This window comes from Sorex fumeus, unplaced genomic scaffold, assembly GCF_029834395.1.
Source record: "Sorex fumeus unplaced genomic scaffold, SorFum_2.1 ptg000122l, whole genome shotgun sequence".
NCBI classification, from domain to species: Eukaryota; Metazoa; Chordata; class Mammalia; order Eulipotyphla; family Soricidae; genus Sorex; species Sorex fumeus.
Genome location: NW_026606179.1, coordinates 7,520,617 through 7,591,530, shown reverse-complemented (window position 1 = coordinate 7,591,530; position 70,914 = coordinate 7,520,617). Strand labels below are relative to the sequence as shown.

Here is a 70,914-nt window from a genome sequence, read left to right as displayed (position 1 = left end):
GTCCAAGGTTCTGCCCATCTGTGGGTCGCTCTTCATGGACTCATCCTAACGATTTGGTTGGGCACCAGCATTTTTTTTTTTGTGTGTGTGCTTCAGAGTTACTCCTGGTTGAAGTTACTCAGGTCAGAGTTACTCAGGAATCATTTCTTGCCTCAGGAATCATTCCTTGCCTCAGGAATTATTCCTTGCCGTGCTCATTGGACTATATGGGACGCTGGAGATCAAACCTGGGTCGACAAGGCAAATGCCCTCCCTACTGTTCTTTTACCCTGGCTCCATAATGTCAGCCTTTCTGTAATATGCCTCATATTAAGCAAGACCGAATGCCCAGGGTGGAGGCTTGTCCTTTTGAATGTGACATTTGTTATTTCCTCCATACCCCACCCCTGTCCCCCATTCTGGGGATTGAATGAGAGATTTCATATGCTAGGTGTGCGTTCTGCCACTAAGCTCTACTCTACTCTGACTTCTGGCTCTACTCTCAGAATTTTTGTTTTGTTTCTAAACACTTCTATTTTCCAGATCAAATATAACAGCCTGGGGTACCTGATGGGTGCAGACTTGACTCCTGCCACTTTGGGAAGCAGGGGCAAGAGACAGGTCAGTGCTGGGTCCACATTGTACCATATTCTTGTGTTCACTGTATTGTGCCAAGGCCTGTAGCATTCCCTCACTTTTCTGCTCCCCTGAGGACCTTATTAGTGTGCAGTATTTCCTGGAACTGTACCAAACTTACATAGAACTCATCTGACCCCATCAGTCAAGGCCCTGCTGAAAGTTTGTTAGAGGAATGAGGTGGCAGTCTCTGTAACTTGTCTGTACTGAACACCATTGTCGCCTTTAGCCAATGTCTGAGTTCCTCCATAGTAACCATCTTTCGAACTTTAGTTTGCTATATCTTCCCTTGGAAGGTGAAATTAGAGGTCCGGGATTGATGCTGGGGCTCCCATACCTGACCCTGGCTTCCTTGCTTTCTAGTGAATGATCATGGTATGTCTCCACCCACATCATAACAACTTCCTGCTCCCCACAGCCATGTGTCTTTTACCAGATTGCTTTGTCTTTAGGATGCTGGCGTGATGTGGCCCGTGAGGCAGGACCTTCCGAGCTGTCCACAAAAGGAGAATCGCCGGCCTGGTCCCTGGAGACAAGTCCTTGTGCCCAGAGAACTCACCTGTATGAGAGGTGTGATCTGCTCTGGAGGGATACTGCACCCCTGGATTCACTCTGTGTGGCCCTGAGTAGGGACGGGCCCCTGGTCAGCACAGACAGTCACCACCACCAGCAGCAGGATCCATGTCCTGGGGAAAAGCCCTCTGGGGAGCACAGCACTGGGACTTTCCCTGTGGAGAGCTTTGCCGTCCATGTGTCAGGAAAGACTGTGCTGGCAGGGAAGATGGAGTGGCCTGGCCATACTGTCCTGGTTTCTCCCCTCACAGTGGGCCAGAGCTGGGCCAAAAGACTGGCTTTACAGTCACCTCCCCACACAGCCCTAGTTTCGGGCAGGGAGACAGTGGTAAAGAGAAATCCTTTCTGAACTGCTTTCCTTGCCTTGATAGCCAGAGAGTTTATTCTGAAAGGGGACCCTCTGAGAATGAGGAATGAGGGAAATACGTCCAAAGAGAAGTCAGCTATAACTCACTGCAGAATGCACAGAAAAGAATCTCCCATGTGTAACGAGTGTGGAAAGGTCTTCACTCACCCATCCCACCTGAAAGTGCACCAGAAACAGCACACTGCAAAGCAACATTACGCCTGCAATGAATGCGGAAAGGTCTTTAGTTGCAAAGACACACTTGTTCAGCACCAGAAAATCCACACTGGAGAACGGTCTTTTGATTGTAGTGAATGTGGGAAAACCTACAGCCCCAGCTCCCACCTGATTCACCACCAGAGAATTCACACGGTAGAATGGCCTTATAAATGTGGTGAGTATGGGAAGGCCTTCAGCTTCAAAGACACTCTGATCCAGCACCAGAGATTCCACACTGGAGAATGGCCGTACGGGTGCAGTGAGTGTGGCAAGTTCTTTAGCCATAACTCCAGCCTCAGTAAACATAAGAGAGTCCACTCAGGGGCCAGGACGTATGTGTGCAGCAAGTGTAGGAAGGCTTTCAGCTGCAAGGACACCCTTGTTCAGCACCAGATCATTCACACTGGAGCAAGACCTTACGAGTGCAGTGAGTGTGGGAAGGCCTTCAGCCGGAAAGACACACTGGAGAACGAACTTATGAGTGTGGTGAGTGTGGGAAATTCTTTAGCCACAGCTCCAACCTTATTGTACTCCAGAGAATTCAAACAGGAGCAAAACCTTATAAATGTGGTGAGTGTGGAAAGTGCTTTAGCCACAACTCCAGCCTCATTCTACACCAGGGAGTCCACACGGGAGCAAGACCATATGTGTGCAGTGAGTGTGGAAAAGCCTACATCAGCAGCTCCCACCTTGTTCAGCACAAGAAAGTTCACAGGAGCAAGACCTTATGAATGCAGTGAATGTGTCAAGATTTTTAGGTGCAATTCAAGTCTCATATTACACCAGAGGGTTCACACTGGAGAAAAATCTTATGTGTGTAGTGAGTGTGGGAAAGCCTATGGCAGAAGCTCCCATCTTGTTCGACACCAGAAAGTCCACGGGGGGAACGGTCTCTGAAAGCCATTTTGTTGGCAGTTTAACTGTCATCTTCCCCTCAAGAAATGTCAGAAGGAGGCAGGAAATGTGCTGATTTCTTGTTCAGCCTGCTGGATTAGTATTGGAAGCTCTGCATGTGAGTGGTTTTTGAAGGAGCCACACCAGCAGATGTGCCTTATCCATTCATGTATCTGCCTACAGCAAGTTCCCAAAGCGTCATACAGGGGTGTGTCCCACCAGTGCCTACAGTGGAGCCAGCCCATTATACCTGGCTGTCAGCAATTGTGTGCAGGTCATTCCAGTGTGCTCAGGGAAGGTTACCCTCTGTGCCTCACCTCTGTCCTGGTGATCCAGCACCAGAGATTCCACACTGGAGAAAGTGTCAGGCTTATTTCCTCCCCCATGACTGGGTTCTCATGGACATGATCTGGCTCTGGCTAAAGCTGCCACTGAATGTTTCCAGATACGATTTTCTTCCTTTGTGGACAAGTGGACAACAGTGATGATTCTTCTTCCAAATCAGAGATTCCACACTGGAGAATGGCCGTACGGGTGCAGTGAGTGTGGCAAGTTCTTTAGCCATAACTCCAGCCTCAGTAAACATAAGAGAGTCCACTCAGGGGCCAGGACGTATGTGTGCAGCAAGTGTAGGAAGGCTTTCAGCTGCAAGGACACCCTTGTTCAGCACCAGATCATTCACACTGGAGCAAGTGGAACTTTGGAACTGCCCGCCCTGGGCTTCTTTGGTCCACGGGTGATAAAGGCTGTGACAGTTGTTCTCACTCTTCATGTGAGAATTGGGTTTTCGCCATATGCAAGGACAGGCAGCTCTCATGGGCACCAGATTGCTCTGCCAGGATCTCCTGGGAGTTCTGGGTCTGCCGAAGCTCTCCAGTGCTTCTGGAAGCAATATGAAATGGGCACTTTGTTCTAAGGACTATTTTGTATAACTCAGCACTTTGAAGGGATTTTTGTTTCTTGGATGTGGACATGGCTAGCTTCTGTGTTCAGAACCCTGAAGACCAGACTCATTGACTGGGAGGTTAGAGGGAAAGGTCTGAGTCACAGTTGGTATAGAGATGACAGGATAATAGGTGGGATAACTGGTGAATGAGGCCACATTCTGTTTTAAAGAATCTTTTCCAGTTGAGGTTATTTATGAGCAGTAGAGCAGTTACCTTGCAGGTGAGCCCTGGGTTCAGTCCCCAGCATAAACAAATAAAAGAGGCATGTATGAAAGTCTTTTGGGTTTGGGTGTGTGGTTGAGAGTGTACAGGTGCTGTCAGGCTTCTCAGACACCCCAAGTACTGTGGCTGGGCTGCTCCCAGAATAAATATTCCAAAAGGTTTTTGGCTCCTGTACCTTCCTGCATTGTTCACCTTTTCACTCTCTGGCAGGAACCCCCAAACATCAAGGATAGGACCTCTGACAAGCTGGTGTTATTTTTTTTAATTTTTTAAAATTTTTATTTTATTTTTTGCTTTTTGGGTCACACGCTTGGGCTGGAGCGATAGCACAGTGGGTAGGGCGTTTGCCTTGCATGCAGCCAACATGGCCAACCCAAGTTCGATTCCTCCGCCCCCTTGGAGAGTCTGGCAAGCTACCAAGAGTATCTCACCCGCACGGCAAAGCCTGGCAAGTTCCCTGTGAAGTATTCGATATGCCAAACACAGTAACAAGTTTCACAATGTTACTGGGCCCGCTCAAGCAAATCAATGAACAATGGGAGGACAGTGACAGTGGGTCACACCTAGCAATACACAGGGCTTACTCCTGACTCATGCACTCAGGAATTACTCCTGGCAGTGCTCGGGGAACCATATGGGATGCTGGGAATTGAACCCGGATCAGCCACATGCAAGGCAAATAAATGCCCTACCCGCTGTGCTACTGCTCAAACCCTGAGCCAGTGTTTTTAGTGATAGAAGTTAATTGCTGTCCTGGTTTTGGTGACACAAAGGCAAAGTTCAGCCTCCTAAATTATGGGAAGAGTGACAGAGTAGGGCCAAAATAGTTGGAAGATGTGACTTTCTAAGAGGGATGATAATAACTAATTTTTATGGTGAACATTTAGATCTTAATAATTCTGAGATATATGCCTATCCTGAAATAAATTGCATATATGTAAAGTATAGAACTTTTTTTTCCAGCATGTGTATATACTGTATGTATAGTTAACGGTCAACATAGTCAAGGTCCCCAATGTTTCCCACAGAGCCAGGAGGCTCCTCGTGTCCCATCCCCCTTCCTTCTCCCCACTGTTCCTGAGCAGCACCATTTCTCTAGACTTTCATGGGAGTGGAATCACATAGTGTACACCTGCTGGGCAGTGGGAACTTAACTTTTTTACTAGCCAGAAGTTTTTCAGGGTTGGGGGCACACACCTGGTGGTGCTCAGGCCTTACTTCTGGCTCTGTGCTTAGGGATCACATCTGGTGGTGCTTGGTGGACTATATGGGTGCCAGGGATTGAACCCAGTCTGCAAAGTACAAGGCAAATGTCCTACCTGCTGTGCTATCTTGCCAATCCCTTAACCATAACTCTTGGGAGCAAAGTTGCTCATAGTTTATTGGTGCTGGGGGGAAGGTAGCCCACATCTGGCAGTGCTTGGGGCACTGATAGTCATTGATATATGGGTGACCAGGCCTACTAGAGGTGAAACCCAGGGTCCTGTCTGCAAATATGCACTCCAGTCCTTTGACCAATCTCCCCAGCCTACTACCATTTGTATTCGACTATTCCTGCATTGTTAGGGCACATCATGGTAAGTTTTTTGTCCATTCATGCTTCATAGTATGCAAGGATTCTTCCACTGAGGCATCCCTGGCCCCTTCACTGGTTTCTTGGCATTCTTCTTTTGTGGTAAACTGTTTAAAGCTGTACATTTCCCTCTAATAGTTTAGCTGTGTCACATGGATTTTTACATATAGTATTAACTTTCACCTAGCTCAAATTACAGTTTGAAATTTTCCTTTTAATTTTAGGCTCTTTGGCCACTGCAGTTTAATACACCCCACCCTATTAAATTTCTGGGACTTTTCAGTCAAGAGTGCAAAAGTTACAATTAAAAGCTTGAAATTGGGAGTCCTTCAGCCTAAGGAAGTGGCCACTGTAGCTGTCGGGTGTCACTTGGAAAGGAACATTCAAAACATCTCTTCTGGAAATGATGATGGTGACCAGCAGAGACTAATTCTTCCCCGAGCCTAAAGTATGTGGCAGACTGTCAGGCTTTCTTTTTTCCCTCCAAGAATCCTTTCTGTCACTTTTCTTGGAAAACCAAAAAGATCATTACGGTTAATATTTACTTCACATCCATTCCACTGTATTTTCTTCTTTTTTCTTTTCACCCAACATCTCGACTCCCCTTGCAGAGACGCTGCAAGTTGTAACATGTAATCTTTTTTTTTAAAATAATGTTTTCTATAGCTAAGACAACCTGCTAGGAAACGGAGAAGGGCTTTTATACTAAGGCCCGGCCTGAGTGTGCTCCCGGGCTCCTAAATGACGAGAAAACGGAGCGATCCAGGAACCTGAAAAGGGCAATAAGAAGTCTCAACCACAGAAATACAGGAAACGCGCTCATCTCCCCCACTCACTCGCCCAGCAGTTCTGTACACCCGTGCCCATAGGCGTAGTCCTGTACACAACATGCAAAGGAGGTCATGGGTCACTGACTCAGTTGGTTCTCCCGGGTCTGCGGGTAAGAACAGAGTTTAACAGCCACGGAGGACCTGGCACCGCCACCCGCCTTGCACCCACACCCCTCTCGCCGGGGGCACATTTCCTCTGCTACACTCGAGGCCTCCCACTCCTCGCCACCGTTGTTCCTAGGTCCCAGCTAAGAGTGGAGGTGACCTAGCCAAGACAGAGGACCCCACCCAGAGTGCCGCGGTACCCAGGAGGCACAGCGCCAGGCCCAGCGCAGGAGCACTTCCGCTTCAGGGGCAGGCCTTCCGAGCCGCGGCCTGGCATCCAAGGCCAGCGCTGTTTCCGTCCGATCCGGAACGTCAGGGCTCGGAGTCAGACCGCGCGGGTGACCCGCTCGGTCTCTGCGTGGCTATGCGTGACTGGTAGGTAGGTAGCCGCGTGCGTGACTATAAGTTTCTGTGGTATCTGAGGAGAACAGAGTGAGGAGTCCTGTCAGGCACGTAGTGGCAGTGTGAAATGATTGGTTTCTGTTCTGAGAGTAAAGGCAGCTACGGAACTTTTGTAGCAGAGGGGAAAGTGATCTGCCTCGAGTCTTAACAGGCTGCCCTGACTGCAGAGCACAGAACTGAAATGGCGAGAGGGAAACCAGTCTCTAAAGTGGAACACTGCGGTCATCTGATTATTAGTTGGTACTGGATTAGAATGAACTGTGGAGACTTAGAGAAGAACTGGGCATCTTGTTTGGGTTTTGTTTTGTGGCCATCTAATGAGAACTTGGGGAGTCAAATGAATGTCAAATGAGCTGCCTAAGGTATGTCAGTAGGTGGAGTTTTGATTTGTTTTAGATTGACTAGAGATTCTGAGTAAAAGACAATGTGTGTTGGGGCTGGAGCAGTAGTATAGTGGGTAGGACGTTTGCCTTGTACGTGGCCAACCCAGGTTCGATTCCCAGCATCCCATATGGTCCCCTGAGAACCGCCAGGAGTTAATTCCTGAGTGCAGAGTAACCCTTTGTATGTCACCGTGTCTGACCCAAAAAGCAAAAATAAATAAAAGACAATGTGTGTTATAGAAGTGGAATATAGCACTGGTGGAGGGATGGGTACTCGATCATTATATGACTGAACCATGAGCACGAAAGTTTGTAAGTCTGTAACTACCTCACAGTGATTCATTAAGAAAAATTTTTTTAAAAAAAAAAGTGGAATATAATAAGAGGTATTTAGATCTGAAAGTATTTTGGGTGGGTTGGCTATAGGTGAAGCATTTAAGTTTAGAGTTTAATTTCTTGTGTTGCATTTGCCATGAATGCCGTGTGCAGAGGGTTTGTGAAGAGACGAGGGAAACGCCAATGGTAGTGGTGATGAGGATATGTATGATGGAGGTCTGGTCCTGTAAGTGATGTGGGAGTGAGAATTAATGGATCCAGGAGCCAAGGTCCTGGTACTAGGAGTTTGAAGAGAGATGGATGAACTTAAGTTACAGAGCCTGGGAGGCATGATCCTGGGACTCGTGCTCTTCTTGCAGGTGAATGATAAGCCCTGCGTTCCAGACCAGAGCATAGTGGGCATCTGTTTGCCCTCGAAGTCAGAGAGCTGGGGAAATGATATACAGATAATGTGTCAGGGGTTGGGAACAGCTATGGGGTTCTGGGAAGAGGCTGCTTTGAGGATGTCACTGTACTTTTCCCAGGACTGATGCCTTCTTGATGACACACAGATTTCTTTACTGCAGTGTCTTTGCACTTGTTGCATCATTGGGTCAGACTGGCTCAGCTGCCCTGGTGTCCTCAGTGGTCTCTTGTCTTTTTTTTTTTCTCAAGGGCCCAAGTTGCATATATAATCCCTCACCTCTCAGGAGCCCCAACATAAAACATCAACTGTTTGAAACTTTTGCAGTGAGGTTTTTTTGGACAAAAGATAGGACTCAGTCCAGTGATTCTGTTTGATTTGATGATGTGAAGCTCTGCTAATCTGACCCTATCAACAGTGCCACAATTATATTTCTGATTCTGCCCCCTTAAGCAGTCATTTTCAGGGACCTGACTTTACCAGGAATTACAAGGACCCATCAAGATCACTTTGTGAGGACTCTTTGGTTACTTACTTCTAGACTTTCTGAAGAAGGTTTTGTGATTAGTTACCTGGGCCAGTGTTGACCATTCACTTTTCTTGGCTGTCCCTTGGGACTGCCATCTTCTAGGAAGTTGTATTGCTCCACAGGAGCTGGGCATAGAACTCTGGGTAATCTTCATAGTGTCCATGACGCCACATAAAGAAATAGGTACACTGAGTGGGCCTGCCATAGAGGTTCACATAAAGGGGAAGGGTGACAGTGTGACTGGGTTTGAATCATGTCAGGATATGTCTTGTGCCCAACAGTGGCTTTTTTGCTGAGGTGAGTGGTTATGTATTTAACTTCTATCTTTCTCCTCCTCAACCTTGGTGCTTTGCCTGCCAGTCATTTCTGTTTTTGGAAAAGCCCTAGGATTATCTCTTACCTCTGTCTTTCACCTTGCATTTCTCCATCCCCTACTCCCTCTGCAGTATTCAATATTGTTATGAGGTCTGTATATATCCTTAAAATGGTTTTTGAACACCACCTACTTCATGACAGTTGGGTTTCCTCAGGCTTGGACACAAATCTTCACATAGCAGCCAAGGCACTAGCAGGGACTCTGTGGAGAGTGAGTTGTAGACCCCCAACTTTGCCCTGCACTGTGCTCATCTCTGTGTCTCTTACCTTGCGTGTCTTCCTCTTATGTAGTACCTTGTAGTACTGCAAAGTGTCCCTTTCCTCAAAATGCTCATAGCACTCTCCTGAAAATGTGTATATCAGATCTACATTTGTAATGATGCTTCCTCCTCCCAAAGTGTACATAAAATTCACCAGAATTTCTCAGCTTTTCGGTTGTCTTCAGGGTATGAAAGATGAGGAGCACTTTCAGAAGAGAATTTCTACAGAAGCATCATAAGCAGATGTGTCCACACAGGCCTACCTCTGGGAGATGAGTGACCTCAACCCAGGAGTTTTTATCTAAATGATACCCTCAGAATAAACACCATAGGAAAACTATGTGGGAAGTGTGGGAAATGCCACCAGCAGCAGAAGCATAATGGAAACTTTTTAGAAGGAACATGAAGAAAGCCCTGGAGCCCTAAGGACAGCTGCAGATTTCACATGTCGAAGAAATTCTTCTTGTGCCAAGAGGCTAGAGAGGACTTGCCTGATAGTTCTAGTCTTCTCCCACAGCAGCTCTCTCTCGGCCATGGTGTGCCTCAGAAGAATGCCAAGTGTTAAGAGAAATTTCTAAGTGGACAAATACTCTATATGTGTGGTGAATGTGGGAAAAGTTTTTGCCAAAAGTACAGGCTTCCTCCACACTGGAGAAAGATGTTATGAATGTAGTAAATGTGGGAAAACCTTCATTTATAAACACACACTTGTTCAACACCAGAGTTCACACTGGAGAAAGGCCATATGAGTATAAAGAATGTGGTAAAGCCTTCAGTAACAAACCAGCTGTTCGACACCAGCAAATTCACACAGGAGAGACACCTTACAAGTGTGATGAATGTGGGAAATTTTTTAGCCAAAGTTCTTGACTTAGTGAACATCAGAAAATTCACACTGGTCTCGGCCTTATAACTGTCATGAATGTAGAAAATTATTCACCTCCAACTCCAATTTAGTTAAACACCAGAATTCACACAAGGAAGAGTGCAATGAATGTGGGAAATTATTTAATTTAATAATTATTTGTTTAGGGGCTGGAGTGATAGCACAGCGGGTAGGGCGATTGCCTTTCACACGGCCAACCTGGGTTTGATTCCCACCATCCCATATGGTTCCTTAAGCACCGCCAGGAGTAATTCCTGGTATTCGGAACACCAGGTATTGCGAGGTATTGCATGAACCAGGTGTAACCCCTGTGCATCGCCAGGTGTGACCAGGTGTGTGACCCAAAAAGCAAAAAAAATTTTTTTTTAATCATTTGTTTAATGAAGCCTCAGCCTCATTAAACATCAGGGAATTCACAATGGAGTGTGGCCTTGATAAATGTAGTGAGTGTGATTAACGTTTTAGCCAATGTTTTGGCCTCACTCAATACCAGGGTGTTGATACTGGGAAAATAGTATATGAGTGCAATGAATGTGGTAATTCTTGACTGAAAGCATCTAACTTACTTGGCACCCCAAGTTCACACCTTAGAAGGATACCATGAGTATAGCAAATGTGGACAAATCTTGATCAGAGATCTTCTCCAATTGAACACCAGAGACTTCACAGCCCAGTTCGGTCTTAAGAATGCAGCCAACTGTGGAAAATCCTTCAATTGCAGGTCTGCTTTCATTAGACACCCTACACATTAGACAAAAGCTTTAGAATGAGACAGCAGGTAACAAATTCTCTGTTTGATAGGACACATGCTAGAGAGCCTCTGTGAGGGTGTGGGGACTCCTTGAGCCCCATATCTGGTAATACTGATTTTTTAAATTTAATATTGATTTAATTTTATTTAATATTTAATTTTTAATATTAATATTGATTCTCAATACTGAGAGATTGCCTATGTGGATCAGCTTCATAAGGAGCTTTTAGGAACCATGCTTTACTTGCCAACTAGCCCATAGCCTTTAATATATTTATGTCCTGCAAGTTGCTCAAAGAGAGAGAAACCATCTTTCTTCTATCAAATGATCAATTCCCATCTTTTGCATCAGTCACCTCAATGTGATCAAGGTAGGTCAGTCTCTGCTCTCCCATCCCCTGGAAGGAAGCATGAGTAACATGAACCCTTAGATGTTCTTTGGGGAGGCTCCCCTGAGTGGTATTCGGAACACCAGGTATTGCGAGGGCTATGTAGGAGCCCTGCAGCATCAGGGGTTAACCGGGCCACTATTGAAGTGCTCTGGTCTTACACAGGCCATACCAGTTGGTGCTCAGGGGCCTCCAGAGCTGCACTGTACAATGTTTAGGAGACCATTTGTGCCAGGGATAGAATGAGAGTTGGTTATAGGCAAGGTATGTACCTCAGCTCCCTGGTATGCTATCTTAAGCCCCTGAGTGTTTTTTTTTTATCTGGCTAGGACATGGCCCTGATAAGGTCTGACCCAGAAGACCCTGTTCGGGTCCTGCTTGTGGCTTACAAAACCCTTGTACTACTTTGGCTGGAGCAACAGCACAGCGGGTAGAGCATCTGCCTTGCATGCAACCTGGCCGACCCAAGTTTAATTCCTCTGCCCCTCTTGGAGAGCCCGGCAAGCTACCGAGTATCTTGCCCGCATGGTAAAGCCTGGCAAGCTACCCGTGAAATATTCGATATTTGAACTCAGGTTGGCTGCATACAAAGTAAATGTATGTACAAAACCTGCTGTATTTCCGACTTTTATGTGAAAATATTTCTATTAAAATGTTGGTCAGAGGGCCAGAGTGGTCACACAGGAGGTAGGGATTGAGCTCAGGTTGGTCACATGCAAGAGAAGTACCCTGCCCACTGTATTCTCTGGTCCTTGCTTATCTTTTTAGAGGAATAAGTTAAATATTCTAAAAATTGTAACTACACAGAGTATAGCAGATAAGGTGCTTGCCATCCAATGATTTGTAAAGTTTCAAAGTCTCCGTATTCTCAACTATACTTGATAGGAACATTCTTGTTAATATTAGCATGTGCTGGTATCTCACCATGGTTCAGCTACATTTCTGAATGATTTATCATGTTGAGGATTTTTACGTTTATCTGCCTCTTGTGTATCTTTGAAGAAATGTACAGTATTTGCTGATGTTTTATTGTTTTTTCTTGGGTTTTGTTTTTATTTGGGGGGGGGGGAAGACGGTGAGAGGGCCATGCCTGGAGGGGCTCAGGGACCATTTCTGTGGTGTTCGAGGGACCATATGGATGCTAGGGCTTGAACCTGAGTTGGCCATGTGCAAGTCAAGTGCCCTATCTGCTATACTATTACTCCAGCCCCCCCAAGTTCAGCCCTGAGGCAGGCAATTCTTAAGTTAGAAGGCTTGAAATCTGGACAAATCTATCAAAAGTCCATAATGGAAACCTTCTTTACAAGTGACCAGCAGAATGATGATTACACCCTCCTGTCACATGTTCATGCTTTAAATGAAGAGTGGGAGGAAGGAGCGAGGATATTTAATGGCCTTAGCTTACTAATGCTTGTCCCCTCAGGAAGGAAAGAGGAACAGAGATAGGTCTCCTAAGACATGATAGAATAACATGGGCCATTGTGTAAAGTGATGTCTTCTAACAGAGACAATCACAGTGGCATCATTTCAGCAAGGATCCTGGGCAGATTACCAGGTACAGCATAGCTCCAGGAAGCTTTCCTCACAGAAGGCATGCAGGGGTTTCCAGGAGGTTCAATTTCAGCTGATGGATACTCACAGAAGCTATTTACAGAGATTCTCTGGTGTCAGGAATCAAGGTGAACAAGATGTTATATTCTTTGCTGTCCTAAGGCCTATCTCTAGTGTGAACCTTCCGGGAAGCCCTTTGCCTGAATGCCTTTCCACATTCACTGCACTTATAAGGCCTTTCTCCAGTATGGATTCTGTAGTGCTGAACAAGTACATGTTTGTGGCTGAAGGCTTTTCCACACTCATCACACATAGGGCTTCTCACCATTGTGCACTCTCTGGTGTGCAACAAGGTCAGAGCTTTGGCTGAAGAACTTCCCACATGCAATGCACTCATAAGGCCTTGCCCCAGTGTGAATACTCCAATGTTTAATAAGCTTGTATTTGAGTCCAAAGTATTTCCCACATTCACTCATTCATAAGGCCTTTCTCCAGTGTGGATACTCTCATGTTGAACAAGTGTCGACTTGTGGCTATACGCTTTCCCACACTCACTGCACTTGTAAAGGTCTTGCTCCAGTATGGACGCTCTTGTGTACAATAAGGTTAGAGCTATGGTTAAAAACTTTCCCACATATGCCACACTGGTAAGGCATTTCTCTGGTGCTGAGCAAGTTTGGGTTTGCGGCTGAAGGTTTTCCCAATTCACCACACCTGTAAGGCCTTTCTCCAGTGTGGACTCTCCCGTGCTGAACAAGTGAGTCTTTACGGCTGAAGGCTTTTCCACATTCACTGCACTCATAATGTCTCTGTGCACTGTGAAAGGCTTCTACATCCTTGGTGTTACTCTGTGGCTTCCATTTACTAGAAGGGGCATAGTGCTGGAAAATTCCTGAGGCGGCTGGGATGTCCGTACAGCTTTCCCCGTCACAAAGGGCATCCCAGATGATGGGACAGAAAAGCTGCTCACAAGCAAAGCCCTGTCTTCAACTCCTCTGAGGCATTTCTCTCCACTCTGCTGCTTCTGGCTGCTAAGGTTTGTATTAAACCAGACTTGTTTCCCACATGTGATACACATACGTTGTTTTTGTATAGAATACATTTCCTGATGCTCAGCCAGGTCTTTCAAGACTGGGCCACATTTTTCTTTTTTTTTCTTTTTTTTTTTTTTTATTTATTTATTGAATCACTGTGGGAAAGGTTACAAAGCTTTCAGGTTTATGTCTCAGTCATGCAAATATCAAACACATTTCCCTTTACCAATACTTATTTTTTACCATGAAGAACCCCAATAAAACCCCACCCCCCACCCCTCCCCGTCCCTGTGAGGCAGATGAATTCTAGTTAACACTCTATCTGCTTTGATTAGATTCATTGTTTCAATAAAAGATTCACCACTATTATTTAGAGTTTACCCCCCCCCAAATCAGACATGCTGAAAAAGCATTGTGAAGTGATTTGCTTTCTACGGCTGGGTTCAAGAATTAAATGTTGGTTTTGGGTTTCTGCTCTTTTACCTATTGACCCTGGAAGTATTTCTACTGAAAGTCAGATAGTTAAGAAATTGGTTTCTGTGTTCTGGAGTCGTGGCCGTGCTGGAGAGCCGCTCGCGGGGGGCAACCGGTGGCCTCGGTAGGGCGTGAAGGGCGGAGCGAAACGCCCCCCTTCCCATGAGGTTCTAGTCGCCCCCACACTCGCGGCTCATACCTGCTGTCCACAAGGCTCCCATGTGGCCGCCATCTTTCTTTCCAGAGAGGAGAGGGCGAATGGGGCAACACCCTTTCCCCTCCGGCAGACTTGATGGCCTGGATCAATGCATAGTCCGCTCACTTTTCTGCTCCAAGCTGCTGGGTTCTGCATTAAGTCCTTGTGCTTCTGGGGCCGTGGCCGTGCTGGAGAGCCGCTCGCGGGGGGCAACTGGTGACCTCGGTAGGGCGTGAAGGACGGACCAGAACGTCCCCCTTCCCATGAGGTTTTAGTCGCCCCCACACCCCCGGCTCATACCTGCTGTCCACAAGGCTCCCATGTGGCCGCCATCTTTCTTTCCAGAGGGAGGAGGGCGGAAGGGAGCAACACCCTTTCCCCTCTGGGCAGAAATGATTGCCTGGATTAACGCATAGTGGGCCACATTTTTCACATGGGTGGATCTTCTGGGTGAAAGAGGTAGTCTTGGGTGCTCTGACTTGTGACACTCCTACAGAATCCTCCATTCCACACTGACCATCTGCAACAGAAAAATGCTAGTGAAGTCTGAGAATGGTGGAAATCATTACAAATATGTGTCCAAAAGGGGAAACAGATCGATAAAATAGTGGGTAAAGTGCTTGCCTTGCACATGGCTGACCCAAGTTTGGTCCCTGGGACCAAATATGTCATGTCCCGTGTCCCCCCTCCCTCCCCGCCCCAAGTCTTCCAGGAATGATCCTTGAGCACAGAGCTAGGAATAAACCTCGAGCAAGGTAGGTGTGGCCCCAAAACAAATAGATACAAAAGAAATAAGATCAAGGGTATAGGTCCTGTGTTAGGACAAAAGAAACAAACTCCAGATGAGTAAAGGCCTATTAGTGCAGTATGTGGCACTTAAATTCACAAATGCAGGATTTAGGGGCCTGAGCAACAGCAGGTAAGGCACTTTTACCGTGCATGGCCAACCTGGCTTCAGTTTACAGCACCACACCCTGAGCACAGAGCCAGGAGTAAGCCGTGAGCACTGCCGGGTTATGGCAGAAAAACTTAAACAACACAACAACAAAGGAGGGGGGGGGGGGTTAACTTAGGAAGCACCACAGAAACCATGCCATAGAAACAGATTTCAATAAGAAATAAGATGCCTTTGGCTTCTGGGGACACCCGATATACTTTTCTGTTGAAAAATGTCTCCTAAATAGCTACCACCAAGTAGGTGTAGTTTAAAAAGATGGTTTATATACATCTCACGACATGCTAAGTATATAGGCATAGACTAATGTAGGAGAGCAGTGTGTGGCAGGGGAGTGGGAGGGCACGATGCGAGAAGTACAGGCGGAGTTGGTTAATGGCCAGAGGTCACATGTTAGAGCATAAAACACAAGTTTATTGATAGGAAAGACAGAAATGATGTGTGGCTAATTGTACTAAAACAACTGTGTAGGATTAAAGAGGTTTAAACCCAGCAGAGAGCAGCCCTCTTGTGAACTTCCCACTCACCAGGGCCATGCCTGTGCCGTCCCTGACGCTCTGCCTGAGACCTGGATGGTGTTTTTCCTGATGGTGACTGGCCAACACAATTCTGAGACCCACTCCTTCTGTGATTCCTGACAGCCCTGGGGGAATGTCAGCTAGTGAGAGGGGATACAGAGTGCATGGATGTGGACTGAGGTGTCCTGTCTGGGAGAGGACAGTCCACTGGGGGACCCTTTATGCCCAATTCCTGGATCCAGCCACAAGAGCAGCTGAAGCGGCTCAGCAGAGTGCATGCCTGCTATCTGTAGACCTACCTCCCCCAGGAGCCAAGAGGGCTGGCAGGGCCCAAGATTCTAATCCAGAGAGGGCTGGTCAGTTCCAAAACAGCAAGGGCAGAGTTTAGCCAGGGATACCGGGGTGGCAGTGGTGGTCTTACCCAGTGAGGCTGCCAGTGCCAAGTTGTCCAACATCACTTCGTGGTACAGGTGCTGCTGACTTATATCCAGGAGCCCCACTCCTCCTGGGAGAAGTACACAGCCACATCTTCAAAGCTCACCTGCCCCTGCCAAGTAGGGAGCGCCAAGTTGATAAGGGACCTTTATCCTGAGGCCCCCTACTCGAGTTTCCACAGACCTCATTCCTGCAAACCTTCCAATCTAACTCAACTGGAGGAAGTGTCAGGATTGGTGCCACTGGAGCCTGCTCTCTCTCCTCATGGTTCTGGTCACTGGGGGCAGGCAACATCGGCTATATATAGCCCAGCGCATGGGCTGTCCTACCCTCTCCTACTAGGACTCCAGCCAGTCAACTCTGGGCTTGCTGAGATCTGGCTTACCATGTTGTCAAATTGGGTGTTGAATTACAGTTCTAAGCATTCTAAGAAATAACTTTGTATTGTCCTTGATCCCCCAGCAGGCAGCTTAAGTTCATTTACTCCCACCTCAGTGCTCCCAAGGCACACCCAATTCCATCAGGCACTCCCAATTGTTTTTATCTTTAACTTCTCCTTTGTGCTCTTCTTTCCCTGTTAATCACATATCAAATCAAACCAGACTCTGTAACTCATAAAGTCAAATTCTTCTGAGGGCTCTAGATTTTTTTTTTTTGCCTTTTGGGTCACACCCGGCGATGCACAGGGGTTACTCCTGGCTCTGCACTCAGGAGTTATTCCTGGCGGTGCTCAGGGGACCATATAGGATGCTGGGAATCAAACTCGGGTCGGCCTCATGCAAGGCAAACGCCCTACCTGCTGTGCTATCTCTCCAGCTCCTAGATTTTTTATATGAAGTGAAATATAGCTTTTCTTTCCCTTATGTCTTTTGCATAGTTATTTTAGTACAACACCCTTTTTGTATAAACACAGGAAGATAGTTAATGCTTTTGTAACACGGGAGTTAACTGACTCCTGGGCATCTGTCATATTTACTCAGCTTAAGCCTCAGTTGCCCTTACTTCCTAAATCCCCAAAAGGTTTTCTTGCCAAAGGGCAAGGATCAACTCTGGGCAAGCTGTAATCTACCCTGGCATTGAAAAGGGACAGGCTAAGCACCATAAAAAGTGTAAGAGCACAGTCACAGAACAAACTCTGTCATGACCCAAAAAAGAAGTAACTGAATAAGGAACCTGCTGGTGTTAACAAAGACTAAACTAGACTGAGGACTGTAGTCTGGGACATATAGCAAGATGTCCCCAGGAAAAGCCACTCTTTAAGTTTAATATATCTTACTGTGTCCTTACAACATGATTAGAAATAGTATCACTGTCACTGTCCTCCCATTGTTCATCAATTTGCTCACAGGCCCAGTAACATTGTGAGACTTGTTACTATGTTTAGCATATCCAATACTCAAGGGTGGCTTGCCCCGTTTTGCCATGTGGGCAAGATACTCTCAATAGCTCTCCGAAAGGGGCAGAGGAATCGAACTCGGGTTGGCCGTGTCTGCCACATTCAAGGCAAACACCTTAAACTCTGTGCTATCGCTCCAGCCCAAGAAATAGTATAAAGAAATAAATTTAAGATGACTTGTTTAAATGGCTAAGGAAAGGAGAAAGCAATACGCCTTTAGATGGAAGTCTGCCCTTGGGCAGATCTCCTAGCAAGAATCTACAGTGCTGAGCACTTAGGTAAGATTTTGTCCTTGAGTTAATCTTCTAGAAGAACTTCCCCTGAAGGAAGAGTTTTACGTTTATTCATTATTTATGAAAATATTCAACCACATCTATGTGTATTGGTATCCCCACTCCTTCATGATTTCTCTATAACTAAAGCTGTGAGACTTGAATAAACAGCCACTAATTACCAACCAGTATGTGGCTTCCGTTTCTTCCTTAATCCATTGCCACCAGCCAGCGGGGTGGGTGGGTGGGGATGTGATCGGCCCAAATGTACCATGGGGACCCTCTAGTCACCGCTGGAAGGCCAGGGACCCCCAGAACAGCAACAGTGGGATTCACCTTTCACCCTTTAGCCTCAAAAACATGCAGGCATCAGCAGCACACACTCCTTTCCTCTGCACCTCTCAATCTCTCTCTGCCTATGACCCCCCCCTGTTGACCCTGGCCCGTATCCTTTTGCTGGTTTTCCATCAACAACTACCACCTTCCACCCTGCTGCCTGTATTATTATAGGGAATTTCAGGTCTGCATACCATCTTCTACAGTGTGATGCTTCCATTCAGAAACACTCCCTCCAGAGTTTAAATTCTGTTTCTGGCAGCTCACTTGCCAGCTCGTTTTCTCTGGATCACCTCGGAATTTTTGTGCATGACCCCCAAACTCCTGAAGTCAACGTACACCCATCTAAGACCACTCAAGTTTCTTATCCTCCCATCGATCAAGTCTAAAGCCTCGGGATTAGCTCTCACATCAAAAGGAAATAGTATCTGGTCCCTGGTCCCACCTACACAACCCATCTCCAGGTGACCTATTATCACCTGGGAAAGTTTTTGGAGGGTGGGGTGAGAACACACTCATCAGCGCTCAGGGTTCACTCCTAGCTCTACTTCGGGAACACTCGTGCTGGCGCTGGGCTGGAACCTGTTTCCCACTTCAGCACCGTCACTCCTGCCGGCGGCGACAACCTTAGGTTCCACTCACCTGGGGAGAGGACGCCCTTCCTACTGCATTCACAGGAATCTGTGGAAAATGAGACTGAGGGACGAGCGACACGGACAGTCCCCGGGGATGCGTGGCACCACGCGAACCCCCCACCCTCCTGCCCACGTGCTCACACTGACGCGAAGGCCCGAAGCCCCCCCACCCACCCCCAGTCTCCCGAGCGCTGGCGCCACTCCATTCCTCACCACCTTGCGCGTGCTGCCGGCTGGCCACCGGCCGCTGTCCCCAGCCACAGAATGCCGGTTGTGGCAACGCGATCCCATAGCTTCTGCGACCGGAGTCACGCAAGGATCCGGGCAGTCTCCACTGGAGGGGCCCCTGAACTCACCCGCGCCGGGTCCATCGCGCCGCCGCCCAGACACGTGCGGGCACGACAGGTGCAGGGAAGCGAGAGACGCCCCCCGCCGGCTTCAAACCGGCCTGCGCTCCGGGGGTGGGGGTGGGGGTGCGGGAGGGGTGAGACGCTTCTGTAATTTCCGCCTGGGGTTACCTCGACGCGGGCACGGCGTTTAGGAAAGTAACCCGCGGGGCCTGAAGGGAACAGGGAGACCCTCCCCGGCATCTTGCACCAACGAAAACGCTTTCGTCCGGAGTCTTCTGGGCCCCGAGCCGCGGAATAGTCTCAGCCGCGCGATCCAGGGGCCTCCGCGACACTTACAGGGCCGGCCGCTGCCGGGTGGCAGAAGGCAAGGCTGACCATGCACGGAGTCGGCCCGGGCTCGTTCCCCGACCACTGCTAGGAGGAATCCCTGGGCGCAGAGGCAGAGGGCCCGCCCAGTGAGGCCCAAAACCAAAACTAAAACCGACACGTCCAGGTCAAAGGGCAAAGCACGGGGGCCCGCAGCAAAACAAAACGTCAGATTGGCAAAAGTGGGTGGAGCTGCGCTACTTAAAGGAACCGCATCTTCATTTCCAGGGATTTTCACCTATGACTTTATTATGTGTTGAGTATTTTTTCATTATTTTTTCTTTTAATGCAGTCAAATGCGCACAAAGATGTTTGAATGAAGAACGCACTATATATGTCACACCTGATAACTGGAAGTCAATATTATTTCAAAAACAAATAAAATATTATTAAGTGGCAGAGATCTTTATGGAACCTCCACAAAGTGGCCACCAGCCTGATCTCAGACGCCGACTGAATACACAGAGATAGGACAGATTTTTTAAGATTTTATTCACACACCAAAAGACACTCATACAAGGGACTTGTCGCTGAGAGCACTCATACAAGTGATTCCACACTAAGGGTTCTTGGAACCCAGATTTGCCCTGAGAAGAGGCCCTCAGGCCTCTTGATGTGTAACTTGAAGCATCAGAATGATGTAGGCAGGTAGATAGGGAAAGGCCCTGAACAATGAAACAGATAAGCAAAACTCCTGGGAGGAAAATTCCAAGGTTGATCCACTTTGCAGATATGAATAAGACCTTGAGCAGTGGACCCTGAGATTGGACCCCTTCCCATGAAAGAAATTCCTTGAATTCTCTCGGACCTTTCCCTCAATCTGATTAACTTTAGTGATTAAGCCTAAAGAAGACCACCACCACTCCCACCCTCCCTGGTAACCTCCTTAGCAAAGTACTTTTACCTGGGAAGAAGCCCCACGTGGGGGCAGGTTGGAGAAACCCTATAAAGGCCACCTTGAACAAATGAAGGGCGTACATATGCTGCCTGAGCCCACGTGCTGCTTGCACCTACGCAGCCAACCACATGTGGCACCTGAGCACATGTGTTGCCCACATCTTCCCTCTTGAGATGTGTACTTTTGTGCTTTCATGTCTAATGCTAGAATGTGTGTAGGCGCTCTCTTTGCCCTTGGAGAAGCCCATGTTCTCTCTTGAATGTGTTTCTCTCTCTCTCTCTCACTCTCTCCCCCTCCACACCTTAAAAAAAAAAAACCCTCCAAATAAAATCTATACACTTCACTGCTTGTCTACTCCTGAAATTCCTTCTGCGAGACAAGACAAGAACCCAGTAACCCTGGGACCCTGGTGGCAGAGGCGGTTGGGAAGAAAGTGACCATCTTGGGGCTGGAGCAATAGCACAGCGGGTAGGGCGTTTGCCTTGCATACGGCCAACCCGGGTTCGATTCCCAGCATCCCATATGGTTCCCTGAACACTGCCAGGGGTAATTCCTGAGTATAGAGCCATCGCCAGGTGTGACCCAAAAAGCCAAAAAAAAAAAAGTGACCATCTTTCTCCTCCCCGCTTCACATAAGTCACCTGTGGGGCCCACTGACATCAAGGACTCAGCCTTCCAGTATAATCCTTGTGTGCAATCCAGTGAGAAAATCTTCAGCAAGATACTATCTTACTGTATTTACAAAAACTATCCATTCCTTTTAGGTATCTTACAAACATCTGAAAAGAAGGGCTGTTTGCCAAAATCTTGCTGTTTGAAGGGCAACAAAAACAATTACAAGAGAATAATCTTCTGGGGAACAATTAACCACGAAACTAAGTTTCTTTATAGTAAAGTAGTCATTTATCCTACCAAATATGCCATTTGCCACAATGTATGTAGATGGACAGAGTTCTTGGCAAGTAATGTATTAGAAGGAAAGAGACATACATTTGGTGCTCTAATTGTCTTGATTTTGTAAAGTCTGTCTCAGCCCTCATGAAGCCTAACACTTGGTATTTGTGTCTTACCACACACCAGTACTTTTGTTTATTTTTGGTTTGGATCCACACCCAGTGGTGCTTTGGGCTTACTACTTGCTCAGCTTACTACTTACTACTCTTGTGATTTTAGGGATCACAACAGGCTACTGGGGTCCAGAGCAATAGTACAGCAGGTAGAGGTAGGGCATTTGCCTGGCACGTGGCCGACCCGGGTTCGATCCCCAGTATCCCATAAGGTCCCCTGAGCACAGCCAGGAGTAATTCCTGAATGTGGAGCCAGGAGTAACCCCTGAGCATCACCAGGTGTGACCAACAAAAGCAAAAAAAAAAAAAATACTTGACATTCAAGCATGAAATTGAGACCAATTGTGTACCTTTTTAGTGGACACTATTATTCAACCATATTTAGAGACAAGAGGAAAGGAGATTAAGTATTTATCTAGGTTACTTGGCTGCTCCCCATATGTGTCACTGATATGGAAGAGTAGATAAAGTGAGGGGCCAGCATTGTTGCCTAGTTTTCACAACTTTACATTTCTGTCTGGAGGTTCCAGTACCATGCAGAGGTAAGTGGGATTATCCCAAGGCCTTTGTTCTTCAGCTTCCACCCACCTGAACTTCCACATTTCTGCTCTGGTGTCCTGGGACTACCTGCTGCTTTTCTGTCCTTAGAGAACCCTAGAAGGTAATCAGGGCCCAACAAGGGCTGTATGACTTGATTCCCACTTTTAGCACCCAATGGTATGACTTTTAGAAGACATTATATTCACAGTGATTAACACTGGATAATTATGGCCAGGGATGTGGGTCAGCAGTTGGCAGCATGTAGTGGTAGTATGAGACCCTCGCACAGAATAAGCAATCAAAAATTTTTATGGATAAAGAAATGTCAAAGCAACTTTAATCTATTATGGTGGAAACAGTGAAGTAAAATTTAGAATGTGAACAATAAAGTTAAGGAGCTCTGTTTCTACTTCACGGATGGTGGAAACTGTAGGTTTGGAGCAGAGGAAGTGACTTAGACTTAACTGGCTCTTCCTGCAGTTTAAAAAAAAAAGTTGTGGTGCTGGGGAATCATACTCAGAGCCTCATACATGCAGGGTACATACACTACCATTTAGCATATACCTGTAGCCCCAGTATTTTTTCACATATATAAAGGCCTCCCCAATGTGCTTGGGGCCCCATGGGGTGTGTGCTTGGGATCAAACTTAGGGACTCACTCATGCAAGTCATGCATTCCGACCCTTTGCATCATCTCCTCAGCCTTAACTAGCTTTGGGGGGCAGAAGAGGGCACTCTTAAGTTGCAGGGAAAACAGGGGAAAGCTACTAACTAATCCAGGTGAGTTGTGGTGGAATATGCACTTAGTTTTTTCAAGTCCAAGTCCACTTTTTAAATTCTTGTTTCTTTTTGGTCAGACCCAGAAATGATAAGGGCTTACTCCTGGCTTTGCATTCAGGGATTGCTTCTGGTAGGCCTTAGAGAAACATGGGGTGTTGGACACATTCAAGGCAAGCACCCTCGCAGCTGTACTATGGCTCCCGCACCTCTGAGTTCACTTGGAGTGAGGGGTGGAGAAATTTGGCCTCAGCAGTTAGAAGCAAGTTAGTGCCACCTCTTGGACATTGGTGGTAAGAGCAGTTTTTAGTGGGAACACAAGGAGTTAGGTTTTGGCCATGTTGAATTGAGATTCATTTGCTTGTTTTCTGTTTTGGGACCACACCTGGCAGCCCTTAAAGGCTTACTCTTGGCTTTGTGCTCAAGAATAACTCCTGACAGGGAGGATTTTTTAGGATACCTGGGATTGAACCAGGTTGGCCCACATGCAAGGCAAGTGCAGCAAGGGATGCTGTTCTATTGCTCCTGCCCCTGAATTAAGATGTTACAGAGACCTTTGGTGGTGCTGCAGTGCATCCCTGACTTCTCCTAGTCCTCTCTCCTCTCTTCAGCTAAAAGAAGCTTAGGAATCCCTGGATCCAGGCCAGAGAGAGTACAGGGGTGAACTAAGCTTCCACCAGCGAGATTCCTGTGCTGAATCCTCCTTCATCCCCAACTTAGGAGTGAACACCACTAGATGTGATCTCAAATTCTCTGAAAAAGAAGAAAAAAGACCTAGATGGGAACAATTCACCCCTTTTCCCAAGTTTCTGGGTTATGACAGTTTGTCCATGACCATGCTCTTAACTTATAATAAGTTTTATGGCACTTGGCCTGTCCCTTTTTGATAACAGGGTAGTATACAGTTTGTACCTTTTTGATGCTTGTGTAGATTGCATTTGCCCTGGATCCATCCAAGTCCCTCACTGGGACCTTCCTTTTGGGGTGTTATGAACTGAGGATAACTAAGGCTTACGCTGAGTAAGTATGACAGATGCCCAGAAATAAATATTATTCAGAGTCAATTAACTCCCAAGTTACAAAAGCATAGCATTAGCTGTCTTCCTGGGTCTATACAAAAAGTACGTTGCTCTAAAGTAAACTATGCAGACTCAATGTAAATCTCTCAGAAGAGAGCATAATACTACATGCCATAGCCATGCTGCCAGACCCAACACCACACTGTTTCATTTGGGGCAATCCATAGGCGGACGGGTGAAGCCCCTCTCCACCCCAAAGAAGCCAGTCCCAGTAGCTGAAAACTTCCAGAACTCAATCACCACCATGCTCACAGCTGCTCTCCACATGCTTGGGCCGAGGCTCACCCATGAGTGAACTTATTCCTGGACCACATGGCTGCACTTGAGGCTGCACGACATCTCATACCTCACACCACTAATATTCCAAGAGTGCACCACATTTGATGGGGTTTAAAATTGAAGGCAAACAATCTTAGGGGGAAATATATTTTTACATATATATACATATATATAAGTGTGTGTGTGTGTGTGTGTGTGTGTGTGTGTGTGTGTAGAACTGTAGCACTGTCCTCCCATTATTCATTGATTTGCTCAAGCAGGCACCAGTAAAGTTTCCGTTGTGAGACTTGTTACTGTTTTTGGCATATCGAATACACCGCTGGGAGCTTGCCAGGCTCTGCTGTGCGGGTGGGATACTCTCGGTAGCTTGCCGGTCTCTCCAAGAGGGACAGAGGAATCTAACCTGAGTCGGTCGCATGCAAGGCAAATGCCCTACCCACTGTGCTATAGCATCCCTCTTGCATATATATCTATATCTATACATATATATAAGCACACAAGGCTTAATCTTTAACAACATGTTAGTAATCTCTTATATAAGGCTTAATGGCCCACAATCCTCACACACTTCCTTCTAAAGAAACATTTTTGGATAATTTTCAGCAGTTTATTCATAAAAAACAATTAAAAATAAATTGTTTTGATTCTGCTTTGGGGCAGGGGTTGGGGTTTGAAATGGAAACATCCAAAATATGGTGGTGGGAAACATGTAATAGTGGCGGGATTGGTGTTTGAATATTAAATGTAATAAAATACTGTGAACTATTTTATAAAAATATATAAAATGTTAAAAAATATTAAAATCAAATGAGCAAATCAAATAAATAAAATTAAGTAAACTATGCAAAGGACATAAAGGAGAACTGAGACAAAAGTATAGCAGGAGGGCATTTGCCTTGCATGGGGCCCTCCCAGGTTCAATTCCCCAAGTACCACTGTCCTCCTGAGTACCACCAGAAGTAATTCCTGAGTACCAAGCCAGGAGTAAGTAACCCTTGAGCATTATTAGGTGTGACTCAAAAGCAAAAAAAAAAAACACGGACATAAAGGAAAGAGAAAAACAATATTTCGCTTGCATATATAAAATACAGAATCCTCAGAAGAATCTGATTCTACAAGTCACAGGGTCTGATTTGGGGATATAAGTGATTAACAGGGAGGGAAAGCAGAGCACAAAGGAGAAGTTAAAGATAAACAGAGGAAAATGGGAGTGTCTTGGGAGCATTGTGAAGGGTGTTACTCAATAAACCTAAGCTCCTTGCAGTGGAGAAGAAAGGATGAATCAATGTTATTCAACAATGTACAGTCCTTGTAATATCTTTTTCTTTTATTCTTTGCCCAGTATTAATGCTTTGTGTTAATTCTTTTGTGTGTTGAAACAAGGTCCAGTTACGAAGAGAGGATGGAGAAGAAAACAACTGGCCCTCCAGAAAGACTCTTCAAGGTTAGTTTGAAGACTCAGGAGAAGTATGGTTGCCTGACCATGTCACACAAGGATCTCACCATTGGCGCCCACCCTGATGGCCTCAAGACAAATCCCTCTTTTAACTTATTTTCCCAACCAGCTCTATATAAGCCTCTGTCTTCCCCAGTGGAGAGGAAGGTGGATTTGGGGGAGGAACATGAATCATCATCTTGATGCAGGCAGGTAGGTTAGGGAAGGTCTCCCTCCCGCCCCACCAACATGATGGCAATGAAATATCTGACAGTAATAAAGCCACCAGTCCTAAGTCTGACCCACTTTGTGGATACAGATAGCAATACCTGATAAGACTTTCTCCTGCAACAGACCCTGACTGGACCTCTCCCTACAGAAAGAGCCTGAAGGAATTTACTGGTCACGACGATCATGACCACGATCACGACCATCCTGTTGTTCATCGATTGCTTCGAGCAGGCCCCAGTAATGTCTCCTTCGTCCTAGCCCTGAGATTTTTAAAAAAGTGCCATAGTCAAGGCTCTTTCAGGGTTAGGAGAATGAGACCCATCGTTGTTACTGGTATTTGGCATATTGGGTATGCCACGGGGAGTTTGCCAGACTCTGCCGTGTGGGCAGGTTACATTCGGTAGCCTGCCAGTTTGTCCAAAGTAGGAATGAGATAATAAGATGTCAGCCCTGATCCGAGCAGGCTTGGAGGTCTCAGCCCCGGGACCCGCATGCCTTTGTTCCTCTGCCGGTACCTTCATGCGTGTGGAGAGTTGTCTGCATGGTGGTGGCTGGTTCTGGAGGTCTTTGGCTGCTGGAGCCCTGGTCGGGGCGGGGAGGGAAACTCAACCCGCTCCCCTCCAAGGGGCCCCGGCGAGGACAGCCAGGCGCGGGGGCAGGAGATTCTGCGCTATTCTCTTCCGCGAGCTGGGTTTTATAGTCTCTGGGTCTTGGCCGTTGATGGGATTACACGGCGCCAGGAAAACCCTCAATTCCTTCCCTTAATCTGACTAACCTTCAGCTAGCCCAGACCAGAGAAGGCTGGACCCATCCTCTGAGAGAAGATTCAGCAGGACCAAAGATCAAGAAAAGGAGTTCTACCCACTTAGCAACAACCCTAGCAATGAACTCTTATCTAGGTAGAAGCCCCACATGGGGGCAGGTTGGAGAAACCCTATAAAGCCACCTTTTACCACTTCCACAAAGGAAGGGCGCACATATGCTGCCCTAGTCCATGTGCTACTTGAGCCCACATGGTCACGCACATGTTGTGCCCAAGCACAGGTGTCGCCCACATCTCTCCACTTGAGATGTGTATTTTCATGCTTTCCTGTCTAATGCTGGGATGTGTGTAGGGGCTCTCTCCACCCTTGGAGAAGCCCACGTTCTCTCTTGATCACATTACTCTCCACTCTCTCCTACTTTCTCTTCCTTCTTCCCATCAAAAAATCCAAATAAAATATGTTTTGCTTCACTGCTCATCTATTCCTGAAATTCTTTTCTGTGAGGTGAGACAAGAATCCAGTAACCCTGGATCTTGGGTGGCAGAGGCAGATGGGGAGAAAGTGACCATCTTTGTCCTCTCCGCTTCACATAAGCCACCCGTGGACCCCACTGACATCAATCTCAGGCTTAGGGCCACAAATAAACCCTTTTCTCACACCAACTTGTCTCATAAACAGTTGGCCTTTGAAATGTGTGCACCAGAACTTGGGTTTTATAAAAGTCCATTCTTTTTTCTTTTTGGGTCACACCCAGCGATGCTCAGAGAATATCTAGATATTGCTGGCTCTGCATCATGAATACTCCTGGCAGTGGTTGGGGACCATATGGCATACTAAGGATCAAACTCAGGTCGATCACGTGCAAGGCAAAAGCCCTACCTGCTGTACTATCACTCCGGCCCTAATTTTTTTTTTTTCAGTTTTGAGGTCACACCTGGTGGTGTTCAGGGCTGACTCCTGGCTGTGTGCTCAGGGACCACAACCTGGCAGAGCCGGTAAGGGGAAACCTGGAGTGCTGGGATTGAATCTGGGTTGGCTACATGCAAGGTAAGCTATGTGCTGTAATATCTCTCTGGCCCCCAAAGTACAATCTCACTTTCCTACAAAATACACCCAAGTTAATGGTCTTTGAATTAGGCATTAACTCCAACATTACTTTTTTCTTTAAATTTTTAATTGAATTACAAAGCACTTATAATTGTTTTTTAATACCGGCTGTGCTATAGCTCCAGCCCACAACAACTTTTTTTTTTTTTGCCTGTGGGGGTCGGGTGTGGGGTGTGGGGTTGTTGGGAGGGAAGAGTTGGGTCACATCCGGCAATACACAGGAGTTATTTCTCCTCTAGGCAGTGCTGGGGTTCACATGGGGTACCCAAGCCGACCTTATCCCCTGTACTATTCTTTGGCACCCACAAACAAAAAAAGAATCATTGCCCCTCCCTCCCTGTAGATCTCATTTTAAGTGTTGATATGTCGTATTCACATCCGGGTAAAGTGCTCTTCTTGGCCATTTCTGCTGGTTTCGGCCATAGCACAGGAGGCAAGCGAGGTTCCTTTAGGATTGGGTGCAGGATAACGTTCAACAATCCTTCACTGGTCCCGTAGCGGCCGAAACTACATTACCCATAAGGCAGTGCGACCGGGGGGGGGTTGTCCTGGCTCCAACCAATCAGATCACGCGAGAGGAGTATCAGCGTCGCGGCAAGTCTCGCGGTACTCTAGAGGCCGTCTTGGGCTACCCTGGAAGTGACTTCCGTTCCCTGTGCACGCCACTTGGTTAAGTGTTCCATTCTTCCCGACCTGCGATGGCGTTAGCGACGGCGGCGCCTACAGGCTTTCCACACGTGAGTGCTTCCCTGAGGGTACCTGGGCCTCCCCGTAAAGAGGCTCCCGTGTAGGGAGTCAGACGCGCTTGGGCACCGAAGACTGCCCGACCGGGCGCCGCGCGGGATTGACTCGTCTGAGCCCCGTCAGGGAGGGCGACAGACCCGCCTAGCCTCACACACTAACAGCGGCGGCATCTGCCTGCCGTGGCCCTCACGATTCGGGACGGGCGGAGTGCGCGGCGCCGCGGTGCGGACGGGAGGATGATCGCGGTGGGAGGTGGGAGATCGATGTGGGCTAGAGAAGACTGAAGTCGGTGGGCCCCCACGGTGGCTTATGTAAGTGAGGCGGAGAGGTGGTAGACGGTCACTTCTGATCCGCCTCTGCCATCCCAGGACGACTGGGAAGGCTAGGGCAGATAAGTCTGTGATGAGCCCACCAGGTGGCCGTCAAGCCATATCTGACCTCCGCTTGGTCTCTACAGCATAGTCGATCCCCAACACCCCATCTCTCCGGGAGCCGCACTCAGGCTAGAGTGAGGAATTGCTCTTTGCAGAAAAGTTAAGTCGGTTCCCTCAGCCTTACCCAGGGTGGACGTCCGGGTCCCTGTCTTTTCTCGCAGAAAGTAGATGAGCAGTGAAGTAAATACAATTTATTTGAAGGGTTTTAGGAAGGGGAGGGAGGGAGATTAAAGGGAGAGTGACACGCTCAAGGGACAACACGGGCTTCTCCAGAGTTGGAGAGAACCCCAGTACACATCTCAAGAGGGGAGATGCAGTGGACACATGTACTTAGGCAGCATATACGCTCTTTCTGTGTTCGAGGTGGCATTTATAGGGATCTTCCTATCTGTCCACATGGGGCTTTATAGCTAGGTGCTAGGGTGGTTGCCAGGGGATTAGTGTAGGGAGAGGTCGAAATTCCTTTCCTGGCCTTTGTTTCTCCTGGAGCTTCTCAGCGGGGAGGAGGGGTGGCAGGGGAGTGGTTAGTCTTCTCTGGGTCTCAGCGCCAGGTCAGTCTTTAATTTTATTATTATTATTTTGCTTTTGGGGTCACACCAAGCTATGCTCTGGGGTTACTCCTGGCTCTGCAGTCAGGAATTACTCCTAGGAGTGCTTGGGGGACCATATGGGATGTCGGGGATTGAACTCAGGTCGGCCTCGTGCAAGGCAAAAGCCCTACCTGCTGTGCTATCATTCTGGTCCCCCAGGTCAGAATCTTAATCAGGCCTTAGTTCCTGTGCTCCCAGGTGGGTCCTGACAGCCTTAGGGCCAGGTCTAGGTGGTTTCACTACTCCCTAGGAACTCTGTTGCCATGGGGACATTTTCCTGTCAGCTGCCTGCCTCCATCACATCGTGGGGGAAGATGGGTTCTCCGCTGCCCATGCCTGGTACAGGTGTAACACCTGGTGCTTTCACGGGAAGTCCATTGTCTCACTTCTGGCCTGCCTTTTGTATATTTTTGTGATTTCTGGCCATATCTGTTGGGGCTCAGGGATCGTTCCCAGCTTGGGGGGACTCTGCGGTAACCCTAATTGGCTGCGTGCAATGATAGCCTCCAAACCACTGTGCTATCGCCTCATTCTCTATTTTATTTATTTATTTGCTTTTTGGGTCACACCCGGCCATGCACAGGGGTCACTCCTGGCTCTGCACTCAGGAATTATCCCTGGTGATGCTCAGAGGACCATATGAGATGCTGGGAATTGAACCTGGGTCGGCCGCTTGCAAGGCAAACGCCCTACCTGCTGTGCTATAACTCCAGCCCCTGCCTTATCCTCTATTTTAAGGTAAATGTTTTAATTTAAGGGTGGGAGGGACAGTATGGGGGTTAAGACACTTGTCCAGAGCACCACCCATTATCATCGTTGTGTTCGTCCTTTCCCCCCTGTCCCCCCCCCCCCCCCCCGTAAAAAAAAAAAAGTTTTACTCGTAGGTGCCTAAGAGTGTAGGAAACCGGAGTGTCCCCTGCTCCTTTTTCATGGCTGGTCCTGGGAGCCCATTGTGGAGTAGGGTTGAACACAACGTGGTTGAACCTGAGTTGGCTGAACCTGGGTTGGCCGGGTGTAAGTCAAGCACCCAGTCTGCTGCCCTCCCATAACTGTGTTTTAACTCCCCCTGAACCTGTCTTCATTGTTGGGATAACAGGCACTCACCCATAGCTCTTGGGGGTTCAACCTCTGACTTGCTGCGATCACACACATCTTAGCCTGGTGCTCACACATTTTCAGCTGCACTCACTGGGGATAGCATACTTTCTGTGTGCTTAAACACACTTGATTGTGGTGTGACTGGAATCACTGGTGGCATCAGGGATTGCAGACAACAGTCTTGCCGGGGTTGGGCTCAGTGGATATGGTCTTAAGGATTTAAGCTCATGACCTTTAGCTTGCAAGGCATGTGCTTTATGCCACTGCATTATAACTCTAGAACTGAAATTGATTAAACATGGTAAAATATAGCACTGTAGCACTGTCGTTCCCATTGTTCATTGATTTTGCTCAAGTGGGCACCAGTAAGGTCTCCATTATGAGACTTGTTACTGTTTTTGGCATATTGAATATGCTATGGGGAACTGCCAGGCTCTGCCATGTGGGCAGGGTACTCTCAATAGCTTGCCAGGCTCTCTGAGAGGGATAGAGGAATCGAAACTGGGTCAGTCGCGTGCAAGGCAAATGCCCTCCCCGCTGTGCTATCACTCCAGCCCGGTAAAATATAGACGAGTAGTAATTAGTTGATACACAGATCTCTGGCATAATGTAAGCTCTTTGGTCTTTTTTCCAGTTGATAGCACAAAGGTCCTTATTATTTTTTTTGTGGTAAGAATGTTTTTAAAAATTCACGTGAATGGGGCTGGAGCAATAGCACAGTGGGTAGGGCATTTGCCTTGCATGCCACCAACCCGGGTTCAATTCCCAGCATCCCATATGATTCCCTGAGCACCGCCAGTGGTAATTCCTGAGTGCAGAGCCAGGAATAAGCCCTGTACATCGCCAAGTGTGACCCAAAAAGGAAAAAAAATTCACGTGAATATGTTAGTGCTAAAGGGGTGATGGAGCCCCTCGTTGACCTTTGAATGGTTCATGTTGCTAAGAAGATGGAATGAAAGACATCCAGCCCCATCCCAGGCCTCAGAGGTTGGGAGATGGAGATTTGGTGATCGATACTCTTATTTATTATTTAATTTGTAGCTTTTTCGTTTGAGGTCCCCACCTGGCAATGCTCAGGAATCAGTCCTAGTGGTGCTTGGGGATCAGACTGAATCCTGGTCAACTGTGCTCAAAACAAGTGCCTTACCTTCTCTCCCACCCCAATCTCTCTGGCCCTAATAAATATTTTTATTTATCATTATTATTATTTGCTTTTTGGGTCACACCTGCAGTGCATAGGGGTTACTTCTGGCTCTGCACTCAGAAATTACTCCTGGCAGTGCTCAGGGGCACCATATCGGATGCTTGGAATTGAACCTGGGTTGGTTACGTGCAAGGCAAACATTCTACCCACTGTGCTATCGCTCCAGCCCCATAAATATATTTTTAAAGTATGGTTTTGGGACCACACCAGGCAGTGCTCAGGGGCTGCTCCTGGTACTGTTCAAAGGAACTTGTGTGTGTGCTGGTTTACTATAAACTTAAAGGAGGAAATTCGGAGTTGATGATATATTGAAGTGATTGGAATTCTGGGCCAGTCTCCAGAGGGCATGGAAGCAGTCACTTTGCCCCTGTACCCCACGACATAAATTTGTCTTATTCAGCTCTTAAGTTGTATATTTATATTCAGTAAATCTAAGTTTTCTGTTATCAGAGTAAATTAACCTGAGGAAGCCCTCATAGGATCTCCACTAAGTATTGCACAAGTACAGTACCCTGGAACATGGGATTTAGCAAGCCTTTTGAAGTGAGGGCAGTTGTAGACTGAACTCTAAAAGTTAAAAAAAAAAAAAAATCAGGCTTTGGGGGCCAGAGCTATAGTACATCGGGGAAAGCACTTGCTTTGTGTGCCACCAACCTTGGATTGATCCCTGTCATCCCATATGTCCCCCCAGCACTGCCAGGAGTAACCCCTGAGCATCGCTGGGTGTGATCAAAAAAGCCCCCCTCACCCCCAAACAATCAGACTTTGATTAAGGGTGTGGCTTGAACCCCACACCCAGCAGTGTCCAGTGTCCAGTTCTGCTCTCTGGGATCACTCCTGAGAGACTTAGGAGACCCATATGCCTGCCAGGAATTGAATCAGGCTTGGACTGTCACAAGCAGGGTGCCCTACACACTGTACTATAGCTCTGGCTACTGCACACTGTACTATAGCTCTAGCTACTGGGCTTGAAATTTATTATTATTATTTTTTAATGAATCACCATGGAATTGGATTTCTGCATCTAGGTGGTGCCTCAGTTTCTCCATCTCCAAAAAGCTCAGGTCTTGCATCTCAAATTTGTCAGGAACCACCCCCACGTCAGTGGATCAATAGAACAGGGGTGCCACAAGGATTAAGAAAACAGCACAGGAAGGAGCCGGAACAATAGTAGGATATTTGCCTTGCATGAGGCCGACCAGGGTTGGATCCCTGGACCTCATATGGTCCCCCAGGCAATGCCAGGAGTAACCCCTGAGCATCGCCAGATGGCCCAAAAAGATAAGAAAAGCGAAGAAAAGAAAAGGAAAGCAAAGAAAACAAGACAGACATAAGAGAAAGCATGGGGTCAGGTTGTTCTAGCCTCCTGGATTGAGAGCTCCATTCTCCATCACATGTAGGATAACATTGGTTTGTCCTTTCTGCCTTGCCACAGGGAGTTTAGTCCTTTCTGCCTTGGGTTACTTCCATCACAGTGCTCCCATTCCTCTGTGCTTATTTGTAACCTCTTTCTTTGTGCTCTGTTAACTTATAAATACTTCTTTTCTCTTCTCCTTAAATCCTTTGCATAGTTAATTTCAGAGCAATGTCCTTTTTGTATAGACACTGTAAGAGATACATTGAGCTTATAGGGTGGCTCTCCTGGCGACATCTCAACGCAGACTCAGACTACAGTGCTCAGACCCTAATTAATCATGGCCTCACCCATTCAAGTGCTCTACCATGGACCTATATTCCTAACCACAAAAACATGTTTTGTTGTTGTTATTCTTGTTGGAGGGGGATGGGCCTGGCCATCTGGGCTATTCCCAGTGCTGCCTGGGTATAAACTTATGGCCTGAGAATAAATCAGCATGAAACAAATAGAAATCTAAGTTAAATACAAAAACAGTGCTTTCCCCCTTTTCCTTGAGATTCAGGAGGGCCAAAGCAATAGACACCTTTTGCTTTTTCTTATTATCTATTTTCTTATTATTTCATTCTACTTTGGACAACCTGGCAGGCTACCGAATGTAACCTGCCCCCACGGCAGAGTCTGGCAAACTCCCCGTGGCGTACCCAGTATGCCAAATACCAGTAACAATGATGGGTCTCATTCTCCTAACCCTGAAAGAGCCTTGAATATGGCACTTTTTAATATCTCAGGGCTAGAGCAAAGGAGACATTACTGGTGCCTGCTCAAGGCAATCGATGAACAACAGGATGATCGTGATCGTGAACCCTAGCAAGGGTCCGAATCTAGTTATTACTTTTGGATCATGACAATTTGTCCGTGACCATGCTCTTACCTTATAGTTAAGTATTATGGCGCTTTGGACAGGCCCTTTTTGATGCCAGGGTAGCTCACTGCTTGCTCTGGATCCGTCTAGTCCCTTGTCGGGACCCTGCTTTTGTAGTGCTAGGAAGTAAGGGCAATTGAGGCTTAAGTTGAGAGAACAGATGCCCTGGAGTGAGTATCATTCAGAGTCAATTAACTCCCAAATTACAAAAGCATAGTATTAACTGTCTTCCTGTGTTCATACAAAAAAAGGACATTGCTCTGAATTAATTATGGAAAGGACTTAAGGAGATAAACACAGAGGAATGGGAGCACTGTAATGGGAATAACCCAATAAACCTAAGTTCCCTGTGGCAAGGCAGAAAGGACAAACCAATGTTATCCTACAATTACATGCCTTTTTTATTGTCTAAAACTAATTATCAGCTAGTTGAACAAGGCACCAAGAACAAGTTACTATCTCAAAGAAATCTTCAATAGGAGGGGTGACCTACTTAAAAGTGGTTTCAAGACCCCCACCAAACGAGCTTTCCCCTGTGGTTCTAGCTCTCTAGGAGATAAAGGTCCCATAGACCCCTTATCCAGCTCTTGTCCTTAGTTCACCTATCTAATCTTTTAAGCTATGTGTATATCTGTTTCCACACATGTGTGCATATCCACATAGCCCCCTTTCTTTTCTGTTGCTCCCTGGGTTAGTAGCTTCCGGATGGACACTGACCTGGGCTCTGGGTGGCTCTTCCAGACTACATACAATAGTGAAAATACAGTGATTAGAATTAGAAGAAAAGCTGCTAGAATTGCAAAAAATATTTTAGTGGATTGATACTGGCTAAACCATCAGACATGCTTTCAAGTGGATCACTGCCAGAAAGAACTTTTAGTTTATGAGAGTGTATCAAAGATTTTTTTGTGCAAATACTGTATGTATCTCATGAGAAATATTTTCTTGATTAAACAGATATTTTCTAATCAATAGGAATGCTGTTTCATTATATATTTTAGGTATTACACAGAACTGAATATAATTCCAGTACATTTAAAATGAGCTTTAGGGGCTAGAGCGATAGTACAGCGAGTAGGGCGTTAGTCTCGCACGCGGCTGACCTGGGTTCTATTCCCAGCATCCCATATGGTCCCCTGAACAACGCCAGGAGTAATTCCTGAGTGAAGGAGCCAGGAGTAACTCCTGTGCATCGTCGGGTGTGACCCCTCTCCCCCCCCCCCCCAAAAAAAGGCAAAACAAATAAAATGAGTTTTAATTTATAGGTTTTTTTAATTTCATCCCCTATTTCCTGTAAAGGTAAAGGTAAAGGCCCTCCCGTTGATCATCGATTTGCTCGAGCGGGCCCAGTAACATCTCCATTGGAGACTTTGTTGTTACTGTGTCTGGCATATCAAATACTCTCGGTAGCTTGCCGGGCTCTCCGAGAGGGGCGGAGGAATCGAACTCAGGTCGGTCATGTTGGCCGGCTTGTAAGGCGAACGCCCTACCCGCTGTGCTATCGCTCTCACCCAAAGTAAAGGCCCTCCCGTTGATCGTCGATTTGCTCGAGCGGGCCCAGTAACGTCTCCATTGGAGACTTTTGTTGTTACTGTGTCTGGCATATCGAATACTCTCGGTAGCTTGCCGGGCTCTCCGAGAGGGGCGGAGGAATCGAACTCGGGTCGGCCATGTTGGCCGCTTGTAAGGCGAACGCCCTACCCGCTGTGCTATCGCTCCAGCCCTCTATTTCTATTTCTTGTATGCTATCGCTCCAGCCTTCTATTTCTATTTCTTGTATGCTATTTCCTGTATATTCAACAAAGTTTTGCATCTCTAAAGAGATGTGATCTTCATGATTTGGGTCTACTTCAGGGCCAGGCAATTTCTTCTCAAGTTTTATTTCCCAAAAGTTTTATTACTAAGCCTCCCCAACCTGTCTTCCTGCCTCAGAACTATTTTTCTATACTAATAGAATTTTTGTATCAAAGTTTACTGATAGTCTTTTGGGGGAGAAAGCCTCTTAAACTTGATTCCTTTTTCCTTGCTACTTTTAGGGTTCTCTTTGATTTTTGCCAATTATAGTGTTTCTCGGTGTGTGTGTGTGTGTGTAATCACAAAATAAATTAGTGAGCGTGGCGGGCAGTGTTCTTTCTCACCTGCCATGTGCATTTGGTGGCCATGTACCACTTCCCCATCCCAGCCTGCAGCTACCATTAACAGACACGTGAAGGAGGGAACAGGAACACCAAGCTGCTTGGTGATCAGTTGCCATTTATTCCATTCTCCCCACACGCTCGTTCCAGTCTCACTAAGTGCCCCATTCCAGTCTCACACTGCCCCTCATTCCCGTCTCCTCCTGCCCCCCATGCTAGTCTCTCCGCACTCTTTCTTGAAGAAGCCTTGGTCTTGCGCCCAACCTCCAAGCATTGGGGGTAGCAACTACACCATGGTCAGGTAGAACAATCAACATCCGAAAGCCCTTCCTTCTGAAGGAAGACAAAGATCTCCTGCAGCCAAGAGATCCACTCAAGGATGAAATACCACCTAGGGTTGTATTTTTCCTTTCCTTAGTCCAACAGCCATCTTAGCTTTACTTACTTCTAAATAATCTTTCTAGTCATTTTGTATGGACACAGTAAGAGATACATTAAGCTTGCAGGGTGACTCTCCTGGAGACATCTCGCTATAGATCCCAAAACTACAGTGCTCAGGCCAGGTTAGTCTTTCCTAATCCAAGCAGGGTCCTAATCCAGTTGTTACTCTTTGGATCATGACAGAATTTGTCCATGACCATGCTCTAAACTTATAGTTAAGTATTATGGCGCTTGGTCTGACCCATTTCAATGCCAGGGTAGCTGTTTTCCGGTGTCTATACAAAAAGGAGTGCTCTGAAGTAAACTATGCAAAAGACATAAGGAAAAGAGAAAAGCAGTATTTCACTAACAAATCCAGAGTCCTTAGAAGGACCTAATCTTATAAGTCAACAGAGTCTGATTTTGGGGAAGTGATTGACCGGTTGGGGAAGCAGACCACAGAGAAGAGATTAGAGATGAACACAGAGGAATGGGAATGCCTCGAGAGCACTGTGAATGGTGTTACCCAATAAACCTAAGCTCCCTGCGACCAGGGAGAAATGACAAAACAGTGTTATCCTACAGTGCGCATCTTTTTTGTTGGAACTTTTTGTTTATTTGGGGGCCATACCCAGCTATACGCATGGCTAACTCCTGACTCTGCACTCAGGGATCACTCCTAGCAATCATGGGGGTCCATATGTGCAGCTGGAAACCCATTGTACTATTTCTATAGCCCATCACTGTTAAGTGAAGCCTAATTTCTGGCAAGATGGCATATTAACTTGAGACAAGTGGGAACTACTGGGAAAGTTATTTGGTATGTCGTCAAATAGGAAAGGCTTGTCTTCTAGTATAAGTGGAGAGAAGGGGGCCGGAGCGATAGTATAGCAGATAGGGTAATGCTTGTATACAGTCAAGCCAGGTTCAATCCCTGGCATCCCATTTGGTCCCCCAAGCACCAGCAGGAGTAATTCCTGAGTGCAGAGACGGGAGTAACCACTGAGCATTGTTGGATGTGGCACGAAAAAATAAAAAATAAATTGGGACAAGAATCCAACTAGGGAGATAATTAGAGCAGTGTTGGGACTGTCTCTAGCTAGGGACTCATTGGAGACCTGGGGTGATACTGAGTCCTGGTTCTTGGCAAATACCAGGATTCCATATGTAGAAAGGAAGGCATGTGAGGAAGCCTGTGAGGTGGCAGTGGTTTGATGTAGGTAGTGGCATTAACCTTGGGGGTGTAGTCATCAAGATCTGGAAGGTCCAGTCTCAAGAGTGATTGACATGGGAATGGCTAAGTGGGGGTCATTGTATTTGGGTATAAGAGTGAAAGACAGTTTGATTGGACATGGTGTTCTCTTGGGAAATCCTTGGGAAACTGAAGAGGATCTGGGACCATGTAGCTAGACCCTGAACTTAGATGAAATTTAGATGGCGGTGCTTAGGGTTTACTTCTACCTCCGCACTAAGGGATCACCACTAGCAGGCTTTGGGGACCTTATGGGGTACCAGGGATTGAACTTGGGTTGATCATGTGCAAGGCAAACACCCTACCCACTGTACTATCACTCCAGCCCCATCTTAGGTGGAGCTATTAATCCCTTCTGTTGTTAGTGATGATGAGCTGCCAAGACATAATAGATACCACTTACCTGGCATTGCCACTGACTTGGGATGTTGGGAAAGAGTGATGAACTGGAGTAAAGGTCTCAGTAACAGAGGTTGCTTTTGGATTCATCTATCCATCATGACAGGGCCATGTAACCTTTGAGGATGTGGCTGTGTACTTTTCCAAGGAGGAGTTGGGGCTGCTGGATGAGGCTCAGAGGTACCTGTACCATGAAGTGATGCTGGAGAACCTGTCACTTATAGCCTCAGTAGGTAAGGACCTTTTCCCTATCCACTGTACCATCACTTACATATCTTTTCTCAGTGACCAGCTTAAGCCTCTGGGTATCCAGTGTCCTGTGTTTATGCTAATGGGGGTAAACAGGTCTCTGGGGACTATTGGGTTCCTATGCCTGGTGGAGGAGCAGGAGGAAGGCATGGTTCAGATCTAAATAAAAATCATTACAGGGAAAATGTCGATGTTTAACACAGCCTTAGTGCTAAGGCAATCTTTCCTTGGAGACATTTTGCCTACTTGTCATTTCTGCTCTGATTTCTTACCTCTTCTTGTCCCTCATCACTCGTCCCACATAGTTCCCCTTATTGTATTGTATTTTCTAAGAGGCCTACATTCATTGGTCCTGGGGTGTATGTATATTCTTTTTGTTGTACAGTATGTAGTTTACATTTTTGTAAAATTTGGAGCCATAGCAGAGTGGGTAGGGAGTTTGCCTTGCATGCGGCTGACCCGGATTTAATCCCTGGACACCATTCAGGATTAATTCCTGAGTGCAAAGCCAGGAGTAACCCCTGAACATTACGGGGAATAACCCCAAAAGCCTTCCTCCCCCCCAAAATAAATATTTTATTTTGCTTTTTTTGGGTCACACCCAGCGATGGACAGGGGTTACTCCTGGTTCATGCACTCCTGGCCATGCTCGGGGGACCATATGGGATGCTGGGAATCGAACCCGGGTCGGGCCGCATGCAAGGCAAATGCCCTACCCGCTGTGCTATCATTCCAGCCCCCTCCCCCAAAATATTTCAAAGATTCACCAAGAATTGCAGAGTTATTTGTGATTAGATTTAGGAATAGTGTTCCAGCACCAGTCCCTTCAACAGTCACCCTCTCATATTTGTCTCCCACCCACCTGCCTCTAAAAGGAACTTTTTATAACTTTTTGCCCACATGGCAAAGCCTGGCAAGCTACCCGTGATGTATTCAATATGTCAAACACAGTAACAAGAAATCTCACGCTGGAAATGTTACTGGGCCCGCTCGAGCAAATCGATGAACAACGGGAGGACCATGCAGTGCAGTGACACAGGTTTACATACTGTTGCCCATAGTTTCCTCCATAACACCTACATTATCTTTCATCCCCTCTTCCAGTTGAACTCTTTCCTCCACCACTATTGTGTTTCATTTCCTGTCCTATCACCTATTATACATGTGCACCCCCCCCCCCCCCCATGTATATTTAACATTTCTTGGTCAGGGTTGGAGTGATAGTACAGTGGGCTGTGTAAACTCAGAAAGACAGCAGCGGTCTATCTCTCCCGCTGCCCACATTCGGTAGTTTCACGCTGGTTCCCCCACCCCAGGGAGGTCGATGGCAATGGGACTGGTTTTTTCTTTTCTTTCCTTCTTTCTTTCTTTCTTTCTTTCTTTCTTTCTTTCTTTCTTCTTTCTTTTTTTTGTATTAAATCACTGTGAGATACAATTACAAGGCTTTCACTTTTGAGTTTCAGTCATACATTGATCAAACACCCATCCCTCCACCAGCGCACATTTTCCACCACCAATGTCTCCAGTATTCCTCCCCCATATCATGGATGTTTGTAAATGGACCTTCCCACCTTACTGTGTATATGCTTCATCAGCATCATTCTTTATTTGGGTGACAACACCCTGCAGTGCTGAAAGCTTACTCCTTCCTGGATTTATGGTTGAGGTACACTGGCAGTGCTTAGGGGATCATGCTGGGGTCGGGCCTAGTCAGCCATGTGCAAGGCAAATGCTTTAACCCCTATATTATCTCTCAGGCACTATATGTTTTTTTATTGTTGTAACAAGGTCACATGTTTACAATAGTATAAATGTTTATGATCTTGACATTACTATCTAATTGCCCAGTAACTTCCACTTCTCTTATATTCTAGTCCACCTCTTCAGTATCTGAAACACACCCTCCCTCTGCTTGGTAATCTCAGTTATGTAATCGAAGGCCAAGGGTTTGTGATTTTCCATACTATTTATTTCCTTGTTTTGTTTTTCTGTACCACAGATGAGAGAGATCATCCAGTATTTGTCCTTCTCTTCTGACTTAATTTCACTTAACATGATACCCTTCAGTTCCATTCAAGATTACATCTTTCCTTTCAGCTGCTTAGCATTTCATTGTGAATATTGCCACAGCTTCTTTATCCATTCATACTTCATCAGCATTATTGCACTTTCAGGTTGTTGCCATGGAATAAAAGCTGAGAAGGTCCCTTCTGGACAGTATGTTTCTACAGAAAGAGTGCCACAGAGCAATACTTTGGCATCACATCTGTCCATTCTGAAGACACGTCCGGCATCACATCTGTCCTTTCTGAAGACATGTCCCTTTGAAAAATGCTCCATGGTTGCAATAAAAAAATTTTGCCTTGGTACTCATCAAGGGATGCATCCTGAGCAGAATCTATCTGCTTCTGTGACAAGTGGGAACCAGTTTTTTCTCTCATCAAATCAACAACAGCATCAGAGACAGCACAGTGGGGAGAAATGTGTGATAAGGGTGGAGAACAGGGCCTTCCCTTTAAATAGCTGTAAAGTCCTTTCGTCCAATAATAATTTTCCATGTAAAGAGCATGAGAAGGATTGCCTGGGAGTCCAGGACTCTGTTCAGCATCAAGCCACTGACAGTGGAGAACATTCACAGAGAAACAAAGAAAATAGTGAGATCTCGCTCACTCTGCCGAAACTGTTCAAGTGCAGTGACTGTGGGAATGCCTTTATCAAAAAGAAAAGACTTCTTGAGCACCAGAGAATTCACACAGGAGAAAAACCTCATGAGTGTCACGAATGTGGAAAGTATTTTAGACAGAGGTCCACCCTCTGTGAACACCGGAAGCTTCACAATAAAGCAAAACCATTCAAGTGTAGTGAATGTGGGAAGTCTTTCATCTACAAAAGGCGATTTATTGAGCACCAGAGAATCCACACTGGAGAAAAGCCTCATGAGTGTCACAAATGTGGGAAATTTTTTAGACACAGATCCAGTTTAACTCAACACCAGAAACTTCACAATGAAGAAAGACCATTCGGGTGCAGTGACTGTGGGAAGTCTTTCATCTACAAAAGGCGATTTATTGAGCACCAGAGAATCCACACTGGAGAAAAGCCTCATGAGTGTCATAAATGTGGGAAATTCTTTAGACAGAGGTCCACCCTCTGTGAACACCAGAAACTCCACACTAAAGTTTTTAACAGGTGAATTAGAGGAATCTTCTGGTTCTTCCAACACTTTCAACATCAGAAAGTTGACAGTGGGGTTCGTGCAATATTACAACAGGTAGGGCCTTTGCTTAGCACGCAGCTGACCTGAGTTTAATCCCTGACATTGCATATGGTCCCTGAGCACTGCCAGGGGTAATTCCTGAGTGCAGAGCCAGGAGTAACCCCTGAGCTCCAATGGGTATGACTCCCCACCACCATCACCACCATTACCCCACCAAAAAAAAAAAAAAAGGTTAACAGTGGAGAAAAACTGTGATTGTAACATGTTTGGGGAAATCTTGAACATGGTATTTAACATTGAGTGCTAGAGAAAAGCTCACACTGAGGTCAGATTTGGGAGTGTAGTCTGTGTAAGTATGACACATGTGAGTAATCCCCCATCTGTGAAAGTTACTGAGAAAATCAGCACTGGACAACGATCTTATGGGTGCAGCAACTGTGGTAAAAGGTTTAAATTTAGCTTCAGCCTTGTTAAGCACCAGGGAATTCACACTGGAGAAAATAAAAAGCCATATGAATGCAGTAAACAAGGGAAGGCCTTAATGAGTTTGTCTTCCTTAATCAGTACTAGAAGGTTCAAACTAGAAAAAGACTTCAGCCTTCTGTGGAATGTCATCACTTTATTCAGCATCCATCACCAGATTATAGATTTTGCAGGGATTATTTGAGGGTAGGTTTTCAAAGGTTTAATCTTCAGAGCTGGTTGTTTTGTTTTGGGACCACTGCATTATCTCTCTGGCTTCCTCTTCAAGAATTTTTTTTCCTCTTCAAGACTTTTTAACTTTTTAACTTTGTGTATTTGATAATCTAAAAAGTGTAGATTCAGTACAAGTTCCAAGTATTAGCAAGATTGCTTGAACTTTCAGATGTGCCAAGTATGTATAAGAGGATTTCAACACCACCCTGTGGCATGTTTTCGTAGATCACAGAAGAGGTCAGGTAATGCAGACCTTAAGGAAATTAACAGTAAAGTGAGCCTAACAGGGTCCCAATTTAGCAAGACCCAGCTTTTTTTTTTTTTAATATAAATTCCTATTGACCATCAGTAAGTCTTTGAGTCTTTGAGGAAGTTCTTATTCCTCTCTCATGCTCAGGGGTCACTCCTGCTGGGACACAGGACCATATTTGTTGCCAGGGATTGAACCCAGGTTGGCCATGTGCAAGACTCATGACTTAATCACTATACTAGCTCTTAAGCCCTATTTTTATTTTACTTTATTTTATTTTTGTTTTTTGGGCCACACCTGGCTATGTTAAGGACTTATTCCTGACTCAGCACTAAGGGATTTAAACTGGGTCAGCTGTGAGCAAGGCAAGTGCCCTAACTGCTGTACTATCTCCAGACCCAATTTAAATGTTGTAAAGTGCGCTTAAAGATAACACAATGAGTCCACACAGACATAAATGAGCATATTAAACATACCAGGAAAAGAAAATGGTTTCTTAGTAGTGTAGGATTAGAAGTAAATTGTACGCAGACAAGATGGAGTCAGTAAACTGTACCTCCTTGGATTTGTGAAAGGCTGGAGATACATGGCATTTGTCTAATTTCAAGGACGAAATTATACAGGGAGAATAGTAGCCAGAGAAAATTTATACGAAGGAGTGAATGACGTTATTAGCACTATTGGGAAAAGGTTATCATGGGATCATGGCCTAACACAGAAGTCAGGTCACATTTTTGTGGCTTTTTTTTTTTTTTCAGTTTTTGGGTTACAGTGATGATCAGGTGTTACTTCTGGCTCTGCACTCAGGAATTATTCCTAGTGGTGCTCCAGGGCCATGTGGAATGCTGAGATTGAACTCGTATTTGGCTCATTGAAGGCAAGCACCTTACCCGCTGTGCTGTCTCTCCAGCCCTTCTGTGGTTTTCTTGCCAATGAATTACTTTCAGTTTTCCTTAATGTTATCAAAGACTGAACCCAGGTCTCAAGCATGCAATGCAAGTGCTCTCCTTAAGAGACGCATCCCTTGACCCTGCATAAATTTAAATAACCATAAGCAAACACCATGACACACCAACTGATGGAAAATTTACAAAGTTAGGGGCTGGAGAGTATAGTGATGAAAATCTTGTCTTGCATTCACCTAGCCCAGGTTCAATTCTCTGAGCTTTGCTGGGTGTGCCCCCCCCCCCAAAAAAATCTATACAGATTATTGCAAGAAAAATTTACTCAGGAAAAATGTTGGATTGTTTCAGGTCAGTAGAAACTAAAGATGTAGAAGTGTAGATATTGACAACTGAATGTTTCTAGACCAATAAAATTAACTATGAAGGACTTCAGTATTATGATTTACTAGATTTTACCATTTGCACTCCAATTATACATATAATACAATGTCTAGCTTTCGAGGAAATAGATAAATTATTTCTTGGTCATGGAATACAGTGTTCTCCCTCTGAGTGTTCAAACTCTGTGACAGCAAGATAGTACAGCTAGTAAGATGCTTGCATTGCACGTCGCCAACTCAAATTCAATGCCAAGCATCCCATATGATCTCCCAAGCACCATCAGGAATCCTAAATGCAGAGCCAGGAGTAACCCCTGAGCATTGTCCGATTTGACTCAAAAACAAAAAGGGAGAGTATTGAAATCTTTATATGTAGAGAAAAGATTTCAAATCACTGAAGAAGCTAGCAAAGCACCTGACCTGTTTATTCTGAAATCTTATTTTATTCAAGACCTTATCCTAGTTTTCCTAAAACCTATTTCCTGTTTCTTGCAAACTTGACATCTGTGTCAGTCTTCCTTGTTATAAAGGAACAGGACCATAGATTTGGGAACTGGTCCTCCTTTCATTACATGCCAAACTATAAGAACGAGCACTGGGAAGATAGATGCTACCCTGAGTGCTGCGGGGTGTGCCCTCAAAATGAAAAATTAATAATAAAATTAGAAAAATAAGCTGTAGGAAAGCCTTTACCTGCTGGCAGAAGTAGATAGAACTGGCCTTCTGCACTGGAGAAGCATTTCCAATAACCCAGGTCAGCCAATTGCAATTCAGCTCATTTATTCCTAGTCATCTCTGTCATAAAGAACTGTCCCGCATCTCTTCCATCAGCCAGAGAGTAAGCTCGAAGAGAGGACTTTGTTTCCACTTTGTGTTTTTGTCCCATAAAACAAACCCCTGTTCAGGGATTCCTCATGGTGGACTGGGGAGCTATACCTTATCGGGTGCCAGATATCACACCTGGTCTTTGGGGGCACAGCCAGTGGTTTTCAAGGCTTAATCCTGGTTCTTCTCTCAGGGAACATTCCTGGAGGGGCTTGGAGGGCTAAATGGGGTGCCAGGAATTGAACTTGGGTCACCTGTGTGCAAGCCAAATGCCCTACCTGTTGTACTATTGCACCTGCCCCAGTTTTTCTATTTTCAGTTTTGATTTTGTCTTTTGGGTCACACCTGGCAATGCTCACATGACATGCTGGGCATTGAGCCTGGGTCAGGCCTCTACAAGCACTCTATTCGCTGCAGTATCTCTGTAGCCCTAGCCCCAGTTTCTTAAATAAAAAATTAAATTCCCAGCATATATCCTGTTAAAATGGTCTGATTTCTGTGATCACAGGAAACACTTGCATAGACCCTCCTGTGTGTCAGGGCCAGCAACTGCCTGTCAATCTGCTTTAGGGACTGGAGCGGTACATAACCTCAGCCACTTCATCTTGTTAGGCCCTTGGGATTATTCAAACTTTTTTTCTTTTTTCTTCTTTTTATTTTGGGACCACACTCAGCAGTGCTCAGGGGTTACTCCTGGCGATGTGTAGGGGACCATATGGGATACCAGGGATCGAACCCAAATCCGCTGTGAGCAAGGCAAGCACCCTACCAGCTATATTGTTCCAGCCCCAGGATCATTCAGACATTCCAGTTTCCACAGTAAGTTCTATTGGAGCATATTTCTGTTACTTCCCTTCATTTTGTGGTTTCTCTGAAAATTCTCCGTTCTTCCCTTTAACACTTATTTTGCTTCACTGTTCTAATTCTGTAACCTAAGTTCATTACTAAACTCATGATTTTTTTTTTCACTTCAATCTCAAGTAGTATTTTACAAGTTTATAGTGAAGACTTTAAAAGAACTGTTGTGACATTTTTGTCTTCAATAAATTACACTGATATACTACTTTTCCCTCTCAAAATCCCCAACCTGGGGGAGAAAACTTCACATTTATTGTACATACAGGCATACAAGAAAGTCTCTGTGATCACAGCTTGCCTTCCCTTGCCAGACATCCTGGTTAGTATCCAGGAAACAAGACCAGACTGAGTGGGTTTAGAATTTTCCAGCCAGAATTTAGTCCTGACAAGTTCATTTGTGTTGGTCAAGACTATTTTTTTTCTTCTCAGGGTTTATTCCTCGCTCTGCAGTTGGGGATCATTCCTGGCAGACTTGGGGGCCATATCAGATGCTGGGGAATATTCAAAGGTCCGCTGTGTGCTAGACAAGTGCCCTGCCTGCCCTAAAATTGATAGTCTTGATCCAAAATTACTCTGGGACCAGAGAGATGCTCAGTTGCCGAGCTGCTGTTTGGCATGCAGGAAATGCTTGTGTGTGTGTGTGTGTGTGTGTGTGTGTGTGTGTGTGTGTGTGTGTGTGTTATACTCATTAAAGGCTGTACTAGCTCTACAATCCTTGAATGCATATCTTGCTACTTGCCTTACTGTATCTTTGCTTGCTTTTTCTCCTTGAATATGTACTTCTTTTACTGTCTTAATTTTAAGATGACTTTAAACCTTCTAAATAATATTTGGGGCTGGAGCGATAGCACAGCGGGTAGAGCATTTGCCTTGTACACAGCCGACCCTGGTTCGATTCCCAGCATCCCATATGGTCCCCTGAGCACTGACAGGAGTAATTCCTGAGTGCAGGAGCCAGGAGTAACCCCTGTGCATTGCCGGGTGTGACCCAAAAAGAAAAAAAAATTTTTTTTGATTAATCATTATTATCATAATTAGTAATAGGAAAGAAAACAGCAAATTTTGTACCAGTTATTATAAACAGTACTTTGGCAAATTAACATGTTAGGGTTAAAAATTAAGAGGAGGAGGGACTGGAGAGATAGCACAGCAGATAGGGCGTTTGCCTTGCATGTGCCGACCTGAGTTTGATTCCCAGCATCCCATATGGTCCCCTGAGCACCGCCAGGAGTAACTCCTGAGTGCAGAGCCAGGAGTAACCCCTGTGCATCGCCGGGTGTGATCCAGAAAGCAAAAAAAAAAAAAAAAAAAAAGAGGCGGTTTACAGTTTAGTCAAGGTTTTGCTTATTGGGTTTTTTTGGCTATCGTTTTGTTTCTGTTGTGCTTAGGGCTTACTCCTGGATCAGTGCTCAAGGAGCACTCCTTGGTGGGGCTCAGAGAACCATATTTGGTATCTGGGATAGAACCCAGGTCAGGCATGTGCCGGACAGGCACCTTCCCCCCGTACTGTCTGTCTGGCCTTAATTCACATTTTTAGGAATGAGTCTGTTAAGCCCTGCCTAGTTTTATGTATTACCAGATGCGTTTTTTTGGCTTTTAACAGTTTTACTACTGTCTGTCACTGTCCTCCCATTGTTCATTGATTTGCTCGAGTGGGCCCGGTAACATTGTGAGACTTGTTGTTACTGTTTTTGGCATATTGAATACATCACAAGTAGCTTGCCAAGCTTTGCTGTGCTGGCGAGATACTCTCAGTAGCTTGCCGGAAGCTTGCCAGGCTCTCCGAGAAGGGCAGAGGAATCGAACTCGAGTTGACCAGGTCGGCCGCTTGCAAGGCAGATGCCCTACTCGCTGTGCTTTATGAAATAAATTACCTGTGATTTGGACCAGGTTATAATCATGATTTTTCTCATTATATAGCAATGCATGTTATAAACATTTTTATTTTGTGGGTTCCGAGAGAGATTGGGTAGAGCACTTGCCTTGCCCGTAGTTCAGTGCCTGGTACCACATAGGCTCCTATGAGAACAAAGCTAGGAGTCATCAGAGCTGCCAAGTGTGACTCTGATGTCCTCACTGCAAAGTTTTACTTAAAAATTTGTTCTTCTGAGGCCAGAGAAGTAGTACAGTGTACAATAACACTGTTTTGACCTTCCTGCATAGCCTCAGGTAATTTAGGTTTATTGTGTTGCTCCCATCACAGTGCTCCCATTCCTCTGTGTTTATTTGTAACTTCTTTCTTTGTGCTCTTTTGATTTGTAAATATTGTTTTTTTTTCTTTTCCCTAAATTCTTTGCATAGTTTATTCATAGCAATGTGCTTTTTGTATGGACACAAGAAGACAGTATATGCTATGCTTTTGTAACTTGACTTTCAGTGATATTCCCTCCTAGGCATCCGTTCTCTCAACCTAAGTCTCAACGGCCCTTACTTCCTAGCGCCCCCCAAAGCAGGGTCTCAATGAGGGAACCAGGGCAAGCGGTAAGCTGTGTGCTATCCTGGCATTGAGATGGGCCTTGCCAAAGTGCCATAATGCTTAACTATAAGTTAAGAGCTTGGTCATGGACAAATGCTGTCATGATCCAAAAAGTAGTAACTAGATTCGGACCTTGCTAAAGTTAGGAATGATTAATCTAGCCTGAGCCCTGTAATCTGAGTCTGAGGCAAGATGTTCCCAGGAGAGCTACCCTACAAGTCTCAATGTTATCTCTTACTGTGTCCATACAAAAATAACTAGTATTAAGAAGTTCATAGTTTTTGGACTGAGGAAGAGAAAAACACCTTAAGAGTTATTTTGCTCTTGGGCAGTCAGAGGAAGAGCTTTGGAATACCTCTTGGGTGGTGTTTCCTTTGAATTTGCTGGGCCCTCAGGGAGGGCTTTCTTATGTTAATTTTGCTACCTGACTGGGTGCAAGTTGGCCCAGAGTGCTGGGAAGTAGGAGAGACAAGAGGGTTGGAGGGATGAGAGAGAGAGCAGTGTGACAAGATGGACCTCAGGGAGAGGCTAGCAAAGGGGACAGAGAGAGAAGAATGTAGAAGAATAATACAGGAGCAAGCACGTGGAAAGAGAGAGAGAACCCAGGCTGTGAGATGGAGCGTAGAGAGATGAGCAGGAGAGACAGAAGGAGATGGGAGTGAGGGGAGTGTGAGACTAGAATGGGAGGTCCAGAGAGACTGGGGCAGGCGCATGGGGAGAATGGAATAAACGGCAACTGATCAATCAACCGGCTTGGCTCTCATTTCCTCCGCAGTCTGCCCCATGACCCGGGCCATCCTGGCTGGGGAGTGTCTGGGGGCCCACCCCTAATGCGGACAGCTAGGGAAGAGCCCTTGGGGCCTCCCCCTGGCCGCCCTCTGGAGATATTTTACAGTACAGCAGGTAGGGCTCTTTCCTTGTATGCATATCTGGGTTTGGTCCCTGGAATCCTGTATAGCCCTTACCTCCACTCCTAGCACTGCTAGGAGTAATTCCTGAGGACAGAGCTAGAAGTGACCCCTAAGTGTCACTACAGATGGCAAAAAAAAACTCCAATGAGAAACAGATTTGTCCTTTACACTGTTAGACACATAATACTACTCAGTTTTAATTCTCAGATAACATTTTCTCTCATTGATTGCAGCCATTTGAAAAGATGAAGTCAGGGAAGTTGCTGATACATGGATCGATCTGGAGAGTCTCATACTGAGTGAATGAGTCAGGGAAAGGGGCAGACACAGAAGGACGACACTAATTTGCAGGACTTAAACATTGTAGGAGAATAATGCTTAGGAACTATTAATATATTTATATAATATGTTTATAATGTGGCAGCAGTATTTCCTGAAGCGCACCTGCATGACAGAGCCTGGAAAGCTACCCGTGGAATATTCGATATGCCAAAAACAGTAACAATAGTAACAGTAATTGCTCTTCACGTTCCTGGAGCAAGCAGACACCATTGGGCTACACCAGTACGTGACAGGGATGAATGAAGATGTTACTGGCACCCACTCGAGCAAATCGATGAGCAACGGGGTGACAGTGATACAGGGACAGTGATTTATAGTGTATTATAATTTATCATTACAATTTATAATTATAAATTAAGTCCAAAGACAGAAACAAAGGGCAGGAGAACTGGTCATTAGAAGGCAGCTTGCCAAGGTGAGGAGGATAGGACTGGGAAGGGACCACATGGATTCCCCACAGACACTGCTCCGAGCCACCTGGTCTATCTACCCTGTGATTATATGTTTGGGGATTCTCTTTGAGGTGAGAGAGCTTCGGAGACATTGCCTCAGAAGCAAAGAACAGTGCCAAAAGGGGCACCATCTCCCCATAATTATTGCTCCTCTATTCTGAACAGTTCGCCTTGACTCAGGTCTGTTCTTCTTCTTAGTTAGGGGGTTATGTTAATTGAATCACCTGCCATCCTTTTGTTTCACCCATTGTAGGGCTTCCCTGGCCCATCAACTCCCCAGGTACTCACAATTCCCTAAACGTCTCCTTGGTGCTGCACTTCCCCAGCTTTGTTTCCATCTATCACTGACCCCCAATTATGCGGCTCCTGCTCCCCTATATCAATTCTGTGGAATCATGAAGAAAGGTTGATTATTGTCAGGAGCTCTGTCAGCTGCCCTTTCCCAGTCTGTCAGCCAGGGAATGTCTGGCCCCAGATGCACTAGGGGAAACTCAGGACAGTAACTCAGACAACAACTATGACAGTCATAGGGGGATGGGGTCCCCTATGTGACCTGAGGTAAAGAGATATGCATGACACCCTTTCAGTAGCAGTAGCCTTTAAGGAAAAGAGAAAAGGAGAAAATGCCTGCCATCAAGATAGGCAAGGGGTGGGTGGGAGGGAAACTGAGGACTTTGGTAAGGGTAAGGGGACCCTGGTGAATGGAGGAATTGGTGCTGGTGCTGCTGGATCATTGTACATTTGAAACTAAATCATGAAGAACTTTGTAGCTTGGTAATTCACAGTGATTTGATAAGTTTTAAAGAAAAAAACTCAACATTTTTTTCTCATCGAGTTAATGATAGAAATACTTAAATGCCATGTAATAAATGCTTTCTCAGTATAATAATTTGGGAATGGTAGTACCAGAGAATATCATTATCAGAGGAGTATTATATTAAAATTAAGTTAAATTAGATGGCACTTTTAAATATGTTTGCATATATTATGGTCCATCCAACTTTCTCTGGTATTACATACTTATAATGTTTAGTAGATTTTGCTTTTCTTTACCTAAAAGTTATCTAAGTTTTGTCCTTTGGAGGGGAGGAGACAACCATCAGTATTCAGTGTTACTCTGGGCTTTGCACTCCTGAACCATCTCATGGCAGTGCTCAGGGACCACGTGGGATATCAGGGATCAAATTTGGACAGATGCAAGGCAAGCATCTTATCCTCCATACTATCCCTCAACCCCATAAGTTTTGTCTTTTTTTACTTTGGTTTGGGGCCACACTCGTGGTTGCTCAAGGCTTACTCCTCGTTCTGTGCTCATGGATCACTCCTATGAGCACAGCAGGATCCAGGGTAAGGTAAGTGACCTCCCTGCTCTGTTATCTCTCAGCCCTGAGTTTTGTGTTATTTTTGTCAAAATATGTTAATAAGTTTGTGTCTGTGTGCTGGTATCAGTGGGTTTTGCTATACAATGATATATGATAGCCTTTGCAGACTTTTTGCATTATATACATCATATCCCTCAGCTTACTATTTTTATTTGTTTTGGATTTTTGATGGCCTCCCCTGGGCAGTGCCCAGGAAGCTCAGGTGCTCCTCCACGTCATTCTCAGCCACCTGGACTGCTGGTGTGACATCAAAGCCTAAGGATGTGACGGTGCTTCAGTGCTGCCACATGTCCTCTCTCTGCACTACGCAAGCTCTGTAGTAAAATGTTCATTATGGGAACTGATGGTCCCCATACTGCCAGAAGAGAGACGGTCTAGACTTCCCCTCTTTCCTCACTGGGGACACCTTTCATAATGAATCCCATCTAGGACACCCACAGTCGTACCCTTGTCTGCTCTTATTTAGATCTTCCTTGTGCTACTTTTCAGGTGTGGATTTGTGTGTGCATTTCTCCCTCTGGGTTTTATTTATTTATTTTTTGTTTGGGGGTCACATCCAGCAATGCTCAGGGGTTACTCCTGGCTTGCACTCAGGAATTACTCCTGGCGGTGCTTGGGGGACCATATGGGATGCCGGAGATCGAACCCAGCTTGGCCGTGTACAAGGCAAACGCCCTACCCGCTGTGCTATCGCTCCGGCCCCTCCCTCTGGGTTTTAAAGCCCCTTTGTTCTTTCTTTGTGTGGGGCCCTCCCAAACAGTCCTTGGGGACTATCTGGTACTGAGGGTCAGGCTCAAGCAGAGCCCCTTTCTTTACTGGGCAGTCAGGGTTACAAACATTCTATTGCTCTTTCATTTTACTTTTTTTTTTTTTTCATTTTGGGCTACACCCAACAATGCACAGGGGTTATTCCTGGCTTTTCACTCAGGGGACCATATGGGATGCTGGGAATTGAACCCAGGTTGGCCGTGTGTAAGGCAAACACCCTACCTGCTGTACAATCACTCCAGACCCTTACTTTCTTTTTTACGTTTATGTTTTGGTTCTTGGGTCACATCTGTTGGTGCTCAGGGCTTACTTCTAGCACTGCACTCAGCTCCTAGCAGGATTTGGAGGTCAATACGGGATGACAGGACAGGGATTAAACCCGGGTTTACCATGTGCAAGGCAAATGTTTTCCCTACTTTCTGTACTATTGCTCTGGCCCCTCATTTTACTTTTAATTTTAAGGATTTTCAATTCTTCTCCTGGTCTCACAAAAGTCCACATAACATTTTTGCACTTTTCTCAACCATGGTGCTTCAGCAAAAGCTAGAGCCTGGGATTTGGGGACCATTTGGGGTTCAGGGATCAAAACCGAAGAGTTGGCTGTATGCATGGCAAGTACCCTACCTACTGTGCTATCTCAACAGCCCCAGAACTGAAAGTTTTGTTTGTTGTTTTGGACCAGATCCAGTAGTGGTCAGGAATCCTTCCTGGTGATGCTCTGGTAACTGTATATGGTGCTGGAGATTGAACCCAAGTGCCTTACCCATTGTACTATCTCAGTGGCCCCACAAATTATTATTATATATTTGATTCCTCAGAGAACTTTGAAGATACTGTAATAGGACAAATTTCTAAGTCTACAGAATGAAGAATCATTTTTTATATTGAAGATACTTAGAAATTTTCGTTGTCTCTTTTTGGTTTTGGATGTGGCACACCAGCAGTGAAGGGGATCACTCCCGAGTCAGGGTGAACATTAGGGCATCACACAGGGCACTGGAAGTGAAACCTAGACTGGCCACATTACATGCAAGGCAAAACGCCTTACCCACTTACTGTTTCTCCAGATCCACATAGAACTTTCTAAAAATTAATTTATTTTTAGTTTTTTTTGTCATACCTGGCAGTGTTCAGGGTTAACTCCTGGTTTTGTGGTCAGGGCTCACTCCTGGCAGGCTCAGGGGACCATATGTGATGCCAGGGATTGAACTGGGTTGACTGCATGCAGGGCAAGTGCCTGTCCACTGTACTATTGCTCCAGCCCCACGCCCCTATGCCCCAGACTTTGAAACATAATTAGGCTCATTTCTTTCTGGCAGGAGGATAATCACCTGTAAAGATTTTAGTCAGCCCCAAGTGCTAGGGAGAAATTCTGAGTGCTGCCAGGGTAGAGTGGTGAGGAAAGCAACATGGCCATGAAGTCAAAAGGAAGGTGCTGGAGAATTCTTGGGAGGCTTCAGACAGGCCACCAATGTAAGTAGATATGTGAATATATTGAATATATTTATTCATTATGAACGTTTTTAGTATAGGAATACAAAAGGATTCAAAGTGAGGGTGACTGTCAGTGATCTTTACTTAATTTAGAATCTTTTATTTAAAATGCACTTGAGGGGGCTGGAGCGATAGCACAGCGGGTCGGGCGTTTGCCTTGCACGCGGCTGACCCGGGTTCGATCCCCGGCATCCCATATGGTCCCCCAAGCACCGCCAGGAGTAATTCCTGAGTGCAGAGCCAGGAGTGACCCCTGAGCATTGCTGGGTGTGACCCAAAAAGGCAAAAAAAAAAAAAATGCACTTGAGGAGGGGCTGGAACAATAGCACAGGGGGTAGGGCGTTTGCCTTGTACATGGCCAACCCAGGTTCAATTCTCAGCATCCCATATGGTTCCCCAAGCACAGCCAGGAGTAATTCCTGAGTACATGAGCCAGGAGTAACCCCTGTGTATCACCGGATGTGACCCAAAAGGCAAAAATAAAAAGAATGCACTTGGGTTGGGCCAAAATGCTTTGCACATGGCTGACCTCGGTTCAATCCCTGGCATCCCATATAGTCCCCCTAGCACTGCCAGGAGTGATTTTTGAGTGCAGAGCCAGGAGTAACCCCTGAACATTCCCAGGTGTGACCCAAACAGCCCCCCCCCCCCAAAATGCACTTGGGTTGAAGTGATACAGTGGGTAGGGTGTTTGCCTTTACATGCCCAACCAGTGTTGAATCCCAGCATCCCATGTAGTCCCCTGATCCCTTAGTGCAGAGCCAGGAGTAAGCCCTGAGCACTGCTGGGTGTAGCCCTCTTCCCCCCCAAGAAATGTAAAATCCACTTGGGGGCCCAAGAGGTAATATGATGGTTAGCACTCAGGTCCCGTATGCATCTTAGCCGGGTCAGCATTACTGAGGCAAAACCCTGGGCTCTCGAGCATAGCAGATGCATCTGAGGAGAGCAGACATTGCGCACTGCAGCATGTGGCCATGGCGTTCTCATACCCTTGTAGTTTATTGCCTGCCCAGTCAGCCAAGAATCACTGGTGGGGTGTTGAGGTCTTGGAGGAATAAATGCATACATACATAACCCATACCTGCTTACCTGCATGTGTAAAATGGACCTGAGCAGTCAATATATTAATATCAATAGTATTTACACCAAAATATTACTTATTCCCAACTTAGTAGTATTTTTATTTGAATCTTTTATCTTTTACCACATTAAAAATTTTTTGTACCAAATTCTTGAATTTGTTGAAAAGCGTCTGTAAAGCAATCTTCCCTTTATGTTTCATTTTCATTTCACCTGTATTAAAATAAGTGTGCACTTTCACATTCCTTTTTTTTTTCCCCCTTTTGAGGTAGGTTGCCATATGCAGTGGTACTAGGACTTTGGGGATTGGATGCCCTATCAGTGGAGAAACAAAAAACATTGGACTCTGTAGACTGTAGCTCAGGGGCCCACTGCTGATGTCAGCAGATATGGAAAGGGCTTGGGGCCTGGAATGTAGCTCAGAGGGTAGAGCAGCAAGGCCAGGAAGGATCCCTAGCATTGCAGGAGCAGGGCCTCACCCTTGGGCCCTAGTGTTGAACCCTGCCCAGTTGTCAGATTACCTAGAGTTATCCACACACCCGCAAAGAAGACAGGAAAATTCCCTTTAGAAGTTCAGGGACTGAGCTGCGAAGGTCCACAGGTGCCTTAAGCAGCAGACAGATTCTAATCTGGAATCAAGTTCCCTGAGGAACTTGTCTGGCTGGAGTGCTTGGAATAGGCTGAGGGTCAAGTTGGAGTTTCCTCCTAGCTCAGGGCCTCCTCCAGGGTTTTCTTCCACCCTGGGCCCTGGAGGAAACGACATTTCCCAGAGGGCGGTGCAGGGACATGGTACCCAGAAGCCAAGGAGTTGGGCTATGGGGAGAGGAAGTGTGATTTCTACCAGACAGATGAGGTCGGACACTAGAGGAACTTTTCTTAGATCCATCTCTCCATAACTTTGTTGCAGGGACAAGAAAGAGTGAGGAGAAAGATTAGGATGGAGGTGGCATTCAGCTTGTGTACAAGCTGATACCCGAGTGGTGACATTTTTCTATATGGAGTGAGGGTCCCAAGCTGAAGGTCTTAAGGTCCTCAGCTTACCTGGCCCCTAAATGGAGCAATTTTGTCTTCCCATTCCTTAGCATATTTGGTTCTGGTCCCACCAACCCTGACTCAAACATGAGGCATGCAGTCAATCACTACTTCTGTGTTATTTTGGTTTTTCAGCCACAGCAAGTCCTGCTCAAGCCTTCTTCTGGCTCTATTCAGGCCACTGTACATGGTGCTGGGGGTTGAATCTGCAAGGCAAGGGATTTATCCCCATGCTATCTCTCTGAAGCCAGAAAAACACAGCAAGGACGAAATTATTTTTGAAGTGGTCCTGGAACAGTTTATGATCAACAGGCACTGCAGTGATGGGTCCTTTTTAAAGGAGAATGGGAGTCAAGTGGAAGGAACATGGAGAAATTCATGGAGAAGCTGGTGATAATTTTTTTAAGCCCACTGCCTTGGTAAGTGAGGGAGTGAGGGGCACGCCTAGAGTCAGACAGGGTACCTAAGTGATGGGAAGGGGGTCAGTTGTAACCCAGCAACTAGTCAGGACACACTCATTCTCACCATGGGGTATGCTCCCTCAGGGTAAGCTAGAATAAAAAAATTTTTATAGGCATTTCTTCTGTGGTACAGAAAAAATTCTGTACACACAGCACTAGACATGTTCATCAACTTTTGTTGGGGAGAGAACAGAAAGACTGAATAAGAAACTATCACTGGGGGCTGGAGCGATAGCACAGCGGGTAGGGCGTTTGCCTTGCACGCAGCCAATATGGCCAACCCAGGTTCGATTCCCAGCATCCCATATGGTACCCAGAGCACCGCCAGGAGTAATTCCTGAGTGCATGAGCCAGGAGTAACCCCTGACCATTGCCAGGTGTGACCCAAAAAGGAAAAAAAAAAAGAAAAGAAAGAAACTATCACTGACAGAAACTCAGGGAGGACAAATGATTTGATAAGAGCTAGTTCTACCCTCAGAGTCTCGGGACTCCTTTTCTTTCTTTATAAAAATATTTTTAACTTTTATTTGGGAAGCTATACTCTAGCAGATTAAGCCAGAATTTAAAAAAAAACTAATGAGGGCTGGAGTGATTGTACAGCTGAAGGGAGTTTGCCTTACATGTGACTGAACAGGGTTCAATCCCTGACACCCCATATGGTTCCCTGGACTTGGCAGGAGTGATATCACCTGGAGCACCACGGGGAATTGCCCAAAATCTAAATTAAATGAATTAATTAAATTAAATTGTATGGGAGCTCACAGTTAGAGATAGTGACTGTTTCGCAGCTGATACGGTGTGACAGTGCCAGGGCTTCATGCTTGTGTGAATAGTTCATGTCTGCATGCAGTCAGAAAGCCTTTTTTTTCCCCCTAAGAATATACCCTTATGAGAAGTCACAGTTCATCTAAGGCAACAGTTGTCAGTGGGGACCCCAACATTGAAGAACATGAGAATGCTCTCCTGGACTTCCCAGGACTCCTCTCTGGAAGCAGAAGTAGGTGAGTGCACCCAGTTTGAACTCTGGGGCAGTGATCTCTGTGTTCTCTTCTTTGGTGGAACATAACTGAGTCTCTCCCCACTGCTCACAAGAAATGAAAGTAAAGATGGTGGAGTAGATATTTCTTCTACTCCATGTCAAATGAAGAAAGTTTTTCTGGTCAAGGAGACAAAATGTATTTTCTATTCATTATCCAGGAAGGAAACTGCTGTAGGCCAAAAGAGGAAGGTGTTTGTGCGGAGAATTCGTGTCTGTGCTCATTAGAGATACGGGTCTGCAGTTCTCTTTTGTTGTGATGTCTCTGTCTGCTTTGGTATTAGGGTAATGTTTGCTTCATAGAAACTATTTGAGAGTATCTTTATTCTTCAATTTCCTTGAAAGAGCCTTAAAAGGACTTGTAGTAGGTCTTCTGTAAAGGTAAAAAAAAATACACTAGCGAATCTATCTGGACCTGGGCTTCTGCTTTGGGGGAGACTTTTGATTACTATTTGATTTCTTTGATTGTGATAGGTCTGTTTAAGTTTTCCATATATTATTGATTTAGCCTTGGGAGGTTATAGGACTCTAAGAATTTATTTTAAATTTATCTTAAACATGAATTTATCTCTCAGTTCCACAGTGACAGACACCTCCAGACTCCAGAGAGGAACCTTTCAGGGTCCCCTCATCAAGGTGACCGTGGGGTGGGACCAGTGAATCTCTCCTTTGAGATCTCCTTTGAAGCTGTTGCCACATCGGGGAGGAGAAGTAGAAAGACTCCAAGCCCTCAATTATACACATGTGAGAAATGTCCCAAGGTGTTCAGGTATTGCTGACAGTTAAAGCTCATCTGAGAAGGCACAGTAACGAGAGGATGTTTGTCTGCACCTCGTGCCAGGAAGGCTTCTTCCAGACCTCAGACTTGTGTGTGCACCAGAACAGTTACTCGAGTGAAGCCTTTCACCCACCCCACCTGTCACAGGTCCCTCAGCAATAAGACCAACTGTGCACTCATGAGAGAATCCACACAGGAAAGAAACCCTATAAATGTGTGCTTCATCAGAGACGCTACCGCCAGTCCTCTGCCTACCACCGCTGCCTGAGGACTCAGCAGTGACTGCCTTCAGAAGTATTCCCCTGCCGCAGACTTTCATCCACACATGGCTCTGAGGTGACCAGCTGCAGTCTCTCCTTTTTTTCCAAGCATCAGTTACTGCTGGTTCATAGATGCCAGTAGAAGTAAAATGTCAGAAATGGGAGCCCAGTGTCCAGCATGCCACACCATCATGAATAGCAGCAGTGACCTCTTGCATTGTGTTCCTAACTGCCTGATTTGTAAACTGCACTTATCACAGCTGCCCATTTCTAGAAACAACTTAGTGTATATGGGCCCAGAGTCCACTGCAAGTCTAGAACATTCACTTTACTGATTGGCAGGGAGCACTAGGCTCCTTCCCCTTTAGGAAGGTGGGAGCCATTAAATCCTCAAAAAAAAAAAAAAATCTTCCTGGCCCTTAATTTTCCCACTGTGACTTGCATGGTTATTTATTGTTTGTGATATACACCACATTTTTCAGGATCTGTTCACCTTTCTTCAATCTTGTTTCTATTTCTCATACTGGTGAACTTTGTTTTGGGCCACGCCTCAAGGCTTAGTTTTTACTCTTTGCTCAGGGGACACTCCTGGCAGGGCTTGGGGGATCAAATGCAATGCCGGGTGCCAGCCTCATGCAAGGCAGCTGCCCTCCCCACTACTCTCCAGTTCCTGGGATGGGAATTTTAACAAGTATCATATTGAGGGCTGGGGAGTGGGAGTGGCAGCACCAGCATTGCTCCAGTTTCTCCCAGGCTGGTCCTTACTCCAGGTGGTCCAGGTCTTTGAGCTTTCTCCCCAGTTTTCTCACAGATTTTAACTGGTAAATATGAATGAGCACAGGGCCGGAGCAATAGTATCCCAGGTAGGGCATTTGCCTTGCATGCGGCTGACCTGGTTCAATCCCTGGCTTCCCAATGGTCCCCCAAGCACTGCCAGAAATAATTACTGAGTGCAAAGCCAGGAGTAATCCCTGAGTATAGCTGGGTGTGACCCCCCCTCCCAAAAAAAAGAACGCACACATTCATAAAGAATTCAAGACAGTTACATTTCCTAAAACCAAAACAAAATATTTGTTGTTTTTATCCCTGCACACACGTCCCTATCCTCATTCTTTTAATTTGCCATTTGTGACTATTTCCAGATGCAGCGCTGGTCCTGCGCTGTAAGTTCAAAGTGTGGATGTGTTTGGTGGTCGAGAACAAAGCTGGCAATGGAGGGAGGAGGGGAAGGAGGGATGTAAGGGAGAACGGGGCTATGGGCTGGTTGGTAATCAGTGACTCTTTATTTCATTTCACAGCATTAGTTATATAGAAATTGTGAAGTTTGGGTGTATACATAGGTGGGGTTGAACATTATCATAATAAACAGATGTAAAGTCCCTCCTTCAGGTGGATTTCTTTTAGGGGATTAACTCAGGGACAAAATCTCATTTGGGGGTTCAGTACTCTACGTTATTAGGAGGTCCGCTCAACGGCGGGATTCCATCTAAGGGTGTATTGCTTTCTCCTTTACTTAGCTAGCAATCCATTTAAGCAGTCATATTAAATTTACTTCTTATTAATATTTCTAGTCATTTTGTATGAACACAGTAAGATATATTAAGCTTAAAGAATGGCTCTTCCTGGGGATATCTCGCTATATATTCCAGACTACAGTCCTCAGGCCAGGTTAGTCTTTCCTAACCCCAGCAGGGTCCGTCACTTACTTTTTTGGTCATGGCAGACTTGGTTCCATAAATGTGCTCTTAATTTATTATACTTCTTAATGGTGCTTAGCTTGTCCCTTTTCGATGCCAGGGTAGCTTACTGCTTGCCCTGGGTCCATACAAGTCCCTCGATGGGACCCTTCTTTTGCGATTGTTAGGAAGTAAGGGCAACAGAGGCTTAAGTCAAGTAAATATGATGGAAGTGGAGGAGTAAATATTATTCAGGGTCAGTTAACTCACATGTAACCAAAGCATAGCATCCACTCTCTTCCTGTGTCTATACGAAATGGATATTGCTAAACCATGCACTGTAGCACTGTAGCACTGTCCTTCCATTGTTCATCGATTTGCTCAAGCGGGCACCAGTAACGCCTCCATTGTGAGACTTGTTACCGTTTTTGGCATATTGAATATGTCATGGGGAGCATGCAAAGGACATAAAAGAAAGAGAAAACTAATATAGGACTAATATTAGTTAGTGCCTGGTGGAATTGGGTGTGCCTCAGGAGCAGTGTGGTGGGAGTAACTCAACAAACCTAAGCTTCCTGCGGGAGGAGCAAGGACAAACGAGTGTTATTCAGAACAGCATACTTCATGCTCAAGGTTGCCCCTCTTGAGATATGGATGTGATTAGGGCCCCCACCAAGTCATAGTGGGCATTGGGAGCACCTAGACCAGGCCCTGACCCCAGAATGAGCTGCATGTGGCTGGGACGGACCAACAGGCAGCCCTGTAGGATAGGGTGATGAGTTTTAAATTCCTTGAGCTAGTGAAGTCCTTCAGCTGTGGGAAAGACAAAAATGACTTTCTAGCTGCCTTGGGCCCTCATTGGCACCAGACTTTTCCATTCATGAGAAGCTACAGAGTATCTTCAAATGCAAGAGGTCAATAATAAGGACAAAAAAATGTGAGAAGTGGGTTCTAGATGAGGCACACCTCACTCCCAGCAGTTTGTCTACACTGGAGTAGGCCTTGATGATGGGATAGCCCTTGATGACAAACCAGATTAGTTCAGCACCGGGAAATTCATGTCACAGAAAGTGTGGAGAATACAGCAAACACTTTTGTTGCAAAACTTACCTTGTTTGACTTTGGCAGGTTCACAGTGGAGAGAAGCCGTGTAAATGCATTGAATAAAGAAAGTTTTTTAGCCAGAAATCTGACCTCATTCAGCACAGAGTCACAACAGGAAAAAAAATCCTCTGACTGCTCTGAGTGTAGGAAACCCATTATTCAGAAATCTCTTCTGATTTAACACCGCAGAGTTCACACTAGTGTGATCCTTATGGAAACTGTGAATGGAGGGATCTTTTAGGCAGAGCACTGGTCAACTCTGGCACAAGGGTGCTCACAAGAGAGCAAGGCCTTGTGAGTGCGCAGAAAGCTGTAAAACTAGCTTCATTCAACATTGGAAAGTTCACAGTGGAGCAGGACCTTATTGCCGGCCTGCGTTCGTTCCCCGGCATTCCATATGGTCCCCCAAGCACTGCACTGTAGCACTGCCCTCCCGTTGTTCATCGATTTGCTTGAGTGGGCCCAGTAACGTCTCCATTGTGATACTTGTTGTTACTGTGTTTGGCATAATCAAACCTGGCTTGGCCAGGCTGTCCATGTGCAAGGAAAACGCCCTATCTCGGGGCTGGAGCAATAGCACAGCAGGTAAGGTGTTTGCCTTGCACGCAGCTGACGTGAGTTCGATTCCCAGCATCCCATATGGTCCCCTGAGCACTGCCAGAAATAATTCCTGAGTGCGGTGCCAGGAGTAACCCCCAAGCACTGCCGGGAGTAATTCCTGAGTTCAGCGCCAGTAATAACCCCTGAGCATTGCTGGGTGTGACCCAAAAAGCAAAAAAAAAAAAAAAAAAAGGAAAGAAAAGAATAAGAAATCTGTCCACATACCAATACCAAAGAATTCAAGTTGGAGAAAGGCCCTTTTGAGTACAGTGAGTATGGGAAGTCTTTTGTTGTTTTTTATTTTGGTGCCACACCCACGCTAGAATTACTCCTGGCTGTGCTGGGGGAGGGGGAGGTAGGAGGGCAAGGAATTATATGGGATGCTGGGGATCGAACCTGGTTGGCTCGTGCAAGGCAAGCATCGTACCCACTATACTGTCCAACTCTATGGTTGTGGGAAATCTTTTAATCAAAATCTATCCTTATTCAATACTAGCGAGTTCACACAGGGAAAAGGCCATTGACTGCAACGTGTGGGAAATCTTTTAGCTGCAAAAAACACCTCTTTGGCTGTGAGACAGTTCGTACAGGAGTATGAACCTTATGAGTACAAAGAATGGGCGGAATTTTTTTAGAGCCCAGAGCTGCTTCAACCATTGCAGGGTTCATGTGTAGAGAATTAGTGAATCGGGTCCAGGCAGCGAGCCCCAGCCTCTCTCCTTGTTCCAATTCCCGGAGGGGAAAGAGCCTCCTGGATGGAAAGCGACTACATTACCCAGGGGCCTCTGGGCTGCGATGGCCGCTCAATGAAGGGCGTTTCCGGAACTTCCGGTGCCGGGCACTTTTGCTGCTGCGCTGGGAAGGACGCCTAGAGGAGGTCCAGCGGATCAGGGTAAGTCTGGGTGACGGTAGCAGCTGGACGGCGCGAGAGACCCTGTTTTGCCTGAACAAACCTTGGGAACTGGGGCGCACCCGAAACCTGCCTTTCGCCGCGCAGGTTGGTGGGGACGCTGCCGCCCCTCCAGGCTTCCCTGACGCTCCGTGGGGGGTGGGTGGGTGGGGGATCACGTGTTCCCGCATCTCCACTCTTAAGTGTGGAAAATATGGGAAACATTTGCAAAACGAACCTTGTTTGACTTTGGCCAGTTCACAGTGGAGAGAAGCATGCAAATGCATTGAATAAAGAAAGTCTTTTAGTCAGATATCTGACCTTACTCAGGCCGCGGGGTCTGGTGACAGTAGCGACTGCAGTGTCATTTAAAGCGACTGCCTTTAAATGCCGGAGTTGGTTGGGGCGCGGGGGGCGGCGCCGTGCGATTCCGGCCCCTGGGAGGAATGTTTGGTTTGGGGACAGCACTCGGGGCACTTTATGTGGTGTCAGGGACATCCTGCCCACTGCACTATCTTCTGCCCTGAAGAGTTTCATGAAGTGAAGTGAGACCGGCGACAGTTAGAGCCAGGTGTGGGAGGACGGAGACAGGAGGTGTTCTCAGGGGTCCCCTCAGAGGAAAACGGGCAGAGTCTGGTGGTTCCTGGTCTGAGACATCTTAGCACACAGCTGTCCCCAGGACCTGCAGGTCTGGTTCGAAAAAGGGACCGTTTCTGAGACCTGGACTGCGGGAGACCCTAGGTCAGCCCCCAGGGAGCGAGCAGACTTCGATTGTGAGTTCAGGGTGTAACTGTGTGAGGCCTGGGGTGAAAGCAAGGGCGGGGTAGCCGCTGTTCCCTTGGTGTGTTTTCATAGGTGCTACCTCCTGTGTGCGCACACGGTTGCGTGTGTGTATTTGGGGTCACTCCCTGTGGGGCGCGGGTACCCTGTTTGGTGGCAGGATGAAACCACACGGTCCCCTGTACTATTTCTCTGGCCCTTGCCAGGAAAGCTTGGAAGATGGAGTCTCAGGGTCAGCTTGGACATCCTGACCTCAAGACATTAGTTTTTAATTTTGCGAAGGGAAATAGTTTTAGGGGAGGGGAGACAGGAAGGAGAGTGAAGAGAAATCCCAATAAAGTGAAAAAAGGGAATTATATAAACCACACTGATTTTACACTCAGCGATTCCAGAGTGTTTCCTGCAACACTGTTCCTGCAGCCCATTTCTGATGTGCCTTTTTATATTTAGGTGCTGGGGATTTTGTTTGTTTTAAGGTCACACCCTGCTGTGCGCATGGCTTTGTTCTGTCTCTGTGCTCAGAGATGACTCCTAGCTGGTTTTGGGGGACCATATGTGATGCTAGGAATTGTATGTGTCAGCCACGTGCAAGAAAAGCACCCTACCCCATGCTATTTGGGGGTCTTGCGGGAGGGGGGCATTCCTAGTGGGATTGCTTCCATGTGGTGACGGGGATCAAAATCCAGGAGTCCCACTTGCAAAGTATGTGCGCCAGCCATTTGAGCCATCTCCCTCATCCCAGTATTTAGTTTTAATATTTTCAGGACACAGAGGCCTATATTTGGCTGTGTTCAGGGTTTATTCCTAGCTCTGTGCTTAGGCATCCCTCCTGGTGGTGCTGGGGATCTAACCAGGTTGATCATGTGCTATGCAAGTGCCTTACCCTGGTGCTATCTCTCCGGCCCTTTTTGTTTTCATTTGGGGTCACATCCAGCTATACTAAGGGCTTACTCCTGGCACTGTACTCAGGAATAACTCCTGGCCATACTCTGAGTGACATGTGTGGTGTCAGGAGTCAAACCCAGGTTGGCCATGTGTAAAGCAACCCTGCCCACTTGGCACCTCACTTAATTATCTTATGAATGGGCTTCTCTGGGCAGCGGTTTGTCACTCATTTTCCCTCTTTCCTTTGTGCTTATACATTTTAGCACCTGTGTAGAGACTGATCTATTGCAGAGGAAAGAATTCAAAGTTCTAAGGTGTTATTCAACCCTAGCAGGTAGGGCTTAAATGGGTCCTAGTGAGGATGAGTGTCAAAACAATGCGTTGCACACTTATTTTCATTCTGATCTTTGTCCCAGGGCTATCCACCCTGCTCAGTAGTGCAATTCATGCCTCCCCTCAGAGCACTGGGCAAAGCTACTGTGTCAAGAGACATTCTCGGGGCTGGAGCAATAGCACAGCTTGTAGGGCGTTTGTCTTGCACGGGGCTGACCTGGGTTCAATTCCTAACATCCCTGAGCACCATCAGGAGTAATTCCTGAGTACAAAGCCAGGAGTAACCCCTGTGCATCACCAGGTGTGACCCAAAAGGAAAGAGAAAGAGAGGAGAGAGAGAGAGAGAGAGAGAGAGAGAGAGAGAGAGAGAGAGAGAGAGAGTGTCTCAAGTCCCTTATAGCTCTTGGATACAAGTGCCTCTTTTTACTTAAGATTCCTATTGTCCTACACAGCTCACCTGTACAGTTCGCCTATCATTGATAGCCAAGACTGTTTTCTTTTTGCTTTTTTTTGGTTTTGGAGCCATACTTAGGGATGCTCAGGGGTTACTCCTGGCTCTGCAGTCAGGAATCACTCCTGGTGGTGCTTGGGAGAACACATGAATGCTGGGGATTAAATCCTGGACAGCTGTGTGCAAGGCCCTATCCACTGTACTATTGCTCTGACCCCACCAAAGCCTTTTTTAAGGTCAGAGACCCCGCCTGCACCTTGAACTATATTCCATCGTTATGTTTTTGTTCTTTCTCAGTTTCTCCATTCTGTGACACTTCTAGTTCATTTTGCTCAAAAACTCTTTAACGTGCTTTCAGATATTTTGTGCTGCCAGCAGCCACATCGCCAGACACTGTCATGCTGCCCTCTCTGACCAAGTCCACACTTACTTCAATACCACTGTTCTAATTCCAGATGTTGGTGTGGGTGGAAGATAAAGAACACTCTCTGGAGCAGTTTAGTGCCCCATGTTTGCACAGGATCATCTGCCCAGATGACTCATTCGTGTGACGTGTGTGGCCCCATTTCAAGAGGTACTTTCCCCCTGGATGAATATCAGGACACCCACAGGGTTCTGGGATCTGGAACATGGGGAACGTGGGGTTTGTGGGAGCCAAACCGGATACAATGAAAACTTTGATCCATACTTGAAGTCGTGCAAAGCAGAGAAATGCTTAAGAAGAAAGAAAACATCTCTCTTCTGAGTTGCTGTAGAGTTTGTGAAGAGCCTCAACTGTCAGAGAGACCTTCCATAGGTGAGGCTTCCACAGTATGCGTCACCAGCAAAAGGCCTGCCACGGCCAGAGGAAGGCCCAGAACAGTAAAAGTGGCGAGACCTGTCACACTGGAGAAATGCATTACAGGTGTACTGAGTGTGGGAAGGCCTTTAGCCGCAAAGACACGCTGGTCCAGCACCAGAGGACCCACACCGGGGAACGGCCTTACGAGTGCAGTGAGTGTGGGAAGGCCTTCAGCCGCAAAGCCACTCTGGTTCAGCACCAGAGAATCCACACTGGAGAACGGCCATATGAGTGCAGCGAGTGTGGGAAAACTTTTAGTCGCAAAGACAACCTGACTCAGCACAAAAGAATTCATACTGGAGAAATGCCTTATAAGTGTGGTGAATGTGGTAAGTTCTTCAGCCATCACTCCAACCTTACTGTACACCAGAGAGTCCACAGTGGAGCAAGGCCTTATATGTGCAATGATTGTGGAAAAGTCTTCAGACACAAGTCCACACTTGTTCAGCATGAAAGTATCCACACTGGAGAAAATCCTTATGTTTGCAGTGACTGTGGGAAATGCTTTGGTCACAAATATAGCCTCTTTAAGCACCAGAGAATTCACACTGAAGCAAGGCCTTTTGAGTGTATGGAGTGTGGGAAATTCTTTAGTCGGAGTTCTGACTTTATTGTACATCAGAGAGTTCATACTGGTGAAAGGCCTTTTGTGTGCAGCAAATGTGGGAAAGATTTCATCAGAACCTCTCACCTTGTTCGGCACCAGAAGGTTCACACTGGAGAAAGGGCTTATGAGTGCAGTGAGTGTGGGAAATGCTACAGCCTCAACTCACATCTCATTAGGCATCAGAAGGTTCACACTGCAGGTCAGCTATAGGGGCATGTTGCTATTGCTGTCTCACAGGGACATAAGTCCTGTGCTAACTTGGGTCTGAACAGTAACCTTGGGAGATGGCTTTTGAAGGGCAGGGTAAAGAAGTTTTCAGATTGTATGGTCCACTTTGAAACCTGCTTAAGGTTTATTGGTGGATGTGCTTTGTGAAAGCCTGTGGTTGAAACTCACAAAAGTTTTCTGTCTCATTCACCCTGATATGCTCAAAGGAAGTTCAAAGTGAGCTCCTTGTTCTCTCTAAAAAGGTTTATTTTTTAAACCTTCTAAAGATCATTGTTCTTCTCATAAGAAACTGGCAGAGATTTACAGCCTCCGAGAAACCCAACTTGAAGAATTCTTTGCCTTGTGTTACTCTGGTTTGTGGATAATAAAGATGGTGTTTCAGTCACTGGTTCTTTCACTAGGGGAATGCTGTGTCCGATTGTCCGTGGCTGACCAGGCTAGCAGTTAATGCAAGGACCTGAGCATGTGCTGCTTCTCAGGGCTCCAGGCCTGCACCCTGCAGTGCTTGAGGGACTGTGTGGTGCCAGGGATCAAACTGGATGTTATAATGTAATAATAACATAGCCCTTGGACGTTTTTATTTTTAATGATTGGATTGACTTTGAACACAGACCATTCCCAACCAAAGAGGTAAGGGCAGGGGTGTGCCTCAAGGGGACAAGTTGGAGAGAGCTGTTCTCCATTCAGTTTGGGTATTTGCAAAGCAGACAGAAGCTGCTGAAGTGAAAGTTCATGACTTTGTGGGCCTGATTTTGCCTGGGTTTCAGTTATTTAAAGTTCTAGCATCACCTTTTAACAAGCTATAGTGCATTTGGCAGCAGCCTTATTGTATCTTGTCTGCAGGAGAAAAAAAAAACCTCCACATCCCACTTTATTTGGGAAAATAATGTATTGACATCTGTTTTGGCAGCAGATACTTAATTTCTAGCCTTACCACCCACAGTTAGAAACAGCCCAGCTATGCTGTGTTTGGGAATTTTCAATGACTTTAAGCGAGGTTTGGAAGTTAAGTTGAAAGTAGAATGGACTGAGACATTTGGGTTCTTTTAGGATCGTTTTAATGTCTTCTTCAAGTAGGATGTGCATCTGGTGGGACAGAGGGCAAACTGCCAGCAGCAGATTCTGCAATTCTCAAGTCTGCATGGCTGGAGCAAAAGCACAGTGTGGGGGCTGGAGCGATAGCACGGCAGGTAGGGTGTTTGCCTTGCACGCAGCCAACATGGCCGACCCAGGTTCGATTCCCAGCATCCCATATGGTCCCCCGAGCACCGCCAGGACTAATTTCTGAGTGCATGAGCCAGGAGTAACCCCGGAGCATTGCCGGGTGTGACCCAAAAAGCAAAAAAAAAAAAAAAAGCACAGTGGGAAAGGAGGGTGCTGGCCTTGCACACCTGACCCAGTGTGTTCTCTGGCACCACATATAGTCCTCCGAGTATCAATGGGGTATGATCCTGGAGCACCATCGTTGTAGCCCCAAACTAAAGATGAACTTGCTCTGTTCCCCAGAGCCTGTGTGCATTGCTGGAGAGTGCCAGTGTGTTTGTGTGAGTATGTGTAAATCACAGTGAGTGCTTTGTCATGAGACTTAGCTCAGATGGACTCATCTAACACCTGGTATTAGCAATTTTTATTAGCTTTGCAGAAAGTATGAATTGAGGACTCAGAGGTGAGGTGCCTTGACAGGCTGACTCTCTAACTGCTTCTACCACTGAGCTCTGCAAGTCCTGGAGAAACTCCCAGAGCTGTGGCTGCAGCCCTATGACCCAAAGCCACATCAGAGCTCTGAAGAGAGTAGTGTGTGTTCTGGCGATTCGTCAGAAGTCCCCAGCCATGTGCAAGCAGGAACTTTCCCACACACCTGCTAGCTGATTGGAGGAGGGTTCTGGGGAATTCGAAGCCAGAGCCCAGAAGTCACAGATGTGCCTGGGGTGGGTTCCGAGATGGCATGACCCTCAAACCCCAAGTACTGCAGCTTTAGGCTCTCCACATACCCTGTTGGCCAGCAACCCTTGCCTTCTGTGCTTCCCAATTCTGAAAGGGAAGAATCCCTCTCTCCATCAGGGCTCAGGTGAAACCCCTAAACAGGAAAGGGTCTGGAGGAAGACAGGCGTCTAGAAGAATTGTGCATTTTAGTATCTGGTGGCAGACTGTGGCAGCCTTGGGGAGAGCATGCCCATATGCAAGGATGCTGCTCACAGCAGGCGGTGGGGTACATGAGGTACAGGCCATTGACTAGGAACTAATACAGGTGCAGTGGATTACAGAGCAAGCCAGTGGTGAGCTGTTCCTCAAATGTGACTTTCCCAGGCCGGCATGAACCCAACCCTGCGGTTCTGTCCTGATATGGGAGGGAGCAGCTCGGGACACTTCCACACCCACAGTCCCTGCTGTAAGCTGCTAGCTGGGCTGAACATGAACTCAGGGACCTCGGAGTTTTTGAGCCTTTAAAACCGGTCAGAACGAGGCATAAGGGCCTTTCGTTTCCTTAGTACCACCTTCTGGGGCCACGCGCTCCACCCTTGCCTGCCTTCTAGAAAACATCCCTCAGTGGCCCGGAATCCACCTTCCGTAGTAGTGCTAAATGCCTGGAGACCCTAACGTGGCTCCTCGTCTCTGCTCAATCACAGGGTGCGGCTATCGGGTCGTCCCCACGTTCCCTGCGCCCCGCACTTGGAACCGAGGTGGAACCTCCCCTCGGCTGCACTCCACGACATCACGTCCTGGGACTGGCGACCTCGTACTTCAAGCAGGAGCGCGGGGCTGAACTCTAGTACTTCAAGCAGGAGCACGGGGCTGAGCTCTAGATGCTTCGCTCGTGTTTAATCCTTGAGCCATTCCTCAGTGTACCGCATGGACACACCCCGCACTTGGATCTCATTGGTCATTGCGTGCGGACACGCCCCGTCACTGGGCCTACATTGCTCACTGTGCGGACAAGGGCTTCTGAGCGCTCCTTAAACTAGCGACCGTGCCGCCCAGCGTCCTGGGAAATGTAGTTCCCTGCACGAGTGCAAGATGACGAGTGGGGAGAGCGACCCAGAAAAATGTGTTGGGAAAGCCAATGAAGTCTCAGAGGGGTTAGGATGGAAGGCACTAGAATGATTCTTCACACAAACACGTCTCTGGCCATATTTCATTTCTTTTGTTTTTGGTCCATACCAGGCAGTGCTCAAGTGTTTTTCCTGGCTCTGTGATGACGGACCTTGCGCAGTGGCTGGCTATTCCCTGAACTATCTCTGCACCTTTGCAAATTATTGTTGCTTGGTTTGGTTTTGCTTTGATTTGGTTTTAGGGACCCACCTGGTGGTTTTCAGTGTTACTCCTGGCTCTGCACTCAGGGATCACTCTTCACCTATGGGGAACGAGATAGGTGCTGGGATCCCGCCATCCCTGGTACCCTTCCAGCTGAACACTTTTATAGCAGCTCCTTGCCCTTCGATATTGTGACCTAAAACAGGTTGCAGATCCTCACACACCCAGATGTTTGCGGGATGGCACAGCTGACAGAGCTGGGGCTCCTGCCCCTGCCCAAAGTTGCGCTCAGACCTCTAAGCCCTATGTCCCGTCCATCAGCCCAGGCTTCTGTCTCTGATGGCTGCTTCTGTTTCTCAGAACAGCAGAAAACATAAGTTTCCAGGGACGGGGAAAAAAAAAAACCTGAAGTGGGGCCAGAGCAATAGCGCAGGTGTTAGGCACCACATATGGTCCCCCAAGCATCATTGGGAGTTATTTTTGAATGCACAGCCAGGAGTAAGCCCTGACCACCACCAGGAATGGCCCCCAAAGAAAGAAAGAAACAAACAAAAATCCCCAACCCGGAAGGGGGCTGGAGCATTAGAATAGTGGGCCAGCCACTTGCCTAGCATGCAGCTGACCTGGATTTGTCGTCTGCCACCACAGTGAGAATCTTGGGGGATCATATGGGGTGCCAAAGGATGGAATCCAGGTGGGCCACCTGCAAGGCCAGTGCTTACCCCCTGCGCTAATGCTCTGGCCCCCCTTCAGGATTTTTTTTTCCTGGCAAATGGCTGAGCAGTATTCCTTAGCTGAGTAGAATTTCACTGTGTATATACATAACACATCTGTATCTACATCCACTCATGGGCACCTTTTTTTCCAGTTCCTGAAAATTGTAACACCGCAGTAAACTTGGGTGCAATACACTTCAGTTCTGTACTGTTTACACATTCTTCAGTAAGTATACAGAAGTGCAGTGAGTGAATTGTATTGAATTTGCAGTGCCCAGGGATTACTTCTGGAGGTACTTGATAGACCATATGCAGTGCCAATGATTAAACCAGGTCAGCTGTGAGCAAGGCAGGTACCTTACCCTATACTCTCTCCCCAGCTCCAGTGTGACACTTTTGATTGATAAAATTC

At 46.3% G+C, this 70,914-nt stretch overlaps 3 protein-coding genes and 1 pseudogene across 5 annotated transcripts; 3 read left to right on the top strand and 1 right to left on the bottom strand.

Annotated features, from left to right (window-relative positions):
* The first annotated feature begins 1,594 nt into the window (after nt 1–1,594).
* LOC130044456 (zinc finger protein 304-like) lies at nt 1,595–2,743 on the top strand. The gene is given in 3 exon segments (XM_056137194.1): nt 1,595–2,207; nt 2,210–2,465; nt 2,467–2,743. Coding segments are annotated over 3 exon segments (1,053 nt in total). The 3' UTR covers nt 2,651–2,743.
* Nucleotides 2,744–12,746: 10,003 nt separating this feature from the next.
* Nucleotides 12,747–13,739, bottom strand: LOC130044455 (zinc finger protein 772-like; annotated as a pseudogene).
* A 14,620-nt stretch (nt 13,740–28,359) lies between these two features.
* Nucleotides 28,360–57,968, top strand: LOC130043887 (zinc finger protein 549-like). Of its 2 annotated transcripts, XM_056136384.1 has the most exons (5): nt 28,360–28,470; nt 38,395–38,521; nt 40,712–41,726; nt 55,741–56,024; nt 56,944–57,968. In XM_056136384.1, the coding sequence occupies exons 1-4, from the start codon at nt 28,432–28,434 to the stop codon at nt 55,997–55,999; spliced, it is 1,440 nt and encodes a 479-aa protein (XP_055992359.1). In that variant the 5' UTR covers nt 28,360–28,431; the 3' UTR covers nt 56,000–56,024; nt 56,944–57,968. The 2 variants fall into 2 exon arrangements, 1 of the variants encoding a protein (XP_055992359.1); XR_008795372.1 differs by lacking the exons at nt 28,360–28,470; nt 38,395–38,521; nt 40,712–41,726 and adding an exon at nt 51,074–51,201.
* Nucleotides 57,969–58,195: 227 nt separating this feature from the next.
* Nucleotides 58,196–66,898, top strand: LOC130043890 (zinc finger protein 134-like). 2 transcript variants are annotated; one of them, XM_056136391.1, is made up of 2 exons: nt 58,196–58,216; nt 65,237–66,898. In XM_056136391.1, exon 2 carries the CDS (start codon nt 65,671–65,673, stop codon nt 66,514–66,516), a length of 846 nt encoding a protein of 281 aa, XP_055992366.1. In that variant the 5' UTR covers nt 58,196–58,216; nt 65,237–65,670; the 3' UTR covers nt 66,517–66,898. The 2 variants fall into 2 exon arrangements, with proteins under 2 accessions (XP_055992366.1, XP_055992367.1); XM_056136392.1 differs by lacking the exon at nt 58,196–58,216 and adding an exon at nt 62,368–62,412 and having other exon boundaries at nt 65,314–66,898.
* The last annotated feature ends 4,016 nt before the right edge of the window (nt 66,899–70,914 follow it).

Coding starts and splice junctions, on each gene's coding strand:
- LOC130043887 (XM_056136384.1), top strand. CDS start 28,432: ATGGCGTTAGCGACGGCGGCGCCTACAGGCTTTCCACAC. Junction 28,471..38,394: donor CGCCTACAGGCTTTCCACAC/GTGAGTGCTTCC, acceptor CCATCATGACAG/GGCCATGTAACCTTTGAGGA. Junction 38,522..40,711: donor GTCACTTATAGCCTCAGTAG/GTAAGGACCTTT, acceptor TTGCACTTTCAG/GTTGTTGCCATGGAATAAAA.
- LOC130043890 (XM_056136391.1), top strand. CDS start 65,671: ATGCGTCACCAGCAAAAGGCCTGCCACGGCCAGAGGAAGGCCCAGAAC.